The sequence below is a fragment of the Peromyscus maniculatus genome, chromosome 2 (assembly GCF_049852395.1).
Source record: "Peromyscus maniculatus bairdii isolate BWxNUB_F1_BW_parent chromosome 2, HU_Pman_BW_mat_3.1, whole genome shotgun sequence".
Classification (NCBI taxonomy): Eukaryota; Metazoa; Chordata; class Mammalia; order Rodentia; family Cricetidae; genus Peromyscus; species Peromyscus maniculatus.
This window is the reverse complement of record NC_134853.1, coordinates 25,746,444-25,817,998: the sequence shown is the minus strand read 5'-3', so window position 1 is coordinate 25,817,998 and position 71,555 is coordinate 25,746,444. Positions and strand designations below refer to the sequence as shown.

General features: G+C 40.4%; 2 protein-coding genes and 2 pseudogenes across 12 annotated transcripts in view; 1 reads left to right on the top strand and 3 right to left on the bottom strand.

Annotated features, from left to right (window-relative positions):
- Nbn (nibrin) overlaps positions 1-29,194 on the top strand; it is a 43,501-nt gene extending 14,307 nt beyond the window's left edge. For 6 of the 7 annotated variants that reach the window (XM_076563860.1, XM_076563859.1, XM_006983269.4 and 3 more), the window contains 13 exons: positions 1-84; positions 835-938; positions 5,175-5,292; positions 6,258-6,451; positions 8,758-8,855; positions 13,937-14,066; positions 16,326-16,598; positions 17,850-18,291; positions 20,099-20,170; positions 22,502-22,654; positions 24,601-24,714; positions 28,151-28,200; positions 29,027-29,194. The exon at positions 1-84 is cut by the window's left edge and continues 76 nt beyond it. In XM_076563860.1, coding sequence (XP_076419975.1) covers positions 1-84; positions 835-938; positions 5,175-5,292; positions 6,258-6,451; positions 8,758-8,855; positions 13,937-14,066; positions 16,326-16,598; positions 17,850-18,291; positions 20,099-20,170; positions 22,502-22,654; positions 24,601-24,714; positions 28,151-28,200; positions 29,027-29,054 — 1,860 coding nt within the window. In that variant the 3' untranslated portion in view covers positions 29,055-29,194. The remainder of the gene's footprint in view (positions 85-834; positions 939-5,174; positions 5,293-6,257; positions 6,452-8,757; positions 8,856-13,936; positions 14,067-16,325; positions 16,599-17,849; positions 18,292-20,098; positions 20,171-22,501; positions 22,655-24,600; positions 24,715-28,150; positions 28,201-29,026) is intronic. The other variant, XM_076563861.1, reaches the window with a different exon arrangement.
- Positions 29,195-35,049: 5,855 nt separating this feature from the next.
- Positions 35,050-57,506, bottom strand: Osgin2 (oxidative stress induced growth inhibitor family member 2). 5 transcript variants are annotated; one of them, XM_016001798.3, is made up of 6 exons: positions 57,324-57,506; positions 45,890-46,044; positions 43,659-43,795; positions 42,625-42,816; positions 39,108-39,199; positions 35,050-36,833 (listed from the first exon to the last, which is right to left on the bottom strand). In XM_016001798.3, exons 1-6 carry the CDS (start codon positions 57,374-57,376, stop codon positions 35,798-35,800), a joined length of 1,665 nt encoding a protein of 554 aa, XP_015857284.1. In that variant the 5' UTR covers positions 57,377-57,506; the 3' UTR covers positions 35,050-35,797. The 5 variants fall into 5 exon arrangements, with proteins under 5 accessions (XP_015857284.1, XP_006983329.1, XP_042126750.1 ...); XM_006983267.3 differs by lacking the exon at positions 57,324-57,506 and adding an exon at positions 56,849-57,030; XM_042270816.2 differs by lacking the exon at positions 57,324-57,506 and adding an exon at positions 56,663-56,991.
- On the bottom strand, positions 47,502-48,318 carry LOC102925492 (tubulin alpha-1B chain pseudogene; annotated as a pseudogene).
- On the bottom strand, positions 48,413-49,302 carry LOC143271806 (tubulin alpha-1C chain pseudogene; annotated as a pseudogene).
- Positions 57,507-71,555: the final 14,049 nt, after the last annotated feature.

Sequence of the window (71,555 nt, the reverse complement as noted above, 5' to 3'; positions counted from 1 at the left end):
TTACAGCTCGGAGGACTCACTGCCAACAACTGGACAGAAGAATGTACTCACCTTGCCATGGCGTCAGTTAAAGTCACCATTAAAGTAGGTTGGCAGTCTTTATGTGCAGACCTGGCTGTCTGTCAGCTTACGTCACTAACGTAATGCGCACAGACTCACACTTGTTTGCTCTGATTGACGTGTGACTACCCCATTGCTTGTATTCAGGCTCGAATGGCTTTTCGCTGTTTATTGTCCCAGAGAAGCAAAAACACACGAATTCTAGTTCAGATCTTGATTTGGCATTTTTAAAAGGTTTTATATGACCCTTTACTGTGAAGTTCACTTGATTGCATAGATCATGTTTGCAGTCTAAAACAGAGAGTAGAAACAAAGTGCTTGCCACTTTTCAAGGTTAGCGTCTCCCGTCTCCTCTGTCAAGTCTGCCTTCTCCTGTCCCCACACCATCTCAGGACGCACTCCTGTTTCCTGTGGAAGATTATGATCACTTCTGAGTTCTTGTAGTTGAGTGTACCTGAGTCTCACCAGCCTCTAGTTACAGTAGTGACCGAGGACTTGTTGTAGTTGAGTATACCTGAGTGAGTCTCACCAGCCTCTAGTTACAAGAGTGACTGAGGACCTCTTAAATCTGAGTGCTTATTAGTGGTTTATGTTCTAACCTTGAGTTGTGACCAAGTACTGACTTCTGCTTTAGATTGTGTCTCCTTTATCCATTTAGGACTTTGAACGGAAAAATAGTGTAGAACCACCACTTTGTAGTTTATAACCTTCCTTTTAAATAAGCTATTGTGTGAATATATGTATTTATAGTTACATATGATTTTTCTATTTTAGACCATATGTGCACTCATTTGTGGACGTCCAATTGTAAAGCCAGAATACTTTTCTGAATTTCTCAAAGCTGTTGAGTCTAAGAAACAGCCTCCAGAACTTGAAAGGTATATAACTTACTTTAAATTTAATAAAATAGAGCATAGAAATAAGTAGGCATTGGTTTTACTTATATTAATTTGTAGCAGGAATCTTAGATGGTCTTATTAATAAAATCAAACCTGAGGCTAAATATTGGGGTGAACATTGGAAGCTCAGAGAGACAGAACAAGCCACAGCTAACCTCACCGGGCCAACTTCTCAGTTGATTTGTTTCCTTAGACTGGAAGCCTCTGTGTCCTCATATCCAAATGGCTCTCAGCTGAACTGTGCTGCTCAAAACCTAAAAGCTTAACCAGCTAAATGCTTAACCAGTCAAATACTTCTAGTTTCTGGTCCTATACCTTTCTGATTTCTACCATCACTCCCTGAGATTAAAGGCTCGCTTTCTGGGATTAAAGGCGTGAGTCACCATGCTTGGCTGTATCCTTGAACACATGGATTTCTGCCTAGCTCTGCCTCCCAAGTGCTGGGATTAAAGGCGTGTGCTACAACTGCCTATCCTCTATGTTTAATATTATGGCTGTTCTGTCTCTGACCCCAGATAAGTTTATTAGGGTACACAATATTTTGGGGAACACAATACCACCACATTAATTCCATGTCGAATGTTTCCTGTTGGTATGGAACAAATCTTAAGTGTTATCGACACTTATTGAAATACTTTTAAATAACAAAACATAAGGACAACGAATGACCCTGAAGTGTGGTCAAAAGAGCACACGTGACAGTACCTCGAATCATTGAGGCCAGGACTGTGGTCTTAGTAACCTCATTTCAGAAGTGCAGCGAAGCTGGAGGTGGAAATCATGCTGACAGCCCCAGTGTTCAGCAGGAGGCTAAGGCAGAAGGTACTGAATTCACCAGCAGCCTGGGGTGCATGGTGAAACCCTGAACTCAGCTCGTCTAGCTTAGTGGCCGGTGCCCTTATACACTGACACATCCCTCAGCTCTGTTGTCTTGAGACACCCTGTCCTATGTCCCAGGCTGGCCTTAAACTTTTCTAGTCAAAAGATGACTTGAACTTGTGATCATCTTGTCTTCACTCCTGATTGCTAATGTTACAAATGAGTGCCACAGTACTCAGTGTATGTGGTACTGGAGAGTGAACCCAGAGCTTCTTGTATGCCAGGCAAGCACTCTGCCAATTGAACTGTATCTTCAGCTTTGAAGACAATTTTTTAATTAAATTTTTAATTAAAATGTTTTGCAAGTTATAATAATTTTATTGGTAATTGGTATTTTATTACCAATTTTAAACTACCTGATTCAGGCTATTTTTCCAATACATATTTTTTTTATAGCCCTGGCTGACTTGGAACTCAGTATGTAGACCAGGCTGGGCCTTGAACTCACAGAGATCCGCCTGCCTCTACTTCCTGAGTGCTGGAATTAAAGGCATGTGCCACCACACCTGGCTCCAATACACTTGTTTTAGAGACCATTTATGCCCCATGTTAAATGGTCTTGAAATAAAAAACCAGTACCAGATATTGGGGTAAATACTGAAAGGTCAGAGACAAAGGAACAAGCCACTGCCACATCTTACCTCCAGGACTCCTCAGCCTGAAACAGCCTCAGCTGATAGGCCACTAGCCAAGCCGAAAAAGCCTCTAGTTCTGTCTCCTCACGCCTTATGTACCTTTCTCTGCCCAGCCGTATTACTTACTTCCTAGTGCTGGGATTAAAGGCATGTAGCTTCCCAAATACTACTGGTAGCAAAGGCATGAGATCTCAAGTGTTGGGATTAAAGGTGTGTGCCACCACTCGCTGGCGTCTGTGTTTAATCTAGTGGCTGTTCTGTTCTCTGATCTTCAGGCAGATTTTAGTAGGGTACATAATACATCACCACAGTTGTCTGTGTTTAACAGTAGCCAAAAATTAGAATCTTCTGGGTTTTTTGTTTGTTGTTTGGTTGGTTGATTGGCTTGGGTTTTTTGTATATATAATTTTCATCTAGGAAATTTATTTTATAATCTGGTTAACAGGTAACACAATATTTTGGATTCTGATCAATAGTGGATGGTTCTTAACCTTGAGTCCTACAGCCCTGTGAGAACAGCTTCAGGAAGCATCCCTTATATACTTGCTTGGTCCCAACAAAATCATACTCTCTCTCCCTCAGAAGTCCATCTGTTTGCCTCTGGGGAGTCTGTGAAGTCCTGTAAATAACAACTCTGACTACAAAGCGTGAACCGTTGTTGATTCCAGTTTGCTTTAGGTGCAGGGTAAATGTTTTCTGTTGTTGGATGTCCTGTTGTTTGGAGCTTTCAGAGTTAGCTCTTGAATCCTCCTTCTACTCCAGTTTCTGGCTGTTAAGACCCATGACCACAGTGAACAGCTTTACTCTAGGAAGACTTTTGAATAACTCCTAATTTACTGTTAACTTCAAAGGCCTATTGTGTCAGTGTTTTATACTGGCAATTGGCAAGGAATGTTTCATATCAAGAGCTGGGCATGGTGGTACAGTCCTGTAATCCTAGTACTCAAGAGACCAACCTGTTCAGCAAGGTGAGTCCAGCCTGTGCTCTGTAGCAAGACACTGTCTTAGAAAAATGTGAAACAATCAAAAAGTATGTAGTCATTTGCCCAGTAGTAGGTCATTATACCTGTCTGCATCTATTTAAGACTGAGTGCTCAGTTTTTTTCCCCATTGTATAGTCCTGGCTGCTCCTTCAGAAGACCCTGGGTTTCGTTCCAGACCTAGATGGTAAATTCACAACTGTCTGTAACTCCAGTTGGGGTCCACACATGGTACATCAACATATATATATATTATATATTATATATATATAATAATATATATATATGCAAACACTCAAACAAAATTTTTAAAAAATTATTAATAGAAATGAATATGAAAGGGATAGCAAATAAACTGTAGTGACTTGATGTCATAAATGCTTCTTTTAGTCCTGAAAAAGTATGAATAGCTCTGAATTTAAATCAGGGCATGCTATGGTGTTGTTATGCAGCAAATGCTGTCTTGTTTAGTACAGTTACATCTGCATTTTGCAGGTCATCAAGGAACAGGGTAAGGCAGTCACCACTGCATGGACCTGATGTGATTTATGATTCCCAAAGTACTGGGAATAGATGGAGTCAGTTTTAGAAGACTCAGTGTTGAAAAAGATTGTTTAAATGCTGGGCGGTGGTGGCGCATGCCTTTAATCCCAGCACTTGGGAGGCAGAGCCAGGTGGATCTCTGTGAGTTCGAGGCCAGCCTGGGCTACCGAGTGAGTTCCAGGAGAGGCACAAAGCTACACAGAGAAACCCTGTCTCGAAAAACCAAAAAAAAAAAAAAAAAAAAAAAGATTGTTTAAGTGTATCATGTATATTCAAATAGGAAAGTCTACATTGTGTGTGTCTGAATATAAGGAAAAGAGGGAGTTCCCTTTCAGTTTGTACAGAACTCTCATGTTGTAACATGTTCTCTCAGTTACTTTATTTCAAACATGACTCTCACTGTTGGGAGAGTCTCCATAGACATCTGGCATTCATATATAACTTGCTGGCTATGGGAAGACTGAAGTCTGCCAGCCCTTTCCACAGCCATTCCTGTGCAGTGTTTGCAGAGAGAAATCTTGGGAGATGAAGCGGCTTCTCCTCTGGAATAAAGAGCATGCTTGCTGACAGCCCGCTGTGGACTCACAAATGCTGTGTTCCTTCCTCTGGAGCACAGATGATCACGTGTGCTTTCTGTACATTCTCCAGAAGAGATCTGCCACAAACCACCTTTCAACCTTATTTTTGCTTAGTGTGGGTCTTTTGCAATCATATCCCTTAGCATATTTATTTTAAGAAAATACAGAGGCATTTGGTATAATGCATGGAACTGATATCATATTTTAGGAAAAGGCATCTAGATACCTTTGGTAATTTTGTTTCAGATAAAGCTTTATCAAGAAAATAAAAAACAAACAAAAACCCAGAAAATACTGGTTTTTGTTTGCTTCTTCTTGGTTTTGTTTTGTTTTGTTTGACAGGCTCTCACTATGTAGCCCTTACTGGTCTCTCGTGTTGTAACATGTTCTATCAATTACTCTAGTTCATAATGTAGGCCAGGTTAGCCTCGAACTGATTTTCGCTTCTACCTCCTGGAGATACAGACGTATGTCATTGTGCCTGGCTCAAGTAATGTTGGAACTCAACCTTTTTGGTATCAGGTAGTAACTGGATTCACAAATTCAATAGTCAACATGGAAAAGAGTATGTTTTTAGAATGTATTTTAATTATTTTACAGTTTTTACCCGCCCATTGATGAACCGACTATTGGAAGTAGAAATGTCGATCTATCAGGACGACAAGAAAGAAAACAAATCTTTAGAGGGAAAACATTTGTGTTTTTAAATGCCAAACAGGTAATTTTAAAGCTAGAATACATTAGTTTTCTTTTCTTTTTCTTTTTTTTAATTGTATTTATTTATTTTTTGTGTATGGATGTTTTGTCTGCATGTGCATCACATGCCTTGTACCCTTGGAGGTGGACATCAGGTACCCTGTGACTAGAATTACAGACAGTTATGAGTTCTACCCTTATGGCTACTGGAAACTGAACGCAGGTCCTCTGGAGGAGCATCCAGTGTTCTAAGTCACTTAGGCATCTGTCTAGCTGCCACACTAGTACTCTTATTGGCAGATGCTAGGGCTTTTCATTTTGGGGTTTGTGTAGATGTGTGAAATAAGATAAAAAGCTGCTTATGTGCTAGAACCTGCTCTGCTCATGTAGCTGATTATGGTTTGTTTTTTTTTGTTTTGTTTTGTTTTTTTGTTTTTTGGGTTTTTTTTGGTTTTTCAAGACAGGGTTTCTCTGTGTAGTTTTGGTGCCTGTCCTGGAACTCACTCTGTAGACCAGGCTGGCCTCGAACTCCTCCTGGCTCTGCCTCCCGAGTGCTGGGATTAAAGGCGTGCGCCACCATGGTATTTCTTAACACTGCCTAATTGGCCTGTTTAGTTTATGTGAGTACCATAGTGGGAGATACAGAAAACATTTAAGTCCTACCTGGTTTAGCTAACAGAACATTTGTGGAATGTCTTTTGTGTTCCAAAATGTGGATTTCGGGAGTTTATGTTATAGTGGCAAAATCATGCAGCTGAATCAGCCCTTGGAGAACTGTGGGAGTGTGGTGAGAAAACAATGTCTGAGTGTGGACTATAGTGGGGCCGCTGATCTAGGGTTTTCAAAGTGGAAGCTCCAATTGCCCACTGGGAAGGAGGATGAATTCTTCTCTTAATTGCCAAGTCCAATTTGTACATAGTGAGAACGTGCTCCAAAGCCTCGCTGCAGCTGATGCTTTGCTTGGTGAAATGTTTCTTCCATTTCTAGCATAAGAAATTAAGTTCAGCAGTTGTTTTTGGAGGAGGGGAAGCCAGACTGATAGCAGAAGAAAATGAAGAGGAAGAGAGTTTCTTTTCAGCTCCTGGAATTTGTGTTGTCGACATTGGAATAACAAATACACAAATCATAATTACTGACTCCCAGAGGAAATGGATTCATTTGATAATGGATGTGCTTCAAAGGTACATAATCATTCTTCACTGGTTAAAAATGCAAGTAGATTTTATATGCAGCCCAGTTAATGTAAATGTGTACACAAAGGTTTGTCATGCCATGTACTTAAGAATTGTGCTTTGGGGTGCTAGGTGGTGGAATATCTATATAATTCTATCTAGATATTGTCTGCCTTTTGCTCCTTTAATGAAATTTAAAGAATTTGCTGTGTGTGTGTGTGTGTGTGTGTGTGTGTGTGTGTGTGTGTGTGTGTTTTGAGACAGAGTCTCACTATGTACCTCTGGCTGTCCTGGAACTTACTATGTAGACCAAGCTGGTTTTGAACTCAGAAAATACCTTCCTCTGCCTCTTGAATGCTGGGATTAAAGCAATATCCATCAGCTTCTTAAACTTAATGAACTAGTAGTTTTTATGCACAGTATATTGAAGCTGGTGTTAAAACTCAAAAAGTAAAATACTTTCTAAAAGTACCTAGAATTTAAAAGTTTTCCATTCATAATTACTTGTACTTACACATTATATATACTAATATATGTAATTCCATATATATGTATGCCTATATGGGAAAGTATACATATACTTATATGGGCTAGTATGGAGAAGTAGGGAAAATGTCAGCTGTTTTCTGTTGTTTTGCTTTGGATTTGTTTTTGTTTTTGTCTCAAACCTGCTGTGTAGCCAAGGATGACTTTGTGCCTCTGATCTTTTTGTCCCACCTCCTGTATGCTGGGATTACAAGCTTAAACCACCATGCTGGTTTATGTTAGGGATCAAACATAGGGTTTCATGTACTAGTGATAGGCAGGTACCCTGCTAATTGAGTTCCTCTCCATCCCTGATGTACAGGACATCCTCAGAGCCAAAATGCTGCCATCTTCATGTCTAATTGAGCCAATCAAAAAAGATCATCACAGCTGACTGTTTTTTCTTTCTTTCTTTCTTTGTGGGGGAGTGGGGGTGAGTGAGGGAAACAGGGTCTCACTGTGTAGCTCTAGCTGTCCTGGAACTCACTATGTAGACTAGGCTGACCTCACACTCAAAAAGATCTGCCTGCCTCTGTCTCCAGAGTGCTGGGATTAAAGTCATATACCAACACACCCCACCATAGTTAGGCTTTTTGACTGCTGGTCTTTTCTCATAGAAGGACCCTCAGTGAGTATCTAGCTACCCCTCCCAGCCAGCTGTAGCTAATCCTGCACTAATTGAATGGGGAGGGTAGAGGATATAGACTGGGAAAGACGGTCTTAACTTTTCATACATCTCTTCTAGCCCTAAAGTTTTACTTTTAGTGCATTTATTGTTATAATTATACATGCAATAGAACTCTAAATTGAGAACACATAAAACATGTCATATAATTCAGACTACCACAACCATTTAAAACAACTCTTCAATGAATATTAAAAGGTGCTTTGTAGCTTAAAATTTAAGTAACAGTTTCTATATAATGTTTTTAAAAATTATACTAAGTATTCTGTTTTATAAAATCATCCATATTGTAGAATAGGGCAAACAGAGTCCCCATGAAACTCTTGAATGAAGTACTTTAAGCCAACCTACAATTCCAGTACCCTCAATGCTGAGAAAGGAGGATCACATGAATTGATGAGTTTGAGACTAGTTATTTGCAGCATAGCAAAACTCTATCATCTCAGTTCCTCACAAAGATGCCTGAAAGATGTATGGTGAGTTGTAGTTCCCCACAAAGATGCCTGAAAGATGTATGGTGAGTTGTAGTTCCCCACAAAGATGCCTGAAAGACGTATGGTGAGTTGTAGTTCCCCACAAAGATGCCTGAAAGACGTATGGTGAGTTGTAGTTCCCCACAAAGATGCCTGAAAGATGTATGGTGAGTTGTAGTTCCCCACAAAGATGCCTGAAAGACATATGGTGAGTTGTAGTTCCTCACAAAGATGCCTGAAAGACATATGGCGAGTTGTAGTTCCCCACCTCCTTGCTGTCTTTTCTACTGGGGATCAGTGTAATCTTAGATTTGTGTATGAAGGTCTGGTTGTCTCTAAATGGTACTATTTGCTCATTCTGAAAATTATCCTAGCAGCGTAGAACTAGGAAGACTTCCTCCTTTGCTGTAGCCCCTGATCTTACTGATGATGTTGCTGGAAAGTGATGGCTTGTCTACAATATTGCCCTAGTGAGGAATTTAAAAATACTTTCCACATTTCAAGTTCTGTCCATACCATAAAATTTTAGTGTCTCTTTGGAAAGAAAAATAGATTTGTCAAGCTTAATATTATGTTAATGAAAGTTGTTAGTTTTAGTATATTACTATATTTAAACCATTTTATTCTCATAGGCATGGTCTTAGACCTATTCCTGAAGCAGAAATTGGATTGGCTGTTATTTTTATGACTACAGAGAATTACTGTAATCCTCAGGGCCAGCCTTGTACAGGTAAATAAGACATTTTATTGATAGTTTAGAAAATGTATATATGTATATATTTATTTATATGTGTACTTTACTGTTATACTTATGAGGTGTGGCCATACCTTCTTTTAGAACTCATCTATTTATACATTCATTCATTTACTCATTTAATACATAGTTCTCCCTAATATTGGGTGCTGTTTGTCAGTGAGTAAAGTGAGCAGGATCGGATTCAGACTGTGAACAAGCACAGTACACATTGCAGTTCAGGACAGCGAAGCACAGAGACGACCAGGCTGTGTGACCCTACCTGGCAGTGTGCTGACCTGGCCTGTCTTCAGAGAAGGGTTCACTGAGGGCATGGCATTCAAGTCTCCTGCAGCCTGACCTGCTTAGGCAAGGCGGTGGGTGATGTGGGGATCTGACATAGAATTCCAGGCAGAAGGATCAGATGGCTCTTGTGTAGCAAATAGATTTTAGGGGTTCAGAGTGCAAGTGCAGACTTAAGTAGAAAACTATTGTGGAGCCACTCAGAGAGGGCCACTAGTATTCCTTTGGTGTCCACAGGTTCCACCAAATTACCGATCCAGTCAAAATTATTCAGTCAAAGATACTTAGAATGGAGGCAGGGAATCATAAATTCAAGGCCAACTTGGGGCACATATGAATTCCTGGCCAGTCTAGACTATATAGCAAGACCTCAGTTTTAAAAAATTAAAAAAAAAACAAAACAGAGTTTTGTGTCCATATGTACCAGCTCCTTTTTCCTGACATTAGTCTCCAACAAACAGGACAATAATTGACTTAACATTTTCAGTGTAAGTAATCAGGATCTGATACATCGATACTGTGCCATTTTTAACACAAGGGACTTGAGCACCTTGTATTTTTAGTATCCGTTGTAAGGAACAGTGTCTTGGAATACTGGACACCTAGGGATTACTGTATGTTCCCATACTTGTTTTGGAAATAAGTTGATTCATTTATAATTATTATTTTTGTCTTTAAAGAGTTTTTACTTTTATTTTTGAGATTATAATTACATCATTTTTGTCTTCCCTTTTCTCCCTCTAAGCCCTCCCATATATTCTCCTTTGCAGTCTTTCAAATTACTGGCTTCTTTTCACTAATTGTTACATGCATATATGTATATGTACATGCATACATATTTCTAAATACAACCTGTTCAGTCTAGTAATGTTACTTGTATGGTTTCAGGGCTGACCACTTGGTACTGGAGAACCAGTTGTGTGTTTTTCCCTAGGAAGACTTTCTCCCACTCTCAGCGTTCCTTGGTTGCCTGTAGTTCCTTGTGTAGGACTGAGGCCTCATGGGCCTTCTCCTGACCACAGCAGCCTGTCTCTTGTTGCCCTTCCTTATTCAGCTCATGTGTAGGCAGTCATGTTGGTGAGACTTGACAGGTGCAGCTTCTTATGTCACTAGGAGACGCAATCTCACAGCAGACTCCTTGATCGTCTGGCTCTACGGTAGTCCTTCCTCTTCTGCGATGCTCCTTGAGCCTCAGGTGCAGGGGTTGCTTAGATGTTTCCCTGGGGACAGGGTACTTTAGAAAGCTGTGCATTTATTTTTCCTGATAGCTTTTTTTGCCTCCTTTCATGAGCAGTTATTGGACTTTCATATTCCTCTCTTACACTTGTGGTTTCATTTACAATGTAGCCTACTAAACAATACCTGTGAAATTGGGCACTATAATTTCATGTGTTTTGCAACTTCAGTTTAAATGGATAGAAAGTATTTTAAATTAGAATTTGGAAGGAGTGAGCCACTGAGGACTTAAAGACCAGGAATCAATTAGGTGTATAGACTATCAATAATACTGATTAGTAATGAATTACTGTTTCCCGTTGCAATAACAGAAGCTAAAGTAAGAATTTTACATGCATCATTACATTTAATTTGAAACAGAAGTCTGTTTTAATATAAGATATTTTATACAATGCATAGGTGAGGGAACTAATGTGTTGAGAAGTTAGCACATGAACCCGGGGAGTTCACACACCAGACGGTCCATTCAGACCGATTCTTAGGTCACAGCTGTTGGGACATTGCACTGCTTGGTTTCAGGTGTGTGAGTGAAGTATGTTTGTTTCCGCTCCCACTAGGTAAGCTTCACGAACATACATTTGAAGTGCTTGGGAAGTTTTAAATATGTCACCTAACTTCTTTTGCTGGAGTTCTCTTCTGATTAATATTTTCCCAAAGTTTATGACTAAAATTCTCAGAGTTTACCCTTAGATTAGAAGCTAGAAATTAGCTGGGCAGTGGTGGTGCACACCTTTAATCCCAGCACCCGGGAGGCAGAGCCAGGCGGATCTCTGTGAGTTCAAAGCCAGCTTGGGCTACCAAGTGAGTTCCAGAAAAGGCGCAAAGCTACACAGAGAAACCCTGCCTCGAAAAAGCAAAAAAAAAAAAAAAAAAAAAAGCTAGAAATTAACTCTTCATTCTTCTAACAAGAAAACTGGTATAGATACTTAAATATCACCACATTTTTGGAGAGACTGTCCCATCCTATCTGTTAGAAATCTGGGAGCTGGAGAGATGGCTCAGTGGTTAAGAACACTTGCTGCTCTTCCAGAGCATCCAGGTTCAATTCCCAGCACCCACATGGCAGCTCACAACTGTCTGTAACTCCAGTTCCAGGGCATCCGACACTCTCACGCAGACACACATACAGGCCAAACACCAATGCAAATAAAATAAAAAATAAAATTAAAAAAAAAATCTGTCCAACTTGTTAGAAATAGCACATGCTGTTTGTTTTCTTGTTATTTGGAGGATGGGAACCAAATTTATCGGTAATTTAAGACATAAACAATAAACATGAAACCAGAGCTGCATCTAAGTCAGTAGCCTCTCTTGTCCTAAACCATGTTTGTGTCATCTGTCTTCTGTTTCTGTTTGGAACACAGATGCTCAACTATATGTACACTGCAGAAACAGTTTTTACTGAACATTTGAATTCTTTAGTTCACAGTATTCTGGGAAGTGGCCGAGGCATTGGGTGTTTTGATTGGTTGTAAGCTTGCATTTCTATACTGACCTCAAGAGCCACAGGACTTGAATGTCTGGGAAAGAACTGGGCTAGAGAGCCCAGTGTATGAGGAGACTCGGACTGCAAGCTTCAGGCAACCTTGATTCTCCTCTCCGTGTCTCGTTGCTCAGATCAGAAGCTCACCCTCAGCCATGCCTCTGCTGTGGCTCTGCTCCTTCCTGTCTGAAGCCACTTCCCTTTTGAGGGCTGCAGTGGTTCCTGGTAATGGTTCTCCTTCCTACCAGACTCATCAGTATGGTCCATGCTTCACTGCCCTAATCGTATCACCGCCCTTGTTTCTGGAAACTTGTATTCACCACTCGTTGTGAACGGAACCCTTTGTCTAAACTAAGGCTGGCTCCTTGATAGTTTAGCTGCAGCCCCTCCCCTTCAGTTCTCACCACTTCCTGACGCCTCTACAGAATACTTAATGCCTTCTTCATTTTTTAGTTCTACACTTCATAACTTATCACATTTAGCTCCTGTAATGCCAGGGCTGCCCATCAACTCATACTCGTTTCACACCTGTTTACCTCTCATGGAGCTTTTCCAAGTTCTTACGACTTTCATACAAGTTAGAAATAATTACTCCAGTCACTTTTATTTTTCTCCAACTACAGAGTTTATGCAGTTAACTAATTGCTTGCATGCCTCTTTTAACCCAGAACATGGTTGTTAGCTCCTATCAGCTTTATACCCTCTGACAGCAGCAAATGATTTGTTACAGTAGGTATAAATGTTTGTCTAACTGAGTTAGGTTACTAGTTCACCAAGTTATCTTGGCAGTGTGCACCAACAAGCCTTTCCATCCGCTGTTTGTGTGTGGAAAGGCCTCAGAGCCATTGATCTCTGGATTGAGAAAGCGAGAGGTAGAGCTGGCACTGTAGCTCGGAGACTGAGTGCTTGCCTGTACATGCAAGGGACTGGGCTCCACCCTCAGAGACAATGAGTAACCAAACAGACGTTATAAAAGCCGGCAAGTAAATAGAACAAGTATCCTGCAGTAGAAAAAGAAGAGTAAATAAAAACTAAACACAAATAACCAGAAGCTTCATTTAGTAATGCTATTAAGTATTATTGATGTTGGTTCATTCAGTTTAGCAGTTGTATTGTGCTGTGACCCTTTAATACAGTTCCCCATGTTGTGGTGACCCATAAAGTTATTTTCATTGCTGCTTAATAACTGCAGTTTTACTACTGTTATGAATCATAATATAAATATCTGATATGTGACCCCTGCGAAAAGGGTATTATGTAAATATAAGATGCTAATAATAAGAGATACTAGATATGTGAGAAACCTCTGAACTAATGGCTCAACTTTTCTATAAATCTAAAGCTTATTAAATTAAAACTCATCATAAGATTTTTTTAAGAAGCCACCAAATAAGGTGCTGAAATTGTAGCATTATAAAGGCAGAGACCAAAGGAACAGGAATTCAATGCTAGCTTTAGCTACATACTGAGTTCAAGGCCAGCATGAGCTTTATGAGACCCTGTCTCCAAGGGCAGGGGGGCAGATGTCAAAGCTGAGAAAACTGGAGATTTTAAAACTATCAGTGCCAAACTGATCCTGCATTTGGCTTTTGACTGGCAATTGCAGCTTTCCCTGGTGCATGATTTCATACAGAAAGCAGGCCATGGAAGAGAAAGTGTGCTCTCTAAGTAGTCCCTCTGCTGTCTGCTCATCCTCGAGGTAGACTTGGTTTGGCTCTCATTTAAATGGTTTCATGCCAGTAGTGCTGGAGTCTCCTTCCTTCCCCCTTTCTTTTTTCTTCGTATTCGTGAGTTTGCATTTTAATTAGTAAATGTGAATCAGTGGTTGTTTATATACCTATGATCTTGTTAACCACTAGGAGTAAAGAAGTGAGTATGCCGGATGAGCAGGAGAAGAGCGAACAGTGGCACAGGCCTACTGGCTTCTGGTTTCCTGTTGCTGTCCATATATCAGTTGATTTTGCCCCCAAAACAGCTTGAGGATTTTGTAATTGTTTCCATGTTATATGTAATGATTGTGACCTTTTTTTTTTCTTTCCACTTGCATAATGTACAGAATTAAAAACAACAACTCCAGGACCAAGCCTTTCCCAAGGTTTGTCAGTCAATGGAAAAATAATGCCAAGTGCTCCGGTGAATATGACAGCATATGTAGCCGACACAGAATCAGAGCCAGCAGATACATGGTAAAATACCTTTGTTATCATGTTCTTGTTGTTATTTTATCAATTAATAGCTCATCATAAGTTTTTTTTTGTAAGAAAAATGTGCTCCCTTTCAAGTCATCATTTTGGAGATAAAGTATGGGAAAAGGGAATGCCAAAGAAAATGATACCTTACAGGGATCAGCAAATTTTTTAATTTTTTTTTTTTTTTAGATTATAATTACATCAATTTCCCTCTTTCCTTTCCTCTAAACCTTCCCTGTACTCCCTCTTTCAAATTCATAGCCTCTATTCCCTTTAATTGGTGTGTGTGTGTGTGTGTGTGTGTGTGTGTGTGTGTGTGTGTGTGCGCGCTCCTGAATACATAATAACAACCTGCTCAGTCGGTATAATGTTACTTGTGTGTACATTTTCAAAGCTGACCATTTGGTATTGGTCAACCATTGGTATGCGCTTCTCCGGGGAAGACTTTCTTCCACTCTCAGCATTCCTTATTTGCCTGTAGTCCTTTCAGCTAGGAAATCCGAATGGAACTGTGAGCTCTTGGTCTGTGTTATAATTACGTAACTCTGCTGTTGTAGAATAAAAGTCGCTATAGACAGCGTATGGCTGAGTGAGTATGGTGGTGTGGCAGATCTGATTTAGCCTGCAAACTGTACTCACTGCTTTAGGGTAATTTTTATTATTCCTTCAAATGTATTTGAAAAAGAGAAAGAATTTGTGATTGATGAAATAAATTTGAAATACAGTAGCCCCTACTTACATGTACTTTTAATTACCCTTAGTAAACCATTGTCTAAAAATATTGAATGGAATCACTGAAATTAGAAATTCCTAAGTTTTAACTTATGCTTCTGAATAGCATGATAAAGTCTCTTATCTCAACATTGCTAATGCTGTGGCCCTTTGATACAGTTCCTCGTATGTGGTGACCCCCGACTATAAAATTATTTTCATTGCTACTTCATAACTGTGATTTTGCTACTGTTACGTACTGTAATGTAAGTATCTGTTTTCTGATGGTCTTTCACAGGTGACCCCTGTGAAAGGGTCATTTGGCCCCCAGGTCAAGAACTGGTGCCACGTTATCTTACCTAGATGTGCACTGTTCCTTTGTCCAGCTCGTCTCTACTGTATGTGCTACACACCTGTTGTCACTACTGGCTGTTGTGGTTATTGGATTGAGTGTCGTAGTGTTTCAGTGCTTACGTTCGCGTAATTTTTACATAGTCGTCTGATGCTATATCACAATGCCGAAACCATTCAGCTCTCTTCATCTTAACCACATAGTGCTTATTTTGTGTTGTATCATAAGAAGGATGGGCATAGTGCAGTAAGATATTTTGGGAGATACCACATTCGTGTAACTTTTATTATAGTGTGTTGTAATTCTGTAGTTTTTATTTATTTATTTATTTTTACTTTTTAAAAAATTTATCTATTTTTATGTGCGTTGACATTTTTGCCTACATGTAGGGTGTCACAGCCACTGGAATTGGAGTTACAGACAGTTGTGAGCTGCCATGTGGGTGCTAGGAATTGAAACTGGATTCTCTAGAAGAGCAGCCAATGCTCTTAACTACTGAGCCATCTCTCCAGCCTCAATAATTGTTGTTTTATTAGTTACTACTATTAATCTCTAATTTATAAACTAGTGGCATGTATACATAGAAAAATGTATTTATAGAATTTGACTCTATCATTGGTTTCAGGCCTCAAGACTCTGATGGTCTTGAAATGTATCCCTCATGAAAAGTTGCTTGAAAGACAGCTTTATTTGGTTTTCAATCATATTTTACAAAACAATACATGTCTTTAAAATGTTTTTCTAGTAGTCTGGAGTTGTATAGCAGAAACTACCATCTGGTTAGATAGACTCATGTCAGTCTGTCCAGGCTGATTTAAATGCACCATCATGTGTGATACTGGAATAATAGGAGTTTCTCTGGTTTCTGTATTTTACTATAACAACCTTACATGAAAACAATTTTAAAATAAAAATGATATAAACTAGCACCTAGCTTAGTCTCCAGGAGGCTACTAGGTTAAGGTCGTAAGTGTGCTTGGCAGTTATTTCTAGGAGCACGTGCCTGGAGGTGTGTGCTGCCAGGAGGGGTACCGTGTCACCCTTCAGGCCTTGGGTGGTGGGCGTGCTGCTTTCTTGGATTGGGAAGATACATTAATTTAATTATTATTTCATCTTCTGAAGTTGTATTTATCAGAAAATTTAGAGAACAATAAAAATTGCTAATTGTTTGCCTTTCCTTCCTTTTCCCATAGTATGTCTTTGAGTGAAAGACCAAAAGAAGTAAAACTCACTGGAATGGAACAAAACTTTAGAAAGCTTTCACCGGAAACTTACAGTATACAAGAGGCCCCCAAATCAAGCTCCAAAACCAACAATGTGGCATCAAACACCCTGGGTAGGGAAAAGACCCAAGACTATCAGCTTTCACCGGTGAACTGCCCTGCTGCTAATAAAAATAAAGACTGGACTTCTCAGAAGCAGCAGAACTCCATCAAAAACTACTTCCAGCCATGCACCAAAAAAAGGTATGTTGTCAGTAACTCTTCAACTGTCTCTGAAAGAAATGACCAGATAGATGAGTGTAGTGTAGTCTTTTCTTTAGCTGGAAAGCTTTTCTCTCTCTCTCTCTCTCTCTCTCTCTCTCTCTCTCTCTCTCTCTCTCTCTCTCTCTTTCTCTCGTGTGTGTGTGTGTGTGTGTGTGTGTGTGTGTGTGTGTGTGTGTGTGTGTGTGTGTGTGTGATAGAACTCTATGAAGGTCAGAAGACAACACGTAGGAATCAGTTCTCTTTGCACCCTTGGCCCGGCTGCAGACTGTTAGGATTAGTGACCCTCATCAGCTGAGGCATCTCGCTGGCCCAGTGGTTTGATTTCTGAGCTCATTGCATCTCAGTTTTGTCCTAATCTCCTTCACTAGGCTCATTATATAGACTGCACTTCGGGTTTTTTTTTGTTTTGTTTTTTGTTTTTTTTCATCTTCCTTCTACTTTAGCTTTTGGTTTTGGGTGCTGCCTTCTTTAGGGAAGATTAGCCAAACCTAAGTTCCGGAATCATCTTTCTTGTATTTTTTTATAATAGCCTATCTTGCAAGGTCAAAGAGTAATTTACTTTATTGTAATCCTTAATTATTTCCTCTCAGCTTCCTCAGATCTGTAACTTTTTCTTACCCTTTGTTTGCAGCCAGCTCTGAACTTAGGTCTTTGGAAACCTAGAAAGCAGAGTACTGAGTGTGAGTCCTCTGGACTCTTGTAAAATTTTCATGAACAAAAGTATTTAGTGCTTCCTGAGAGAGTGATATGCTGTTGTATAGAGTACTGTTGTGACATGGCACATAGTATTCAGTTGGTGGTATCTTCTGGATTTAGCCTGTTTGGCTTAATTTTTTGACACCAGCTCTCATTAACCCATCAGGTTACAGTCCCAGATATAATTTTTATTGCCTATGAATTCCCTACACTGCTGAATAAGCTGCTGCCTTCTGCTGGTGGGTCCTGTGTGTTTCCATGTATTTCTCTTTCCCTTCACATTGATTTATGGGCTCATTCTACATTGGCAGAGAGACAGGGCTCTCCACATGCTTTAACCGCAGGATCCATCAATCCTGTCAATACGGTAGAAAGATTATGAAGCATATACCATTCTAAAGGTTTGGTTTCCGGTAATACTGTTGATAGTAAGGTTAGTAACCCTAACCCTGAGGAGGAGTCATAAATACTGAGAAATTAAACAAAATTCCTCTCTCTGATTTTGTTTTGTTTTGTTTTGTTTTTAAACCTAAGGGAAAGAGATGAAGAAAATCCAGAAATGTCCTCATCCAAATCATCAAGAATGGAACTGTCTTGTTCTCTTTTAGAACAAACCCAACCTGCTGCACCCTTACTGTGGAAAAGCAAGGAGCATCCATCTCAAAGTGAGCCTGTGGACAGGGAAGCAGATATTTCATTTGTGGGTGATACAGACATTAAACCCAGTGGGAAGAGTCCTGCCAACAAATCATTTTCCATGGAAAATCATAGACCAAAAAAAAGAAAAGAAGTCGATGTGGCCATAGAAGATGAAGTATTGGAAGAGTTACTCAAGAGTGCAGAGCCAGAGCTGAAAGTTCAAGTGAAAGTTGAAAGACAAGAGGCAGATGTCGGCATCAGAAAGAAGCCAAGGATGGACGTAGGAAGGAGTAGTCACCTTAGTGGTGACACAGTGCCAGAGAGCAACAGAATTACTGTAAGTAACAGTATATGAGACGAGAGCTCATGTACCCCAGGCTGATCTCAAGTGAGATGCACAGCCAAGGATGGCCTTCAAGTCCTGCCTTCACATCTAGATTTTATACAGCCTTTGCTTCTTTACCTTCAGTTCCGTTCCAGATTGACCCACTGCACACAGTGAAGGACACAGACCTACAGAAAAATGGTTGTAGTTAGAGTCACAGAAGTCTTGGTTCTTTGTCTTTACTTCATAGTCCTCAGTACCTACTTTGTTACACATTTGTTCAGACTTCCTGTCACTCACATCATTAGAATCCAGATAAAAAAAGACAAGAATTGAGCACCATGTACCCATGGACACCTCTAAAATAGTGTTTTGTAGAGCATCAAAAGCCTTTTATTTAATATTTAAGGGTTTTGTGATAATGATATCAGACAATATAATTATTTTACTGTGGTATATGATTTTATAGCATAATTCTTTTATTCTTATTTTATCTTTTTTAAACTTATGACAAATTGATATAAGCAAGGGTGCCGTGAAACCACTGACCTGACCCCTCTGTAATGAGGAAAGATTCTTATTGTAGATATGAGAGAGAGAATAACCAAAGGCATTTGTGGGAGTTCAGAGTAGCCATGGTTCCCTCTCTGGGGCAGAGTGGAGCCCAGCAGACAAGGATATCCTTCTGAAACAGAGAGAAACAGGGAAGCCTGCAAACTGGAATCACATGGGCACTTAGGGTAGAGGGGAAGATGTGAAAAGCCAGGAGGCTAGTGTAGGGCCTTGGGTATGCATAACAGGTACAAGTTAATAGAGGCCAGAGGGACCTGAGGGTTAGCATGGGCTTTGGTTTGTCACCAGCTGCCCATTTGCCTGACTCCAGGAGGAAGAGGTATGAGAAGTGGCAGAAAGAAATCTGTTTCACAGGCTCCTGAGGAGTGCTGCCTATGAATGCTGTACTCCAGCCTCAGCTGAGCCTAGATTTTCATCTTGAGATATCACTGCCTTGGTCAGAGCAGAGGGTGGTATTGGAGGTTCCCTTTGGATATAACAATGACATTATAAATGAAAAATACAATGTAAGAGTTAAGAGAGCCTAAATAACAATTAGGATCTATTAAATAGATCACTATATTCTAGTACTAACTTGTTTTTAGTAAGAATCTTTTCAAAGAAGTTTTGGTTTTCATTGTATGGTATTAAAGACATTTCATTTTTCCAACACTCAGGAGTCAGAGGCAAGCAGATCTCTGTGGGTTTGAGGCCAGCCAGGTCTACATAGCAAGTTGCTAGCCAGCCAGGGCTGTACCTTGACTCCAAACAAACAAACAAAACCCCTTTTTATTTTAGGTAATTGCTGATTCTCTTTCTATGAAAGAAGTAGTATAGAGAGGATCCATGTGCCCTCCAATTGATTTTTCTAATTCCCTGGACAGCTTGATTCCATATAGCATCAAATCTAGGAATGGTGCAGTTAACCAGCCTTACTCAGTATGAGATTCTTCTTCATTTGATTTTCTTAAACCAGTGTGAGAATTCACCTTTGTAAATGCGTATAAGGGAAGGTGGACCAGCAGTTATTGATGTTCTGCCACCCAGCCGGAAACAGCACCCTCTCTATAAAATCTTGTTTTTGCAATATAGATCAACTGTTAATGCAATTGTCTGGTTGTGATTTTATAATTTTATAAAAAATCATATTTTGTTGGATATTCTCTAAGTATATAACTTATGTACTTCCAGGGACACAGCATAATTGTTTTTAAGGTTTTTTAAAAGATTATTTATAACTCCTATGAACAGTGTTTTCTATTTTTAGCAAGAAGATGAAACAGGAAAGAAAGTTGAACTCAAGAGAGAACTGCTATGGTCAGCAAAAGATGAAACAGCTGTAAGGAAATTCCTATTTTATTCTCACAAATGTTTGACTTAAAAGGATTATCATCATACAATTTTCTGTCAGGTTACATTCTTATTAAGTATTTCCTCATATAATTCTGGCCCATTTCCTGATTTTTGCCTCTTCTAGAAATAGAATATGGCCATGAGACAATAAAGAGTATAGAGAACCTTAGGCTTAACTCTTTTCTCTGTGCTGCATGGATATGCAATCTTAAGCAAATCATTTTTTTAAGGATTTTTTTAAAATCATTTTTTAAGAGAGTCATTTGTTTATAAAACAACTGAAGTTTTTCCAGCACGGTTGTTGTTATATCAAATACAGTAATGGATGTATGATACCTGTAAATTCCAAAAGAATCAGGCCAGTTTTACCTAAGGTTTTGATTACATTCCATTATTGTCAGATGAGCCTTTTTGGGTGGCTTTATTTTTGTTCTTCCTGTCTGCACTTACCTTACATATACATATATTAAAAAAATGAATAGCTGGGTGTAACTTTTGCCTTTAATCCTAGCACTAGTAAGGCAGCGGTGGACTCTGAATTCTAAGCAAGCCTGGCCTATATAGCAAGTTTCAGGTTAGCCAGGACAATATAGTAAGACCCTTTCTTGAGGAAAGGAAAAAAGAACTAGGTTGTGTCTTGATGTGCAAGTATTAGGTTGGATTAGATTAGAAGCAAAAGGAATTGCAGATCCAGGCTGTGAATCTTAAGGCATTATAGTCATAACTAGGCTCAAACACATCCTTATTAATCAAAATCAAAATACTACAACCAATACATTTTTGCCAGTGAGAAATCAGTTTATTTCTGTTGTATAAAAACCCATGTTTCAAGATTCAAGGAACTCTTGAAAGCAGTTTCTGTTTATGGTAGTGTTTCCCTGTAAAAAGCTTGTGAGATTCCTGAAGGAGTGGTAGTCAGTTGGCAAGAACATGGAGGATAGGCAGAACTTCAAAGCTCAGTGCTTTTCGGCTTTGGAAGTATTGTTTGGTGTGTAATTAGATGTAGAGAATTGGAACCTTTCTGTCTGTCAGTGATAGCCTAAGTATTGCAGCTTTGGGTGTACCTCATTGGTTCGCTGCACACACTTCTCAGATGCAGTGGTTTCACCAGGATTAAAAAAGCTGTACTGGGTCAGGCCAGCAGCAGACAACCAGTGACCATGACCTCTTTTGGGTGCAAGTTTGACTAGTGAATGCTCTGCTCTGGAGATTCTCAGTCCATCCAGTGAAATAATTATCACTGATTGTTGTGTACAGTACACTTCCTGTACCATATCACAATCTGATTGAGAAATGGCTTGTTATGTAGAATAAGAGAGGATGTACTCATTATTATTGGTCAGCTCCTGAGGCACACAGTTACAAAGCTCTTTCACCTTTCCAATTTGCTTTTGATGCTGAACCGTAGTTGATGGTCTATATTGAATTCTTCAGCAATATTTCTTGTAGTTGTAAGATCTCCTTCAACGATTGCTCTCAGTTGGCCATGCTCTCTGATGGCTGGCCACTACACTCCTCTTTTTCAAGGCTCTTGCCTCTTTTGCTAAGCCTCTTGAACCATCACTGCATTATATGTTCATTAACAGTTCTTGGGTCGGATAATGTTGTATGATGTCTCTGCTGCTTTATGAGCCATTTTGAACTCAGCAAACTCACTCAGATTTGCTTTTTGTCTAGCATCATTTTTATAGTACAAAGTAAATATAAAATAAGCAGAAAGTAGTACGTCATTAGAAAAAACATGAAGCAGGAAATGTACATTATCAATTCTATCTTCTGTAACCATATGTGTTAAGAATGTATTCCAATATCAAACAGCAGATTTTTAACAGTGCAAAACTGTACTTATTACCAATGAAATAGTAGTAAATGACATAAGCAAGAGTCTCATTGAATAGATTATTAGTTAAAGACTATGTGTGTGGTCATAAAAATATAAATACAGTAGGTGAGGACTTTTAGAATGGAACTTTTAATCATCTTGATGCACAGTGTTAATGGGGAAGCAGCAGATAGTGAAGAGATATGTCAGGGGAGTATCCATAAGAAGGAAGCTTGCTGTGAGGTACTACCCAAGCCACTGTGTGAAAAATTCTGTCCGAATTGTAGGCCTCTTTTCTAGGTGAACATGCTCTAGCTGTTTTCAGTGCTGTAGCACTCCTGAGTGATTCTCTGGTTTTGATTTCAAATACAAAGTTCAGGTGCCAGGAGCAGCTCTGTTTTCCTTTGGGCACTTGGACTTTTCCTGTAGATCTCTAATGACAAGTTGTTTCCCTCTCCTTCTGCTCCTTACCTGACTGTTTACTCCCTACTTAAGAACAGTGATGAACTTCCAGACCGCAGTGAGGAGCTCCCGAGAAGAGTGCTGCTGACTGAATTTAGGTCCTTGGTGGTTAGTAACTCCACTTCCAGAAGTCTGTGCCTGCTGAATGACTGTGGTCAATTGAAGAATTTCAAGAAATTCAAGAAGGTAGGTGTCTTCATTGACTGTGGCTCAAGAGGGCCGTTGAGGTTTTTGTCAGAAACACCACACTGGCACCAAATACAAATCCAAGGAGCAGTCACTGTTTGGGTTCCTCCTTGCATTTGAAATTAAGTTAGAGGACAGCTAGCAGGAGGCAGTGCCTTCCTTCCACAGTGTAGGTTCTGGGATTGAGCTCCGACTGTCAGGCTCCATGGCTGGTGCCTCTACTCACTGAACCATCCTACCAGCCCTGAAAAGCAGGATTTTGAAGACCTGTGCTATTTCTTCTGTTTCAAACGGTTAAGAAAAAAAATTGCTCAAAAACAACATGAACTATTAATAAATACAGAGCATTTAAAAATGTATTTAGTGATACATAGTTCTGAGGTTGCTGTTTCCCCAACTTTAGAATTAATTAGGCTCTCTAACAACAGGATCCTCCTGGTTATAGTGTTGATCTGTGACTTCCTAAAAGGATTCTTCAACACAGGACTTGATGAAGATAAGGAAGTTATTTAAAGTAAATAGTCAAACTCAGTAGTGAGATTATAGGCCTTTTTATTGTTGGTATAATCCATGTGGAACTGTGTACTCTATTACCATCAACCTGATATGTGTACGCTGTATTTACATCACTTCCCTTCCCTTACTTCCTCATCTCCTCCCATATCTCCCCACTCCTATTCATTTTCATAGCCTCTTTTTCTTTCTTTGTTGTTGTTAAACACACACAAACTAATATATAAACACAGCCTACCTAGTCGACTTAGTGGCACTCCTACCAGGTACTGTGAAAGTTAGTATTCAGAAAGGAGGCTTCCAGGTCAAATCCAGCTTGATTCTTCCCACTCTTGTGTCTGAAATGCATGGTCTCTTCAGCAAGAGGGACTTAACCTCAGCATCCAGGAGGCAACCAAGGCCAATGGCAACAGCCTATATTATTTTCGGAGTTGCTTGGCCTCCTCTGACCAGTAACTCATAGGGAGATTTCTTATGCCTAGCACTGGGGGTTTTGTTAAAGTGTGGCTCTTGGGGAGGACATTTTCATTAATGAAGTGTGACTTCATTAAAAAAAAAACATGCACACACATACATGTTACACCTGGAACTTGTGATCCTCCTGTCAACACCTCCTGAGTATTGGGATCATAGGTCTGCCCCACCATGTCCAGTGCTGGCATCAAACTCAGGGCTTCAACCATACTAGGCAGCCACTCTGTCAGCTGAGCTGTGGCTCTAGCACTGTTGTATGTTTTAATTTAAAACATTTACTTGGTTTGTGTTTGCTTATTTATTTTGTGTGTAAAGGTATCCACATGCCACAGCACGTGTGTCTGGAGGTCAGAGGACAAAATGTTAGAGTTGTGTGTCTCTTCTTCCACTCTCTGAGTCATGAGAATTGAACCCAGGCTTTCAGGTTTGGTGGCAGGCACCCTTACCCCTGGGGCCAGCCCTCTTTTTGCTTTTTGAGTTAGAGTCTTATGTGAAGTATGAGCTGGCCTGGAACTCATTATGTACCCAGTCTTGCTTTGAATTCTGTAATCTTCCTGCCTTGGCCTCTCAAGTGCTGGGATTATAAGTCAAACTTCAGAATAATAAGTTAAACTTAGAATAAGATACAGAGTTTTAAACTGTAGTTTGTTTTCCTTGAGTTGCTTTGATTGCTAGATAGCAAACTAAAGCGATTTTTAAGTGAAACCTACAAATTAAAATTATTAGGCTTTCCTTAGTGTGTAAATCCGAGTTGCAAATCTAAATCTAGATATAGTAATAGCTAGAAAAGGAAAGGGTGCAAACCGATGGGCTGGCACAGTTTTCGGTCTTAGTTACGAATAGAATATATGCATCTTTGGTGTCTATGCATGACCTACACTGTTTGCATCTTAGGTCTTCTAAGAAGTAGCTATCTTGGTTTATTGCTCTGCCTAACCTCAATACTTACTGTTCTCCAGGTAATGTTTCCTGGAGCAGGCAAGCTTCCACACATCATTGGAGGATCCGATCTAGTAGCTCATCATGCTCGAAAGAATACAGAGTTAGAAGAGTGGTTGAAGCATGAAATGGAGGTTAGTAGGAGGCAAGGCCTCACCCTTTGAATCGTACTTCAGTCCTTGTGATTGTTTTTGAGTAAAGTTATTTTTTCTTTTTAGTGTGGGCGGCATGTGTGCATGTGTAAGTGTGAGTGGGGGTGTACATGCCTGTGCTTGCACATGTGGAGGCCAGGGGTTTATTTCAGAAAGCCTTTTTATTATTATCTTCTTTATTTGTATTGATTTATTTTTGAGATAGGGTCTCTCACTGAACCTGGAGTGCCAGCTGGGGAGCTGTCAATCCGCTGTCTCAGTCCCCTACTCCAGAGGTTGCTTGTGTGTGCCTCGCTTTTATGTGGGTCTGGGGCTCTGCACTCAGGTCGTCATATTTGCACAGCACATCTTTGATCCACAGAACCATCTCCCTGGTCCCAGCTAAATTCTTATAAGCAAACTTAAGTGACTTTAGTTCATTCACTTAGGGAAATTAGTTCATTACAGAACGTTAAGATTAATCTGTACTTTGGGGATCTAAATAAAGTAATTGTAAATCCTAATGTAACGGGAAAAGAAATACTGAAACCACAAAAATGTAAGTAAGAAAGCTTGTCACTGAAAAGGATGGCTGTCAGGGCATCTGGAGATCTTCCACGTAGACCCCGGTAGTGGTGAGGGCCCTCAGTCTGGGAGCGGACTTCCAGCAGTTCTGAGACTTGCCACTGTTTCCCTGAACTCTCATTTCCTATTTTCCCCACAATTTCTTCCTGGAACACCCAGTAAAATTTTATCAAGTTTAATTTTTCGTCACTATAATTTTGGTAATTCTTTTAGATTGTCATTCAGTTTACTGTTTGTGTCTTCAACACTAATGTTTACATCCAGCCAGGAGTTTTAATTTGGACTTGGATCTTTGCATTGCTGAAGTCTGTTTTGTTTTTCCAACTCTTCCTATTTTCTGCAGATATTTTTGTCAGTGATTCCAGTACCTGCAGTGCTTGTTGGTCTGTTTTTGTTTTTGTTTTCATTTGTTTTTATGTGTACAAATGTTTTATGAATACACCTTCTTTTATGGCAGTACATAAAATAATGAAGGTAGCGCCTAAGCCAGAGATTACCCTGTTGAAACAGTGAGTGAATGATAATCCAGTGCTCTTTGTTGAGGAGGTATGAGGCAGTGGCGAAAGAGAGCTCCCCCCTTCCCCCCGCCCCCCACAGGCACCCCACACGCCCCCAATTCAGTGCTCCGCGGTTGCTCGGGAGAGGTTAAAATGACGATCAGCTGCCAAGTGTTTCCGTCTTCTGTTTATTTCACTGGGAGATAGAAGGGTGCTTTGTGAGTGCAGGTTTACACTGGCACACTCCTGGTTTGTTGCCACGGCAATTGGGTGCTCTGTAAACTATTCTGCATGGCTACAGCACACATTCCTAAATGTACCACATGTCGACATCTACTTTCCTTCGGTAGTCTGTACTTTTTCTTCTTTTCTCAGCCCTTCGACTTATGCGGTGAACCCATCATAATTTTCATAGTCAGTAGGCTAGTTCTTAAAGTTTCTGTGAATTTTGGATGCTGTATATCAAATATAATATTTAGCTGGGTGGTGGTGGCCCATGCCTTTACTCGAAGCACTTGGGGGGCAGAGGCAGGCAGATCTCTGTGAGTCTGAGGCCAGCCTGGTCTACAGAGTGAGTTCCAGGACAGCTAGAACTACAGAGAGAAACCCTGTCTTGAGGGGGAAAAATTTTTAGTATTCTTTGTCCTGAAGCTTTGAATTTTTTTAGCAGCTTTTTAAACAATTACTTTATGCACATTTTGTGTCTTCCTATTTATGTTCTGCTCCTGTAGTTGAAAATGTAAAAAGAAGAGATGTGATTTCATTTTGACATTTCACAATATGGATAAAAGAAATCTGTGTAGGATTAAATCTCTACAGGTCACTGTTCTACATTTGTTTGTTTTTTTACATTACATTTTATTTGTTTTGCCTGTGTGTATGTGCCCTTGTGTTCTCATGCATGTAGCATGCTGCTGTTCTCAAGTATAGGTCAGGATAACTTGAAGTAATTAGTTCTCTTCTTCTTGCATGTGGCCCAAAGATCGCTCATAGGATACATACATAATAATTATAAGATCCAGAAGTTGGCATGTATTGTGTAAGTTCTGTAGCAAGTGGTTTGGGGTGATTTGTTGCAGGCGTTCTATTTAAATAAAGGAGATCCAAAGCCATTGTCAATGAAGTGTTCCTTGGTGTGAAGTGAGCACTAAGTAAACATTGAATAAATTGACCTTGAAAGTGACTAGGTATGGGAAAAAAAGGAGTGGGGGTGTCTTTCTGGGCAGAGGGAGAAATAGGAATAAAAACAGAAGGAATTGTATGTGTAGGAGACGATTCTATTTGCGGCTCTGTTTTGATTAACAAAGCAAGCACACAGTGTCCGTGAAGAGACATGGGGTGATTGGAAGAAGCCAGATTTAAGAAGTTTGCATATTTTAAGGGTCAGACTCATGAGTTGTTTTGTCTTTGGCAGATAGAAGTCATGGAGGCGTATTGAATGGCATGTGATAGGATAACACTGGACTTGAGATAGGAGCTTTCATTGGGAGTTTTTCCCTGATCCTAATTATAAAAAAGTGCTTTAGATGCTTGGTGAGGTCTGTTGGAAATGACTGTAGCCAAAACCTTCTCTGTCCTGATTTAGAAGCAAGAGGAAGGCAGACCTTGTGCTGTAATGCTGCTTTGTTTGAAGAGGACGTGGTTATTGCACTTTCAAGCTCACTGTCACTGGAATCTCAGACAATGACTATGACTCAGAGCAAGTTAGACAGAATAGAGTTAATATGGGGTCTCTCTTTAAATCCCCAATTCAAAACTTACCTTGTGGAGTGTGTATGAGTGTGTGTGTGTGTGTGTATGTGTGTGTGTGTGTGTGTGTGTGTGTGTGTGTGTGTGTGTGTGTGTGTGTGTGTGTGTGTGTGTGTGTGTAGGCCAGAGGATAGCCTTTTGGAGTCTGTCCTCTCCCTCTATCATATATCCTGGGTATTGAACTCAGGGCATCAAGCTTGCAGGCATGCAGCCTCACTCACTGAGTCATCATGCTGTTCCTAAGTCCTCAGTTTTAATGAAGCCCATGTACCATCATCTTTGTCCCCAGTTTTAATGAAGCCTGTGTACCATCATCATTTTTGACTCCAGAGCGTGGAACTTTCTGCCAGAAAGAGTGTTCACAAACTCAGTAAGCTAGCAGTGTTATGTTGGTTGTCTTTGATAGTGACCAGACAGTTATTTCATTACAGCAGTTTTGCAGTGATCTTAGCATGAAGTTAAAACAGAGGGATCAGCTGAATAGGAGGGCCTACAGAGGAAAAACTTCCAAGTGACCTCTTGGGTATGGAAATCTGGAGGAGGACTGTATAATCAGTAGAACAGGTATTTCATTGAGCAAATGATTCACATTATGTTAACTCTGACAGGTACAGAGACAGCAAGCGAAAGAAGAGTCTCTTGCTGATGATCTGTTTAGGTAAGATTTGATTTTTCTTGAGAAATGTACATATAATTCAGTTATGTTCATGCCAATCAAATATTTGTTTCTTCTGTTCTTAGAAGGAATCTAAACTCTTCATATAAAGAAGTTTGGTTTGTAACTGATGTATTTCTATTACCTGAGCACATATTGATTGAATTTCATGGCTATAGATTTAAAGTTGATTCAGTTTTATCATAACATATTTAAATTGTACATGGTGTCATTGAGGCAAAGGAAGGTTCCTAAAGTATTTAGATTACCAATATGTGAGGTTTTTATTACAATAGGATTAAATTTTGCGATCAGACAAATAAGGGTCGAGACTGTTGAGTTTTAATTTGACAAGTGGATAAAAATGAAAGGTTGAATGAGATTCAAAACTGGTTTGTTTGTTTGCTTTGTGGCAGATTTTAGAGGACTTGTTAGGAGCAATTATAATTTAATACATTTTGAACATTTCTAGAAACCCAGTAAGCATTGTAAATCTCTCAAATACTAATGAAGTCCCATATCAGGTAGACATTGGCTAATACAGAGTAACTTTTTTCCCAACTTCAAGTACAAGATGTCTTAATCTTTTGGTTCCTTCTACTCCTTGTGTGTATGCTGTTGTTTTAATTTTAATGCTTCATATGCTTTTGTTAATGATGATGCTTTTACCACATATTCTTTTAAGCAACACCAAGGGATAAATGGAAAGAAAATTGTTTATTGTCCAGCTTTAAGGACAACATTAATACTCTCAAGTGGTTACTAAAGTGATGTCCTTTTATGGGATCCCATAGTGAAATGGTGTTTAACCCCATTTTTTCCTTTGCAGATATAATCCTAATGTAAAAAGAAGATAATTGAACTTTGTAAAGGAAGCTATAGAAACACACTTCGTAGCAAACATTTATTTCAGACCGACTGGCATATGTGAATGTAGTACATAGAAATTACAAATGCTTTAAGGCTTCAACTTATTAAATAAAGCAAATAAACTCCACTCTTTTGTGTGGTAATATTGTTTCTGGGGGGCTTTGTTATCTTTGTTATCTTGTCTTTATATATTTATATATATATATGTAATTTTAATTTAATATATATTTAAATTTTAATTGTGTTCCTTACTTATTAAGTAATTACAACAGTCATAGTGCCCAAGATTCTGAAACTGCATTAAGGGTAAAGACCAGAGTCCCCTGCTGCTAACTACTTGGTTCTCTGGGTGGGGATACATCTACACCTCTGTCTATGCATATATGGTAATTACTTCCTTTGACTTGTTCTTATTAAAGTTCCTGTTCATAATACTTTTTAGGAATTGCATCTGTAACTACCTTGTTCATTTTCACTTTAGAAGATGATAGACATAGTGCTGTAGTGTTTTCTTTTCCATTTTCTGTAAGCTTCCTTAAACGGATGTGACCAAAATGGAATGACGTGAGTGGTGAGAATGTCCCCACAGCTTACTTAGTACAAGAGATTGAGGTACTATGCAACTTCACACCATGGCTAGATCACACAAAAGAGGACCACCCTTTCTTGAGTTACTATTACCATATGTAAACCTTGAAACCCAGTACTCAGGATTACATGAATGTGTACATGTTCACAGGTATGTGGAGGCTCGAAGTTGATGTTGAAAGTCCTATTCCACCTTATTCACTGAGGTGGGGTCTCTCAAATACATAGCTCACAGATATGGCTAGCCATCTTGTTTCAGGGATTCCTGTCTCTGCCTGCTGGAGACCTGAACTCCAGTCCTCAATTTGTGAGCAGGTGCTTTAATCACAGCCCTCTCCCCAGTCCCTGAAACCCAGCACTTCAGTCCTCCTAGCAAGCCAGGAAGCTTAGGATTTTAACTGGAATTATACTAGAAATCAGAAGAACTGGTATCTTTTTTTTTTTTTTTCTTGTTTTTTTCAAGACAGGGTTTCTCTGTAGCCTGGCTGTCCCAGAACTCCCTTCATAGATTAGGCTGGCTTCAGAGATCTGCCTGCCTCAGCTTCCCAAGTGCTGGGATTAATGGTGTGTGCCACCACACCAGCTAAGAACTGGTATCTTTAAAGTATCCAACATATATATCTATTCAATTAGATCTCCCAATTTCTTTCAACGCTTCTGTACTTCAATTGTGAGACTTACCTGTTTTAAATTTAACCCTACTACACTTAATGTGTGGACATTATAAAGGGTCTTTCAAAAAGTTCATCTTAAGAGTTTGCCCTGGAAGAGTGGGAAGAACCTAAGAGCCTGCTCCAGCAGAGAGAGACTCACACACACCACCTGAGTTAGTTTGCCCTGGGTGTATGAAAAGAAACTAAGGGCCCACCCAGTGCCAAATCAGCTGCCATTATGGTGAGCAAATGTATGGAGGGGATGAGAGGGAGAGAGAGGTGAGAGGTTCATGTCTATGCAGATGGGCAGATTGTAGAGGGAAAGGTGGTGAGGAACGGGCTTTGTGGGAAGCCTGCTTCCCATCTAGGGCATGGGCATCCAGCTGGGGGCTACTGCCAAGGGCCATGTCTGGGTCCATGGCCCTGCCACAGCTCGGGTTTGTGTTGATGTCCATAGCTCCTGTTACCATCAAAGACCATGCGCATATGTTGGTGCCACAGGACCATGCCACCACAGGGACCGTCCCAATCTGAGTTGCCTGGGCTGCTACAGTGCCATGGAGACATACAGGCTTGAGCTGCAGCCCAATGCTATGTCTGGGTCTGTGGTGATATTCAAGGCGCCTGTTGCTGTTAAGGATTGGGTGGTTGTCTGGGGTCTGGGTCCCCGACTGGAGCCATGTTGGTGTCCGAGGACCACCCTGCATGCAGCTGGGGTGACATTAATCTGAGTGGCCTGTGCTGTCACCTGGGGCCATGGTAGCACCCAGACCAGGGATGCTGAGGACTATGTCTGGGTCAGTGGTCCTGCAGCAGCAGGGTCTGTGTTGACATCCATGGCCTGTGTCACCACCAAAGGCTACACAGGTATCTGGGCTCTGGCCCTCTCCACCTGTGGCCATACTGGTGACCAAGGAACATGCTGCGGCCAGGGCTAAGTGGACTGCACTGCCATGCGTGGCCAGGGTGTCGACCAGGTCCGTGATGCTGTTGGGCGCCATGTCTGTGTCCGTGGGCCTACGGCCGCCAGGGTCTGTGGTTCCTGTTGCCATCTGGGGCACTCTACCACCAACTGAGACCATGTTGTAGTACAGGACCATACTGCTGCTGGGCCCCTACCTACCTGGGAGGCCTGTGCCGCCACCCGGGGCCATGGTTACATCCAGACTCAGGCTGCTGCTGCTGGCCATGGGTCCTGGTCCTAACTGCAGCTGAGGTCTGTGTTGATGCCCACTACCCGGGTTCACAGGAGCCCATGCAAACCGTGTCAAACCGTTAAGTTGAAGTACCTTGCTGAGCTGGCCCCTCCCCTCACTGGCCCAGGGAGTGCTGTTCCCCCCCAACCCCACACACAGGAGAGCTGACCCCTTATCCGAGGATACTGACACAGGAGGGCCGGCCTGCCCCTAATGAGAGTGGCCCCCACACTTGGGAGGGCGGCCCCACCCCTCACCTGGTGTGTGAGGGAGCAGGCCCCACCCCTTGCCTGAGGGGAGTGGTCCCAGCAGGCCAGTCGGACCATGTCAGCAGCCACCCAGCTTGCTACACATCCAGGGCTTTAAGGGGGTACACCCCAATATCAACTCCATCTATGACCTGCTGGAATGCACGAAGGGACCGTGGCTGCATGGTCCACGTGACTAAGGACAGCAGCGGAATGTCCAGGGAGTTTCCATGGGGATCCAGTATTGATGGTGTGCTGGAGGCCAGAGTCCTTGAAGCTGACCAACACATTACACCTTGAACATTTGCAAAGAAAGCTGTTTGGGAAAGAGTCTACTGCATGATACACAGCAGCTCCCAGTGCCACCAAGACAAATGAAGAGGCCGTGGAGAGGTAAGGACGGAGGGGGCAAAGTGTTCTTGTTGGTTTATTTTTTAATAGAAATTTATATTTGTATTTTTAATTTTATTTTTAAATTATTTTTTCTACTTTTTTTATCTTTTTTATTTCCTGTTTAGTTTTTCTTTGGCAGGGACACTACAAGGGTGAGAGGCAGATACAGAGGGACTAGGAAATGGGTGGGATTGGGGTGCATGAAGTTCCCAAAGAATCAATTAAAAAAATTAATCTTACAATGATTTATTGCTTGTATATGGGAATTCTTTGTATAATGAATGTGGAACCCTATAAGTAGCTAAATTCACCTTAATCTTGTATTTTTTGTAGAATTTTCCAGATTTTTATGTACACGTTTGTGAATAAAATTTGCTTTCTTTCCAACTGTTCTGCCTTTTCTCTCACCTTATTAATTGATTGACCACTAAAACAATGTTGAATGCTGTGCCTGGTCACCGCTATTCTGACTTCCCATTCCTTGTAGCAGTTTAGGCAGCTTGTGTCTGTCAAGGACTTGATCCATTCTTCTGCCTTCATGTAAGTTCTTCACTCCTGTTACGTACTGATGCCCCCTTCCATTCTCATCACCGAGCTTTGTTCCTCTACCTCGCATCTGGCTAGGGGCCTGGCAGGTCTATTAAGATTTTGAAGGCCATTTTATTTGTTGCCTATTGCTTCATTGATTTCCAACATTCCCTCCTTTATCCTTGGGGATTAGTTTGGCCTGGCCCTGTAGATACTGAAGACCATGCTTTAATGTTAGCAGTTCTGCACCGGGTTAGCTAGGACAGCTTGTCCAGTGTTCAGTTTTTGCTCTGCTTTTCAGCCTTTCAGAATTCATTTGAGCTTCATCAGTTTTTAGTTGCTGTAGAATATGCAACAGTCCACTTTAAATTAGTAACAACTACTGTACACTGTACATGCCTTATAACGTGTGCTACCCCGTCTCCTGTTTGTGCTTTAACTCGTTTTAAGTCTATCTTAAAGCTTGAATTTTTAGGTTCTGATTTTAAATATTTGCCTCTCGACAATCAGATTTTAATTACTTTTAGGGAACCTTTACCACTCTTTCATTTGTGGAAATACATCTCATTAGGTTCATGCTCCTTCAGTGTGAAGAAATTTAAATCCAGTCTAATTTTCTTTTTCAGTCTGAGTCTCTATTCCACAAACAAGTTACCAGAACTTCCTTTTAAAAATTGGATTTAGAAAATCCCATCACTTCTTACTAACTATTCCATCGTGGTGGTTTGACGAGATTCTTCCCACCCCATACAAGTTGTGGATATTTGAATCCTTGGTCCCCAGTTGGTGGCTGTTGGGGGTGGGGGAACTAGGAATTGTGGCTCTGTAGTGTGACTTGCGTCACTTCACTCTCTGCTTCCTGTTTGTGGATTAGGACATGCACCCTCAACTGTTGCTCCAGTGCCATCTGCCTGCTGCCATGCTGCCCACCATCATGGTGACGGACTCATCCCTCTGGACTATAACCCCCAAATTCTTGCTTCTCTAAGTTGCCTTGGTCATGATGTTTTAGCACAGCAATAGTAATATAACTAAGACATCCACATTTTAAAATCTTTTTCACATACTGATGTTCTCATGTTTATTCATAGGAAAGTACTACCAATGTGCATCCAGGGAGATTCACTTGGCTATGCTGCCCTGTGTATTTATTGTATTATTTGCTTTTATTCCCCACCAGATTACTTTATGAGCATTCTTTGAACAATTTTAAGTATGGTCTATTTTGCACATAAAATAAGGAGTTGCTCACATGCTAGAATAGTCAGGTACTTAGTTCATTAAAAAAAAAGATGAACTAAAATACTAGTAAGCTAATACTAAAAAGTAAGTGGGATTTTGGCAAAGAAATTAATCACTTGTTAAGAGTACAGGGGGACAGTACATCAGAGTTAACACTTGAATGTGATCCTCTACAGGACAGCTAGTACTGAAGGAGTGCGGGAAGTGGAGTTTTATTGGACGAGTTCATATAACAGGTTTATTTAAGGACTTACTGAATTCCTCTGGCATCTTATTCTTAAAATGCTTAAGTTCACACACACACACACACACACACACACACACAATTGCTATTGTTTTAGTTTAAAACAGTCTCCAGAGATAGAAGGGAATGCCAACTGGTCTTATTTTCCCTCAGAAATTACATGTATAATACTGTCATTTTCAATTTGCAAAAGACATTAAAGAAAAACCCACTCCCACCCAGAGCTCAAACATAGGCAAGCAAGAGGCTGCTGAAGTATAGTCAGAAGATGGATCATCTCGAAAGGTGCTCTGAAAATAGTTACATCTTAATAAAGAGCTAAAGTAGATTTCACAGTTACAAAACAGTTATTAGTTATCAGGACTCAAAACCTCATCTGAAACAATTAGTTGTTAGAAACAAATTAATACAAACAACACTGAAAGTGAGTTATGGTCAGTGAACGGAGCACTCTTTCTGCATTGCAGTCAGCAGGAAAACTCTAAAGTAGTCCACTACTTTAAGAAACTGCAAACAAATTCAGTGAGCACATTCTAGATAAAATTATACCCTCCTAAATTGGGGGTGGGGTGGCTTTGAAAAACTCAATTTCCAAAGAACTCTGGCAGACTTGTTTAGCACTAACACATTTCACACTTTGTATGAAAATTCAGTCAAGACTATTAGAGGAGCTAAATCTAATAACCAGTGTGAGCTGCTTTGGCATTTCCTGTAATACTGTTACAGAGCTCCAGATAATCACTGTGAGAATGGAAAAGGTCACAATCTTATGTTCCACATTAACCTTTAATAATTCTGACAATATCCAAACAGTATTCCAATTTTAGTACTTACCACACTCCCAAATCTTCGTTTCATTAATAGAAATTAACTCAGTGTTCACACAAGGATAAGTAGTTCCATCCACAATTTATTGAATTGCAAATCAGATTCATTAGATGTTATGGTAGCTAAACAGAATAAATCTCTAAAAAGTACCTTGATGGATTCTTGGATGTCAGCATTATTAAAATGTTAAATTACAAGAAAGTAAGGATATCAAATACTTACCTACGTTTCAACAGTAAAAATATTTTTAAAGACCATCATATTTGGTAATAAATTAGGTTTATATAACTGATAATTTCAAAATAAATAAAACCTGAGTTGAAAATGCTTCCTCCTATCCTACCCCAGCATACATACTTTACAGCCCATGTTCAATTAGGCCAGTGCACTTCAAACTGCATTCAATGAATACACAACCCTTGGGAATCTTGTGGAAGTGCAGTCAGCCTAAATTCCTAATGAGCTACAGAGGAAGCTGATGCTGCTGGCCCTTGGACATCCCTCGAGCAGTAGGTGACCCAATATGAATTAAGTATGAGTTCTGTCTTAATGCCTGGCTTTATAAATGCCAAGTTAGAAAAGAGCATTCTAGTTAACTGAAAGCATGATGTATACCAAGTTGGCAGTGTTTGGATTTGTCTGAGAGTGACACCTTTGATACACTTTAATACAACTTGGGATACCAAGCTTTGCTAACTTCAGAAGAGTAACAGCGGAGGCTCTCCCAGTTCATTCAAGCCAATACACTGCAAACCACTGTTAAAAATCTTTAATGGTCAAGTGTCCATTTAAATGACTTGTAAACCTTCCTTAAGCTACCCCGTCTCCTCCTCCTCTTTCAACAAACAAATGCTGCTTTTTCTTCTGTCTTGTAGCCAAACATCGCGTAACACCCAATGCCCCTCCCTTTAAAAATCGAACAAAATTGTCTCCAACCAAAGGGCCCAAAGCAAAAAGGTTGGCTTCCTTCACACACTCATAGGTGTATGCATCGACCTCCACAGGGTTACCCTTGCATGTTATTGGCTGGCTTGAGTTACGGCCTAGGTAACGCCCCTGTTCCTTCAGAAACGCCAGGTTAGGATGAGAACCTATTAGGACTACAGCCGCAGACAGCTTAAATACTTTCTTCAATCCAGAGACGCTCTGAAGAATGCATTTCATGTCTGACTTAAAAGAAAGCACACGGTGCTCAGGAAAGCTGGTATAATCAGATAAAGGATCTGAGTCTGCAGAGTATGACTGAGTACACATCATATGATAGACTTTGTGATACTCAGGATACAGCTTTTGCGGAAGCTGTTTGAAAATTAAGCTTGGATCAGTTACTCGTCTGCGAAATACGTGGATCACAGGGATATTGTTGTTGTAAGCACACAGTACTGCATCAGCTGCAGTAAGGCCGGAACCTACAATCAGCACTGGATCCGTTCTGCCACACAATTTTCCTTTGTTTATAGCAGCTCCAAATTCAGGCATTGAATGAAACACAAAAGGCAACTCTTCCCCTTCAACTTCCAGGTGGGCAGGAGAATCCAACGTTCCTGTTGCAAGAGCTACATTCTCAGCAAATAGGCAAAAGGGAACATGAGAACCTCCTGCTATTCGCTGGTAGCCTCTGATTTCCCAGTTTCTCTTGATAAATTTTGACTTCTGGTTCTGTAAATGCTTTGTTGAAATATCTCTGTCTTGACTACCGTTATTATCACCTTGATCTCTGTAGAGTCTTGATACAGAGGTTATATAAGTATTCTCTCGGAAATTCTTCTGAAGACCCATGACATTTACATAGTGTTTATAGTAGCGAGCTATTTCCTCTGGCATAACACGGTCCCCCTTCAAGTTCCTGTAAGATGAAAAAGGAAAATACCCTATGAGATCATTTTCAGTTTCAGATTACTTTCCTAGCTAGTAAGCTTTTATATCTTAGTTCTTTCAAGACTCTGTTAGATAAAAATTATCCTCGTATGTTCTCACATTTTCTTATCCTAGTCAGAATGGCAGTCATTAAGAAAACATAACAAATGCCAATAGGGATGTGGGTGAAAGGGATTACTGCTGGTAAAGGATACAAACTAGTTGAATAATAATGGAAATCTGTATGGAGGGTAAAAAAACCAACACGACATCTTTCATATACATGTCATCTTTCACGACATTTGTTATATCACTCGGGTATTTATTTTCCCAAAGGACTTCAGGTCAACATATCACAGAGATATCTGCACATCAGTGCTTATTGCATTACTAGTTACAACCCAAAGCTATGGAACCAACCTAAGTGTCCAGCACAGAAATCAGGTAAAGGAAATATAACATATAAAAACAATGGCTCCCCCCCCCCAGATAAAGAATAAAGTCATGCAACAGGAAAATATATGCAACGGGGACACCATATTAAGTGAATGAAGCCAATCTCATTTGTGGGTCCTAGATTTTAACTCAGTACATAGATCATTTATGCATGTGTATATGACAAGAAAACAAGTCAACTGTCTAGAGGATCAAAGAAAGCAAGTGAGAAGGGAGATGCTTGATGAGCTTTCAATTAATAAATGGATTAAAATGTAGATATTTGAAAGATCAGCCTATTTTATCTTACTACTGTAATTTAGATGCATCATTAATAAACCACTCTGCAGGGGGCTAGACAGATGACTCAGCAACTAACAGTGGCCAAGTGAAGACCCCAGCACAAAGCTGGGCGCAGTGGCACACCTGTCATCTTCTGTGAACTTCAGAATGATAAGCACTTATCATTCTGAAATGTGAGAGAAAGCAAAGCAAACCCTCCCCCTTTTGCCACTCATCTCAACAATCTAAGAATATGATTATCAAATGAATTCAAACAATTTCACTGATTTTGCAACTTCAAATTTTCAACCTCTACACATTTCCATTTTAAAAAGTCTAAAGTGAATGTTTCAAAATTTTACTTTTTGCTCTGTTTTTTATCTTTTATGTATAAGCGTTTCATCCGCATGTATCTATGTGCACCAAATACCAGTCTGGTGCACATATGTGTCAGGAGAGTATCAGATCCCTTGTAACTGGAATAATGAATGACTGTGAGCCACCGTGTGCTGGAAACTGAACGTGGGTCCTCTTAATCACTGAGCCATCTCTCCAGCCCCGTGAAGATTTAATCTTAATTAAGCTCATCATGATCTAGATCTCAAATCTTTTAGAATTAAGGAAAATTTCTACGGATTAAACATGGTTGCTACCTAGCAGGAAGTCAGTTACTCAAACTTTACATCTCTACTCTAACAAAGATTAAGTCAATTCCTGCTTTAACTTACTTCCATTAGTAAAATTAGATACTCTGCATTAGCAATTCCTATCTAGTTTATACATGTACCTGAAAATGATAGGGCTTTTCACATTTCTCCTTTTGAATTTTATGTTCTTTCCCCCCAAACGAGTAAGACTTGTATTTTTTTCTTACAAGAAGGAATTTATCAGTCCTACTTAAAGTATTTATAATTAAATATTTGCCTTCATGTTCAAGTAGCCAGCCACATTCCATGTTTTAGTTTATCATTCTAAATGATCAATCATAATACACTACTTTTTACTCTTCAAAAATAAACACCTGATGTGGTGGTGTTCACCTTTAATTCCTGAGGATTTAATCCTGGCAGAGGCAGACAGATCTCTGTGAGCTCTAGACCAGCCTGGTCTACATAGTGAGTTCCAAGACAACCAATGCTATGTAGAGCGTCTCTGTCTCAAAAAACCAAACTAAAACAAAACCAAACCACCTTAGGTTAGGTATACATTAAGTATATATAAACAGATACCCATTAAAAAACTGACACAAGTTTGAGAAATAATGCATTGGTAGCTGCATAGGTAGAAATAATTCATACGTAGAAAGTAACAGTGATTTAATATCAAAGATAAATTCTGATTAACAAGGTTACAGGAGGGCCCCTGTAAACAGTTCTTTACGTACACATAGCATTACAGCATCCTAAGTGGAAACTAGCTCATAATCACTGTTTCACAAAAGAATTTTTATTTAAGAAGTGTATTTCTATTTTATCTAATATAGGATTCACAGACACTGCAGAAATTTCTCACAACCCCCTTTTCTTCACACATCAAAAAATTTTACCTTCGTTTGCTAGACATCCAATCTTTAAATTTAAGTCCAGGTAGCTCCATCCAATTTCCAAAGCTGATTGTCAACATAGAGCCTTCCATATTCTAGTTGGAAAGTACAGTTAAAACAATGCAATGAAGCAATATTACCTTGTGAAAGCTAACCCGTCTTTTTATATACAAATTCATATTATATAAAATATAATATTTTATATTGTTCACAATATTATATCTTGTTCACAAGAGTCCAAAAGAAAGAGTGGTATATAAACACTATGGATTTTGTTTTCAGACACAAACAGTAACAGTCACATGAAAGAAAAGCAGGTGCACTTGGAGCTAATCCTAGTGAATTAATCCATTTTCAGAAATAAAAGCATCTTATGTTTTCCCAATTACAATGCATTTCCTCTGAAACTTCACTCTAATAAGACTTTCATACATTTTCACCACTTGGTATTACCTTTAGTTATACATTTATGAAACAAATTACAGCACTACCTTTGGTCTCTGATCAGGATAATTAAGATATACATGCTAAACAACAAAGCAGCATTTGTTTCTTCTTAAACAAAAGAAAAATGTTCACTAATTTCCAAAATTTTGTTTATTCGTCTTGGTAATTTTTATAGATTTTTTAAATTAGAAAACCACTTTTCTCTATCAATTATAATTTGAAATCTGGACTAGGTTGGATATAATATAATCACTTTCTAAAAATAGAAAATTAAGCAGTGGTTGCCTGAGAAACAGATTCGGCACTGGGGTTAGTGTTATCATTGAAGAAGTAAACCTCTCAAGCTTTCTCAACCTACTTCTGCTTTGCTCAAAACAAAGCAAAAAAGCCAAGGGCCAAGGCACCTACCCACTCACCAGCAAGCCCATTCAGCTCTTACTCTTATAACTTGCCCTGGTTCTACACAGCCTAGCACTGAGAGGCATGTTATCATAAATTTATTCAGTCACTGGTATAATTTTTGAGACAGGGTCTCGGGTATCTGGTGTGTTTATTTATTTATGTAATTTTGAAAAGATAACATCTATAATTTTTATATTTATTTATTTTATGTATACAAGTGACCTGTCTTTACGCACACCAGATGAGGGAATCAGATCCTATTACAGATGGTTGTGAGCCACCATATGGTTGCTGGGAATTGAACTCAGAACCTCTGGAAGAGCAGCCAGTGCTCTTAACCATTACCCCATTCCTCCACCCCATTCACGTAATTTTTTAACACAAGGTCTCCTATTTGCCAATCTGGCCTTTAACTCCCCTATGTAATGTCTATACCATGAATGCCTGCTGTCACTGGGATGACAGTGTTCTGAAAGGAACAAAAGTGACAGAAGTACTGCCCAAGCATATGTGAAGTGGTACTTCTTAACAGATGCAAATAGGTTTTAGAAAAGGAGAATGTTCCAGGCAAAATATAAACTGATATGACAGCCTAATAATGAAAAAGAACATCAATGTCCTTCAAGGAGTTAGAAGAAACTGAACCCTGTGTAAGAAGTATTAGACTCTGCAAGGCTGGTTCAAGGTTTTACATCTCTAAAAAAGGCCAGTCTCTGCACAGCCTCTCAGATGATGTCTAAGCCTTTGGTATCTTCTACTTAATGAGTGTGTATTTGCATACCTGAGCCTTGGGTAATACTGTCCCTCTGTGACCATGTAAGTTTATCCTAACAGTGTGATTTATGGTGATTACTAGTGCATTTCAGACAGAGGTCTGAGTGGCTGAGGTCAGACACTGCTTGCTCTCACACACAAATCTATATAGAGATAGGGGCCTTAGCACAGTTGATAACAATACTTGCCTAGCATACACATAGCTGTGCTCTGTCCCCAGCACCTCATAAACTAGGTATGGTGGGACACACCTGTAATTCCAACACTTGGGAGAAAAGGTAGGAAGAATAGAAGGTCAAAGTCATCTTTGCCTCACTGGGAGTTCAGGGCCAACCTAGGCTAATGTATCCATGTGTCTATGGATACAAAGCATAAACAAGTTTCCCTGCTTGGCAGCTCTACTTGCAGATTGTCATTCACCATTGCCTGTTGGGAGACTTTAACACATCCTTGCCAAATGGCAAGATTCAAGGGCAAGAGCAGCAGCACAGGACAAACGGTTAAAGCGTAGGAAACCCGCGTGCTGCTGTGGTGGTCTGAATGAGAACGGCCCCCACAGGCTTATATATTTGCACTCTTAGTTGGCTGAACAATTTGAAAGGATTAGGAGGTGTGGCCCCGTCGGAGGAGGTATGTCACTGGGAGTGGGCTCTAAGGTTTCAGACGCCTATGCTGGACCCAATGTCTTACTCTCTCTGCCTGCTACCTGTGGATACAGATGTAGCTCTAAGCTACTTCTCCAGCACTCCTGAAAGCTGCCATACTCCCCACTATGATTGCAATGGACGAAACTTCTGAAACTGTATGCAAGCCCCCAATTAAATGCTTTCTTCTCTAAGAGTTGCCTTGCTCATGTCTCTTCATAGAAATAGAACACTAAAACAATCACAAAATTGAGTTCTAGCCAGGGTTTTACAGGCTCCAGAACTGTGAGAAATGTCCTTTGTTCAAATTAAACCTTTTGTTTACAATATTTTCATTTAAAACCTTGAAAATACATGGAAACAGTGGCTGGGGACATGGCTCAGTGGTTAAGAACACAGGTTGTTGGGCTGGAGAGATGGCTCAGAGATTAAGAGCACTGACTGCTCTTCCAGAGGTCCTGAGTTCAATTCCCAGCAACCACATGGTGGCTCACAGCCATCTGTAACGAGATCTGGTGCCCTCTTCTGGCCTGCAGACATACATGCTGTATACATAATAAATAAATAAATCTTTAAAAAAAAAAAAAAAAAAAAAGAACACAGGTTGTTCTTCCAGAGGACCTTGGTTTGGTTCCTAGCACCCACATGGCAGCTTCCAGCCATCTCTAAGTCCAGTTCCAGGGGATCTGACACCCTTTTCTGGCTTCTGTGGGCTGGTGCCCACATATTGCACAGACATACATGCAGACAAAACATCCATACTCATAAAATAAAATAAGTATTTTCTTTTTAAAAAATAGAAAGAAAAATACATGGAAGTAATATATGCTGGTTTTTAAAACACCCTGTGAAATTTTTCTAAGCTCTAAATTAAGGAAATTTAATTTATTATGAAAAATGTACCATTAATTTTTTTCTATACAATTTAGAGGGTAGTATACAGATACACTTATTCAAAGACTATCATTAACAAAAATCTGGCTCAACTACCTATAGTGTATGCTAAAGACTCAAGTTGCAAGCTGGGCATGATGGAACACACCTTTAATTCTAGCAATTGGGAGGCAGAGGCAGGTGGATTTCTAAGTCTGAGGTCAGCCTAGTCTACAGAGTGAGTTCCAAGACAACCAGGGCTATACAGAAAAACCCTGTCTTGGGAAAAAAACAAAACAAACAAAAATCAAGTTGGTTTTATTAAGGCAAAAATATAATAAATACCTCAATATACACTAAAATGTGAATAACATACTTACATGCCATGCCCCACCAGGCGGGCCTTTACCAAGAACCAAGTGAGGGATATAATGGTGCTGTTCCAATTTCCAGTGCAGAATGGATGGGTAGTCATAGCCAAAGTCAGCATCTGGATGAAGAAGTGTGTCAAAAAGTACTGCCACTGGATTGGATGATCGGCCCTCCAGACCCTCAGACAGGTATTCTAAGTCCTGAATGAAAGAGAAAACAAAAACAAATAAACAAACAAAAAATATGAGCCTAAAAAGTCAAGGCAATTATGCTAATAAAGGACATGCCAACTCAGTAGTTTACAGAGTTAGAGAACATATATTTTCCTTGAGCTCATTCATACTAGATTCCTTGGCAAAATGAATATAGACAATGTTTAGATTTAAAACAAAGCTTTAATAAAAATCCTTGTAAGAGTTGAAGATACCTTTGGCATACAAATGCCAACTAGGATGTAAAAGGTAGCACTTCCCAAACTGATTTCAGCACAGAGAACATATTAATCCTTTCCGGCAGGACTGCCAAGAATATTCAGTCAGGACAGGGCGTTTTCCTCACAAGCACCAAGACCTGAGTCTGGTCACTAGAAGCCACATGGTAAAGGCCAGGTGTGGTGGACCATGCTTATAACCACAGCACTGTGGAGGTGGAGGTGGAGGACTTCTCCCACTCACCGGTTAGGCAGCCTGGCCTACTAGGTGAGATTAAGTCCTGAGAGACCTCGCTTCAAACCCCATAGTGAACAGCTTGAGAATTAACACCCAAGGCTAACTTGTGGCCTACATGCAGGCACACGCTCATGTTCTCACATAAACCTGCACCACAGTCACATAAAATTTTTAAAAACTCCACTAGGATTTGGGAAATTTTGATCAAATATTCAATATAATTTAAATATGACATCAGAATATATTTAGAAAGCTAAAATAAATAGCATTAATTAGAATGAATGATTTACAACAAAGAAATAGTACTTATATAAATAAAGCTAATCTTGCTTCAGCATTAAAATATCTTTTAAAACTGATGAAACAAATAATACCTGATCAACAATGGAGAGATGTCTTGCTTCTTCTAGTTTACTATGTAGGATTGTATTTGGATGTATTGCTTCAGATGATAAATATGGTCTGTAGCCTGATAACATATACGAAAGGCATATTCCTGAAGGTCCATTTCCTATATTTTTTTTTTAAAAAAGGAAAATGATGTAAGTTGATCCTCTTATGGCTTGGCACTTCCCTTCACCTGTTCTTCCTTCCGTAATCACCTAAAACCTACATTCACAAACTTCTGACCTCTGCCTTCTCTCTCAGTGTCTTTCAGTATCTTGTCTACTTAAGGCTTCAACTCTGTGCTACACTTCCAAAATTAGTTCCCTAGGATGACCTGTTCTTGAAAAATACACGTTTTTATAGGCTACTTCTTTATTACAACTGCTGTGGAGTTAGACAATGGGCCAGAGAGACTGCTCAGCAGGGAAAGGCGTTTGCCACCCTTAACAATCTAAATTAAACCTCTGGAACTCAGACGGTGGAAGGAGAACCAATTCTGTCCTTGTGCCGTGGCATATATGCAGGGACACACACACAAATTTAAAAAAAAAATAGACATTTAAAAAAAAAATCAAGAAAATTCATCTGGTAATATCCGCAAATGCAAGAAAAGCCATTTCACAAAACCCAGCATGCATCCAGGAGCTAAAAAACATGCAGCAAATTCGGAAGAGAAAAACTTCTTCAACATGACAAAGAACATGTGTTTTAAAATTACAAAAACAAAAACAGATACTCATCGTCATGATGGATGGTGTGGAGGAATGGAATAAAAGACACACAGACTGGAGAAGAGGAGGGAAAAAAAACACTGTTTGGGGGCTGGGGATTTAGCTCAGTGGTAGAGTACTTGCCCAGCAAGCGCAAGGCCCTGGGTTCCATCCTCAGCTCCAAAAACAAAAAACAAAAAACACTGTTTGCCAACGACATGATTATCTACATAGAAAATCTCAAGTGACCTCTCAAGATCCCAGAATAAGCAATTATGGCAAAATTGAAGGATAAAAGTCAATACACAAAAGTCAACTACTTCCTTATACCAATGAAAAAAGTGGAATTTGGAAAAAAAAAACACTATCATTTATATTTATATCAAAAGAGAAACATTTTAGCATAATTTTAACAATATGTATAAGAGCTACATAAAGAAAACCACAAAATTCTGACTAAAGAAATAATAATTTTAAAAAGGCCTAAATAGATGAAAAGAGATTCCATGTTCACAGAGAGGAAGCCTCAAAATGAGTGTATGTTGTTCTTAACCTGATCTACAGACTTAATACAATTCCAATAAACAACTCAATAAAGGTAAGAATTTTAAATATCTATTCTAAAACTATTTAGAAAGGCAAAAGGTTCAGAATAGCCCCCACAATGCTATTTTAAGACAAGTCTTATCTGACTTCCTCAAGTTTGAGTACTAGATGAAAAATATAAATAGCAGGAAATTAAATGAATATAATTATCAAAAGTTTTAAAAACTGAATTACTGAATACCTTAATTTTAATAGTTATACATCCTACCTGTTAAGGTGATACAAAGAACAGGAGTGAAGTTATATTCTAGGTCATTATAAATATTACAGTAGAGCACTATAATGTCACTGTCAAATAGCATGAGTTACTAACTTACAGTCGTCATTCAGTTTACAGGTATGTCTACAGGTGTCAAACCAAAACCAGAGCTATAAAGTTGAAATCCAATAATGAAACATACAGAATGACCCCCACAGAACTCTAATAATACTGGTCACCATTAACGGCTATTATCAGTAATTCAATGAAAAGCTACTGCATTCCAACACAGACTCTATCCTATAAGCCAATCCTTCTCCAAAGACTTGGTAATGGTTATTTTAACATAGCAAACAACTTAATACTTTATAATTCTGTTCTTTATTATTTATTCTGCCTCCATTCACAGAAGCATTTCCTTATACTTTTGTCTTTTGTCCTTTTAAGATATTTAATTGCCACATGATAGTTGTACATACCTGTGAGGAAAAGCATGGCATTTTAATGTGTGTATACAATGTATAGTGATCAGATCAAGGTAACATACACATCACTTCAGATACATATTGTTATTTGTGGTAGGAACATCCAAACTGCTACTATTTTAAGATGGGGAGCCTTTTCCGTACAATGTAAGAACCTCAGAATTATAAATGCCATAAAAGTAGTAACTAGCTTTAAGAAATAAAATATAGTAACTTACCAATTATTACCACAGGTAACGTCACTGATGAATCTTCAAGTAAAGAAGTTTCTTCAACTAATGGCATCCCTTTAACTTTCGGCCCCAAATTATCACCAAAATATTGCACTAAAGAATTAAAAATCTCTCCTTCAGTTTCAGTGTCACTATAGTCTCTTTAAAACAAAAACAAAAGTAAAAGTATAGTTAATTTAGGTTTTATAAAATCTAATTTTTCTCATATTTTACATAGGCAATAAAATATCTATCAGTTGCACAATGCTTTCCAAATTATAACATTTAAGTCCATAAATCTGAAGCAGCCATTTATCTCATATGAGTATCTTGTAAGCAAGTTAACTCCTGAGTAAGCTTGTTTCCAGGCTAGGGAAATAGCTTAGTTGGTAAAGCGCCTGCCTGCATCAGGACCTGAGTTCAGTCACCAGAAACCACATGAAAAGGCTGAGCACTGTGTCAGATCCCTGGGGCTCACAGGCCAGCCAGTCCAGTCCAGTCGGCAAGCTCCAGGCCAGTGGATGAGCCCATCTAGAAAAAGCAGGTCGAGTGACCCAAGGCTGTCTGTCTCTGTCTCTGTCAGACACACACACACACACACACACACACACACACACACACACACACACACACACACACACACACACAGCTTCTACTACCAACCAACCAAACACACAGGATTATACTTGAGATTTTGTACTTCCTTTGAGATGCCTAAGAAGAGCTTGTTTGCCCTGCACTTATTTTTTCCTCAGCTAGGCACACACCTTTAATCCCAGCGTCTGGGAGGCAGAGGCAGGCAGATCTCTGAATTTAAGGCCAAATTGGTCTACAGAGTGAGTTCTAGGACAACCAGGACTACACAGAGAAACCCTGTAAGACAGAACTAGTCATAGATTTTTTTTATTACTTTTATTTCATATGCATTGGTGTTTTGCCTGTATTTAGGTCTGTGTGAGGGTGTCAGATCCCCTGGAACTAGAGTTACAGTTGTGAGCTGCCATGCAGGTGCTGGGAATTGAACCTGGGTCCTCTGGATGAATAGCCAATGCTCTTAACAGCTGAGCCATCTCTCCAGCCCTAGTCACAGATATTTTGAGGAAAGATTATTGTACAAAACTGGGCCTTTTGGTAAAAGAAATGAGGTCTACGCATTTTCAAGTAAGGAAAGACCTTAACATTGACTTCCAATCTTTATTTCCCAACTGCCTCTCTAGACACTAGTTTCAGTATTCTGACATGTTCACTCAATAAATGTACTCAGTTAAAGCTGTTATTTTTAGATTACTTCAGAGTAGAATCACCTTATTACTTTTCATCTTTAGTCAGCAACAGTTATGTCTGGGGGCTAGGGGAAGAGCCCAAGACCAAGCCACAAAATCCCTCCAATCCCAGGCCATCCTGAAAATCACCCCCACCCCAACCCTATAAAAACCCAGTCATCCTCCTGGATTTTTCCCTCCCAATACGTTTCTTGTGTGAGGTTTGTTGTGACATGTGACTTTCTCCTCAGAGCTGTAACACTGATAATAAAGGGAATACTTTATTTAAAACCCATCAGTGAAATGGACAGTCTGGGTCTATGACAAATCATTCATGGTTAAAGCATAAGTCAGGAACTTATGAAAGCACACACTGCCACAGAGAAATTAACTGATTAGACCACAACTTTTTATATTGGATCAGAATAAACTTCCCTGTAAAAGCAGCACCTTTGTGACATTTACTATTCCTCCCCTTAAACAGAATCCACACTAACTTCCTCATAATCCTTCTCGAGGGCAGCCATGTCTTCATGGGCCTCAAAGAACTCTCCCTCCTCCATGCCCTCACCCACATACCAGTGCACAAAGGCATGCTTGACATACATCACATCAAACTTGTGATCTAGGCATGCCCAGATCTCAGCAATGGCTATGGTGTTGCTCAGCATATACACAGCTCTCTGGACCTTAGCCAGATCTCCACCAGGTACCACAGTGGGAGGGTGGTAATTAATGCCACAAACTGGATGCTACACTTGGTCTTGATGATGGCAATGACAGCACTGACATCTTTGGGAACCACATTACCACAGTACAGCAGGCAGAAAGCCATGTATTTACTATGGTGCGGGTCACATTTCACTGTCTGGTGGCTGGCTCAAAGCAGGCACTGGTGATCTCTGCTACAAAATGCTGTTCATGGTAGGCTATCTCAACAGAGATGATAGGTGAGTATATGGCCAGAAGGAAGTGGAATCAAGGGTAGGGCATCAGGTTATTATGGAATTCTGTCATGTCAACATTCAGAGCCCCATCAAGTCTGAGGGAAATGATAAAAGACAATGTATGATCTATCAACTTACTTAGATTAGCATAGGTTGGGTGCTCAATTGTGGGAGCCCGTTCTTGGGTTCCTCGTGGCTTTAACCAGCAGGTCTGAATAGAGGATGATCAGGACCACGGGCCTGAGTGCAGGTGTCTGAGGTGGTCTGCACTTGGCTGTGCTGGGGGAGGAGGTCTTTTGCTCCACCCCTTGACATCTCTATAAAAACCCTGGGCCAGAGACAGTCGGAATAGGTTCCAGGCCCTCTCGAGGCTATCCTTTATTTTCTATCTGTTTATCTCCGCAATAAATCCTTCTATCTAATATTTCCTGCTGATCGCACTCAAGAAAACTCTGGGGAACTGTGGGGGTGGTGGATAAATGCCCCACACTCAATGTCAAGGTTTCTATGACAGATGTCATAAATGGCCTCATTGTCTACCATGAAGGCACAATCAGAGTGCTCCAGGGTAGTGTGGATGGTGAGGATAGAACTGTAGGGCTCAACTGCAGCAGTGAAGACTTAGGGAGCTGGGTAAATAGAGAAGCTCCAGCTTGGACTTCTTCCCATGATCAACAGACAGTCACTCCTTCAGCAGGGAGGTGAACCCGGAGCCAGTTCCCACACCAAAGCTGTGGAAAACCAAGCCCGGAAGACTTGTGGATTCTAAGACAAGGTCAATAATCTCCTTGCCAATGGTATAGTGGCCAAAGGCATAGCTATTGGCAGCATCTTCCTTGCTTATGATGAGCTGCTCAGTGTGGAAGAGCTGGTGGTAGGAACCAGTGTGAACTCTTTCAGTAACTGTGGGTTCCAGGTTTACAAACACTGCCCAGGGCACATGCTTGCCAGCACCTGTCTCACTGAAGAAGTCAGTGAAGGAGTCATTTCTTCCCTCAATGGTCTTGTCACTTGGCATCTGGCCATCAGGCTTAGATGCCATGGTCCAGGAGCTCTCAGCAGGCACTGCCAATCTAGACACCAGCATGGCCAATGTGGATGGAGATGCACTCACACATGGCTGCTGCTCTGCGGCTCAAATGGATGATAGAGGTGAGCAAGAGGTATTGCTTATAGCACAACTGTTAAGTAGTGATGTAAGAGAATCTGATGTTTATAGTCCTCTTACATAGGGAAAGCAGATAACCTGTTAGCATGGCTGTTAAAGGTAGCCCATTCTCACATGCAAGCCTGCCTCAGGAGTGTGTTTATGCTCAGTCCACCCCATTCAGGATCATTCCACCCACACCTCTGTCGTTAGATCCAGATATAGCTGCTGCTTTCCTATTTCTGCTGTTTGGCAGCTATACTAAACTTGAGTATTTTTTCCTCTTGTTGAGATCTTTTTCTACAGGGTTTCATATAGCTGAGACTGGCCTCAACCACGGTATGTAGCAGAGGCTGGCAATGGAGTCCTGATCCACTTGCCTCTACTACTCAGGTACTGGAATTATAGGTGTGCAATGCCCAGTTCAGCCTAACTTGTGCTTTTATTATTATTGTTGTTATTATTTACTCATTCTGTGAGGCAGGGGGGTTGCAAATATGTGATGGTACTTCTGTATAAGTCAGAGGACAACATGTGAGAGTCTGTTCTCTCCTTCCACAATGTGAGGCACAGGGATGGAGCTTAGATCATTAGGCTGAGCTATCTCTAACCTGAATGTTTTATTCTCTGGTCTGTTCTTCATACTTCTCCAGTACGTGCAAAGGAGAAACCCTACTTCTTTTGCAGGCTTCCAACTGGACATTTTAGCTATCCAAACCCCATTTATATTACTGTTGTTGTAAAGGTCACAATTCTGTCTTGGGAGCTGCAGCTCTTCCTTTTAGTGTTTTCCAGCCATCCTTACCTTAAACATTGACACTCCCACAGATAAAACCTGAGAAATATAAAAATTATATTATGCTACAATTTTGGTAACTACAGAGACCACATATTCTCTCTCATAACTGGATCCTAGCTTCTAATTTTAGTGTGGGCATTTATGTTGGAGTACATGTAAACTAGAAAGAGACCCGTGAGAGGGGAAGATGAACCTTAAAGGGTGTGGGGCACACTAGAACAGGTAACACAAAGTAGAAGGGTGAATTACTGGAGGTAGAAACATTTAATTGGAAAGGAGAGCAGGGAGATGGGAGAGAAGTGGAAGAGGGTCAAACAAAACTAAGCATGCATGGAAAAGCCGTAAAGAAACATAATAGTCAGTAAGCTAATTTTAAAATAAAATTAAGAAATGGGGTGGGGCTGAAGAGATGGCTTGCTATACAACATGAGGACCTGAGTTTGGATCGATGCATCCATAACAAACCAGACATGGTCCCTGTTTGCCTATAATCCCAGCACTGAGGATCACAGGAGCTTGGTGGCTGCTATAGCTTAGCCCCAAAGTGCAAATTCTAGATTCAGCAAGACTCTGCCTCAAAGAGAGTAAGGTAGAGATATGGAAGGGTATCCAATACCCTCCCTTGGCCTCCATACACCCCTCCACCAACATATGGAAATTTGAAAGAGTTTAAATAGCACTACCCTATGTGGATAAATAATGTTTCTCCCAGAACCCATAGGTTGCTGAATGAAAATCCCAATGCCCAGAGGTCGGCTATATACCTATAAGCTATTGGCCAAGAAGGCTTCAGGGGCCCCCAAAATAATGCAAGTAATTAACACTGCTGTTGACAATGCAACAGAAATGGATGGTAAGACCTACTGCTGAAGATATCACATGCTCTGGATACAGGATACACAATTCAAGCTGTAACTGGAAAAGATGGTTTGTCCAGGCTGGCTAGCCCTCAGAGTAACAGAAGGGGGCATGCAGGCTGCTGAGAGAAAATGGTCAACATCCCTACTCAGCTGTGGACCATGCATGCTGTACTACCGCCTGGCCAGGCAAGATTACTGTGGGAGCCCGTTCTACTATGTTTTTGGTTTCTGTTGCAGCTGCTGGTAGTGGTGGTGGCTCCCCCCCACCCGCCAGCTAAGTGGATGTGATGTTCTTATCAAACTGGCTTCTAAATAACTGTGCCCACAGACTAGTGCTGCTGTCAGCTTTGGTCAGAGAAGCTTCTTGTACAGTAGGCAGCAGTTATTGTAGAGACTCGTAACTGTTCAAAGTGCTGAAAGTAAGTGACTGGTGTGCTTAGCCACGCCTGGGACATCTACCTCACTCCCTCCAGCCATCAGGACATTGCTGAAAAGAGGGCAAATAGATTTAACAGCCAGAGAATGAGTTGGGGTGCCACAACCACTTCTGTATTCTGTACTCACGTCAGCTCTGACTACCTGCATGAGACTGAGCACAAGATCCTGTCATGGTTTGGAAGGCACTCAGAAGCTCCACCTCTTTCTCAAGATCTAACGGCAGTTAATGTTGCTGAGACAAGAGAGAGAGATTTTCTTCAGTGGTATAGCCACTGGTAAAGAGTCTATGCTCCAGTAAATAACTTCTCATCCATGTTCCTGTAAGCAAATCTAATAAAACTCATCAGGTCATCACCAGACTTAAAAATAAGCCCATAGATACTTTCTTAACTCTACAAATCAATGCTGTGAAAAGTGTTGCATGGCTAAACTATGTATGACTTAAACTCCAAATCACTTCCATTTAAAGGAAAACTAAAAGTCATATTCTGGGTGACTCATTAAGACCAGGTCAACATCATGAGTCAAGATGTTTCAAGAAGTTTGAGAATTTTAATACAGCTATCAATTCCTGAGTAAATACTTTTTTATTTCATTGGATCTGCCCCCTCATACTGTGTGTGGGTGTGCGCGGGCACACATGTACATTATCTAGAGGTTCAGACAACTAGAAATAAATGTCCTCTGGAATTTCTGCTAATGAAGAAAAATCAATGGCTTTCAGGAGATCAAAGAATAAGAAGAGAAGAAAATAGGTTATTTGAGGGGCCCAAGACCAAGGTAAATGGAGGAAGCATTATTTTTTTTTTTAATCTTTAATGTGATATATTTAACCTATTAAACAACCTTTTGAGGAGTCTGGTGACCATGTGGACAAGTATATTCTTTTTGTTTGCAGGGATCCAAACTGCCCTAATACTTCTTACTAAAACTAATGTTCATTTGCTTTTTTTGTGAAGTCCTCATCAATAAATCCATGATTTCCAAAATATTCAATTTTCTGCAATTAACACTAGTTCAGGAAAAAATTATTATTAGCTTTTATTCCTCTATATGTCCCCAGTGTATGTATACAGGTTGAGTGATGGTGTGCCCATGAGCAGCTTGGACGCTAGAGGGGGAGAAATCCCACTCTATCACACTGCCTTATTACCCTGCTTCATGATTTACTGAATCCTGAGCTACACCGGCAGCCAGCAAGCTCCAGCAACCTGTCTGCCTCCCCAAATCCATAGGTTATAGGCATACACAGCACTTGTCCTTTACACCCTGGTTTTAACAAGACTGTTAGAGATTTGTGCTCAGGTCCTCATGATACACAGAAAGCACTCAGCCACTGAGCCCTCCCTAAAATTATCATCCCCTCCAACTAAATACCACACCCTTAGCTCTCCATTATCCCAGTAACAAAGCATGGTAACTCTGATTTTTATTCCCCTAATAATATTACTAAATACCACACCCGTAGCTCTCCATTGTCCCAGTAACAATGCATGGTAGCTCTGATTTTTATTCCTCTAATATTAACCATCATTCCATGTACTTGTCATTTATTCTCTCTCTGGCTCTTTGTCTTTCTCCAAATCCTTTGCCTGTTTTTAAATTTGGCATAGATTATCTTTTAAGTTTTTTTTTTTTATAAGTTCTGGATTCAAGTTTCTTTAGATACATAGTTCGTAAATATTTTCTCCTATTTTGTGGGTTTTGTTTCGCTTTTATGCAGGTGTGTGTGTGTGTGTGTGTGTGTGTGTGTGTGTGTGTGTGTGTGTAAATCAGGAAACAAATTTTGAGAGTCAATTTTCTTCTACCATGTGGGATCCCTCTGGTCACAGGCTCAGCAGCAAGCACCTTACCATCTTGATGGTCTGTCTATTTCTTCACTTTCTTGGTATCCTTTACGTGCATTTGAAGTTCTGACCACTCCCAGTGTACTTTTTCTTTTGCTGTGCTTTCAGTATCATATGTAGTAGATGACTGCATAATTCACGGCCACAAATGTTTACTATGTTTTCATCTAAGAATTTTCTGATTTCATGCAATGTGCAATGTGTGCAAGTAGACAAGTTCATTCTTTTGTTTGTGCAGATCTTTGTGGGGATCCAAATGAACTACAACTGCTGAGACTAATATCCATTTCCTGTTTTTATGGGGCCCCGAATCAAAGACTTAATTCACCAAAAATGAAATGATTTCTGGGCTTTCGACTTCATTCCATGTTTTATACTTATGTTTATCTCAGCAGTAAGTTTTCTTGATTACTGCTGCTTTGTAGTAAATTTTGAAACCAAAAATGGTGAGTCCTCTAACTTTGTTTTTTTAACCTTTGAGAGACTATCCTGGGTCCCTTTACTTCCCATATATCAACTGGTACAAAACATGCAGTTTATTTTTATGATACTGCACTGGTCTGTAGATCAATCACAAGAATATGCAAGTTTCAGCCCATGAACATAAAATACCCTTCCATGTACAGTCATGTTTGAGTGAAGATGTTCTGAGAAATGCACTAGGTATTTCAATCCCTATGGCAAAACTGAGTTTTTTTGTTATTTTTTTTTCTTAGTGTTTCATTTCTTATGCTAAGTGGAACCATTTTGGTTTTTTATTTTCTTTTTTTTTATTTTTAATTTTAGTTTAGTTTAGTTTTTTTGAGACAGGGTTTCTCTGTGTAGGCCTGGTTTTCCTGGAATTATCTGTAAACCATGCTGGCCTCAAACTCAAAGATATCACCTGCCTCTGCCTCCCAAATGCTGGGATTAAAGGCGTGTGCCACCACTACCCTGCCTATGGAACTGTTTTGTTAATTTCACTTTCTGATTATCCAGTATTGCTGTATACAAGTATACTTCACTCTGATACATCAATCTTGTATTCTGAAATACTGCTGCATTTGGTGTGGGTCTCAAGAAGTTTGACTCGGACATTTCCTAAGACTTAAGGATAAAAAGAACCAAAGGTTTGGCAGCTCTAAATTCTCTGTACATTAGCTTACATGAATTACATGGTGTAGGTAACTCCTCCTCATTTCTTAGTCATTAGTATAATTGTTCTGTGTGGCAAACCATGGGCAATACATTTCCCAAACTCTGGTTAACTGCATTTGCCTAAAGCACTAGTGAAATGTGAGTGCGTTAGGAACTATGCACCACCTAAGTTAGGAAGTTGCTGTTACTGTTATGTTTTTCAGCACATGTGTGCTGCAGTTCAGGACTATGAACAATGTTCATTTGTACCTGGATTGCCAACTTGATGAATATTTTATTTAAGGCAAACTATTTTGAGTTGTTTTTTTTTTTTTTTTAAATCCACTGTTCCTTTATTCAGGACACCAATAAAATTGCAAAATATGTAAAATGACATATAGGAACCAGTAAAGAACAGCATTTTGCATGCATGCAAAGATGTTACCACACTGTCAGACATTAAAGAACATTTGCTATGACTCTGGAAGCCTTCCATTTTGTTTTTGAAACACTATAGTCCAAAGTTTCTAAACAAGATAGCATAGGCATAATATTTGGTAATTAAAAAGACAACTAGCCGGGCGGTGGTGGCGCACGCCTTTAATCCCAGCACTCGGGAGGCAGAGGCAGGCGGATCTCTGTGAGTTCGAGGCCAGCCTGGGCTACCAAGTGAGTCCCAGGAAAGGCGCAAAGCTACACAGAGAAACCCTGTCTTGAAAAATCAAAAAAAAAAAAAAAAAAAAAAAGACAACTCAATCACAGCAACACTTTTCTAAATAATCAAATACAAATGAAATGCCTTTGCACCTCAGTTCTAAGAGAATTCAAACCACTATTTTAAGGTTTTATCAAACTGACACTACCATATTAAAAAAGGTTCTAACGTACCAAATAAGGCAGTCTCACATTTTACTTTCCAGAGTAGAAATGTGAAGTTTTCTCCCTTGAAAAACCCACGTGCAATTCTATCATAATGCCTATTAATGTAGACTTTGGAGAAACTCCCAAATGTAATCACAAACTGTTTTTGAAAGCTGCACAAAAGACAGCATTTGTGTTGAAGATGTCAGCTCAATGGTAGAACACTTGCTTCAGCAGCAAGGCCCTGCATTTCATCCCCAGCGACACAAAAATAAATGAATGGAAACACACTAGACTAGAAATGTTCCTGAAGGAGCTGGCAAACAATCTTTAAAAAAAATAAAATAAAATAACCCTGGACCTAACAACAGAAGAATTTTAACCACGATACAATTATAATGTAGTAGGTATGCTTTCTTCTCTCCCTGCAACAAAATGTAGCAAATACTTTTCACTCCCTCCCCAAAGTTTCTTATCACAGAGACAAGCATATAGTATTTACCACATAGCCACAAGAGTATGAATTCGGAGCTTTCTCCTTACAGTTCAACAGTATTCCAAAGGTGTGTGCCAGAAGGCTTTCAGAGGGGTATTTTCTAAAAGGAATATAGTTTTCCAAAGGCTTCAAATTTCCACTACAGCCTGCTTTCTACAACTCAGAGTGAACAGTTTGTTACAATCTGTCTAGAAGTTATCTAGCAACCTATGACTTACGACTTGTAGGATCTAGAATTTAGTCTCATTATAAACTAAGTTGGGCAGACCTAGCTTGTTTCTATTACAGCAGGAGTCTGCGCTTTCTCTCAACCTCGAATCCCTTTGCAACCTCTTCTGTGAATGTTATTAAATACACATTGCACTTATCTATATTAAATAATAAGCTCCGTGATTTGTGTTGATATCAGTCACAAATACTGCGACTTGTGGCTCATTTTTATAATGAAGGAAATGTTAGAATTTTATAGGTTAGTTATATTAATATCCTTTCCACGCAAGTTAATGGTCCGCCGAAATTGTATGAGCTTCTATTAAACAACTCTTAATCAGTTTCTTAAAAAAAAAAAAAAACCTCAAAAACAAAACCCAAGTGTTAAACATCCTTATTCTGTAACATTCATACATGTAAAACAGCGTTCTGGAGTCCTTACTAAACGTAATTTCTTCACCCCACTGTTAATACCCAGTTTCTAGTACTTTTGATCTTTTCTGTAATTCTCTGAAGTGTTGGCCAGTTGTACTGGATCTGGAACACACAAGCGTTCATTCATATTTAAAACTATTTTTCTTCTCACCTTGGGAAACTTTCATCATAATCTGAATATAAAACTGCCACTTCCCAATTCTCTCCATGGTTTAAAATGACCAACATCTTAGTAAGTCACAATCCGTAGTCACTACACGACTCATTCTTCTCTACTTCCCTTCAAGCCAGCAACTTATGTCCCTGGATTTTTTAAAAGGTAACAATTTAAAGGAGGCTCTTCCCGGATTCTCACATTTACCATTTACACGCAATCGACTCATCACCGGCCTAGCCACTCTCGCGGTCCGGCGACGACAAGAAGAGGGAACAAGAAAAGAGTAGGGTCCCCGGAGCTCTGAGCGGCGCCGGCCCAGCGGGCGGCGGCCGAGGAGCACACGCGGCGGAGCGGGCTCCGACCCGTCCCGGGAGAGGGGGAGGAAGTCACCTGAAATGACCGGCCAGGGAGCAGCGGCAGCACCACACAGGCATGGAGAGCGGCAGCGGCCGTCCCGGCGCGCGCCTCGCCTGCACCGCGGCTCACCGGCGCGGGCGTCCGTCCCGGCACAGCGCCTTCCGCTCCTCCCCGCCGGCGGCAGGGCGGCGCAGCGGCTGATGAGCGCCGCGCGGGGGGCGGGACCGGGCGCTGCGACGGCCGGCGGGCGCCGCGCGGCTCCGCCCACCCGGTGCGGCGCGCGGGCGAGGCCGCCGATTGGCGGGGCCGCGGCGGGGGGCGGGCCCACGGCGGGAGGGGCGCGCGGCCGCGGCGCTGCGAGCGGGCCATCACGCGGCCTACGCGCAGGGCGTGGAGTGGGCGCCCGCTACCCGCGCCCTGCCTGGGGTGGCCGAGCTGGAGAGGCCGGGCTTCGCCCTCCGGCCTGCGAGTCTCCCGGAAGCCCAGGAGTCCCGCCACCAGAACCTACCTGAGCCCACGTCCTCGCACTATCTCGGGTGCGTCCGGCCGCGGCCCCCGCATCGCGGTCACCCTGAGAGTTCCTCAAACCCCAGGTGCCCCGGCCGCACGCCTGGCGCTTCTCCTGGCCGCGTTCGGCCCCCCTTCTTAAAGAGCGCGGCCCCCACATTCCCCAGGGTGGGGATGGCCTCAGCCCTGCAGAGACATTTGGGGAAAGGGGCAGGGCCAGAACATGTTGTGAGTTCTTCCAGGTGTCTGCGATTCCATTGGCAGCCGGGAAAATCCTGGATAGGGAGTGCATCCTATTTGGTATTTGTCCAAAGTTAGAAGGTGGGGGTAGACACCCTAGAAACAGTTGGCTACGTGCTGTTCTACACAGACAACGTTCCCCCTCCCAGTAAGTCATAATTGTTTGGGACAGTTAAAACGTGTATGTTTATGTCCTTAAAAGAAGTCCTCTAAGTTTTTCAGAATGTTGGAGTCTGTGGATTTTTAAGAGAATCACCCTGGCAGAGCATGGTGGCGCATGCCTTTAAGCCGAGCACTGGAGAGGCCGAAGCAGGTGAATCACCATGAGTTCAAATCCAGCCTGATCTACATAGGACAGCCAGGGCTTTGGGAGAGACCCTGTCTCATAAAATAAAGAACTCAGCCTGCTTCCAGGATTCCATATCGAAAAGTGTATTCACCGGCTTTTTGAAACTTTTTCTCCTCTTTGAAATCATACCTGTATGACCGTTTATTTTATTGCTTTTAAAGTGTTAACAGTTGTGAAGGAGAATTTCTGGAAAGAGGCGGTATCTGCAGAGGATGATGGATTATAACTGCAGTACAGTGGAAAGTTTGGAATACTACAGGTCCAGAGGCTAATTACCTTATCTTGGGCTAGTTCTAGCATTGCAGAACAGCCATTACTTGGCCACCTCTATGTGTGAACTAACATCTTGTGACTAGTAGATAGAATACCTTTTAGAATCTATTAACTTAGCAGACCACTACCTTCCACCAACAAAAGCTAAGAATGCAATTAGCTAGCATCCTGAGACTATAGTAAAGATTTCCTCATCTTGCTATACCTGCCTCTCTGATGCACTTTAGTAAAATATTTCAATGTGCTTTAAACTTGCCTTGGTTTCTTCGTTCTGTAAAACTTCATAAAAATGGCTTCCAGTTGGAACATGAAATTTGAGGTCAGTTAAATCTGTGTTCCCAGGCAATGGTCACTCAAAATAGCTTCAGAATAATTTCTTCTTATTCCCTTTAAGAGGAAAGCTGTGTGTGTGTGTGTGTGTGTGTGTGTGTGTGTGTGTGTGTGTGTGTGTGTGTTTCTTGTTTTTTCTGCATCAGTGATATGGCACATAATTTTATGTTTCTCCTAATATTCATACCATTGTTCTTTTATACATTTTTTTCCTTTATGGCTTTGTTTTAAATTGTAGGACTTTTCAATAGTTGCAGAAAAAATAAAGTGGGTACATCAGATTTCAAGTGTGCTTTGGTTTGTATTTAATGCTTTTTTTAACAAATATTTTTAAATCACTGGTGTACAGGGTGTGTGGGGCAGGAATGAGTACATGAGTGCAGGTGTCTACAGAAACTGTAAGCGGGTGTGGGACTCCCCTGGAGCTGAAGGTATTGGCACTTGGGAGATGCCCAATTGGTGCTGGGAGCCCACCTCCGGCCCCAATGTTAGTGGTTGAGCTCTCTCTCTCCAGCCCCTAACATTTTGAATGTGTCAGAGCTGTGAGAAAACACTTCTAGTCTGTGGTATTATAGTATGGCAGCCAGAGCCAAGAGAGTATGATTTTGCATTTTCTACAAACAAGTTTTTAATCATTCAAAACAAACACTTGCATTTTGTGTACTCTGGGCAAAGCTGGCAGTGGGCGGTGTCAGAAAAGCCAGTAACTCAAAGTTCCAGGAAGGATTCTAGAAAGGGTATTCTTTCATTCACTTGAAGCTGAGATGCATTCAAATTTGTTATCATCCAGACCATTGATCCTTCATGGTTCCATAGGCAGCTGTGCCTTCTGGGATTGTCATCAGCTTGGTTTTCTACCCTAGGTAGGAAGTATTAGGAATACTTTAGTGATGGCATACAAAACTGGAGATAGAAGCTGTGTTGAAGACATGAGGTTAGACTTCCAGGGACAGAAGTCTAACAAAAAGGCTTCACACTTAAATAAACCCTTTTAAAGTTTCTGTTTGGCTGCACAGAACTTACAGAAAAAAAAATGAAAATAATTTCGTACATTATATTTCATACAGGTTACTTTAGAGAATCATAAGAGAGCAGAAGAAGCCTAATGTGGGTAGGATCCAGAAAAATCCCCAAGTTACACTGTAAGATCCTATCACTGTGAAGGAAAAGCTGTGTGCCCAGTCAGACTGCAGCTGCAGACAGTCGGCAACCATGCCTGACATGCGTTATTGTAATGTGCTTTCTTTTTCCTTTCTCTGCTCCAAAGTTAGTTTAGGAGGTCAGAACTTTGTTTCTTTGTTCACTGTTGTATAGCAGAGCCTGGCTTGTGGTAGAACACGGATAACACCCAAGTAAACTCAGCAGGGCTGAGGTTGGGTGTGTTTTGAACTAAATGGAAGGGGTGATCTTAAGTTAGGGGATACTTACATGTTTTACGGCTTGTAAGCTCAATGTATAGGCACTGTTTGCATTACTATACAATGAGCAAAAACAAAAATTGAGACACCTCATGCAACAAAAGGTAACAGGTTTATATATTTTTCAGAAAGTGAGGGTAGAAGATGTTGGGTGAAATGCACAGTAAGAAAATATTTAAAAATTAAGAAGCAGGGGTCGTGGCGCACGCCTTTGTCTCCAGCACTTGGGAGGCAGAGGCAAGCAGATCTCTGAGTTTGATGCCAGCATGGTCCATAGACAGTTCTAGTACAGCCAGTGCTTCCTAGAGAGACCTCGTCTTGAAAACAACAACAAAAAAGAAAAAGAAGATAGAGTCTGCACATGCACATCACCTACCCCTACTGCACACTGCCCAGAAAACACATGCTTGAAGGAATACTGTGGAATTTGAGAAGAGCAGAATAAGCAAGAGTCTCAGAGCTTTACAGAGGAGTGAAAATCAGACTAACAGAAGACTTGTTGTCAACAGGACAGAGTCTTAGAAGATAAACCTTTGAAATTTCCAGGTAACGTCTTCGAGCTTGGAGGTCTCCTATCTAGATTAAAAGACTACAAGGATGTAAGGAATTGCCTGTAATAAAAAGGCATTCCTAGATATGATAGTATTCTGGAAATATTTGAAGAACGTGTCCTAATAAGGCTGCCATAAAAGTAGACTTTAACGACAAAAGTAAACTGCAATTTAAAATCCATTTGAGAGGCTCTGTGACAAAAATGTCCAGTAAGGGCTCTGCAGAATGAGACTTGCCTGGACAGTGTTTATAGAGACAAAGTTAACCATCACCTGCGGGGTGCACCGTGCAGTGCAGGGAGGTTGAAGAAAGAAGGCACTCCGAGATGAAATTTGAAGACCTGTGTGGCAGGAGGAAGGTCCAGGCTCTGATGAACTGAACCCTGAGCAGCCATACAAAGGTTTGTATATTGAAAGTTACACAAATTATTTTCTTATAACAAGGTCCCTAATCTTAATTTACATGTCTTACTGAAGGAGAGCATCACATGCCCCCATGACTAATCCTTTATTATTTATTATGTGCAATACACAATAATACAAGAGCCTCAGGTGTGTCTGAGGCATCCTGTGACCAAAGTCATGGGATGGCTGCAAAGCCCCTTCAGCAAAACAATCACTGTTTTCCATAAGGATTCTTCAAGGTCAAAGTACCTCTAAAAAATAGCTGTTCTTTCTAATCTCTACCCCATACGGTGATTCTGATAAATTCCTATAACATTCACCCATTTTCAGATTTATAGTCCTATAAACTAAATAGGAAGCTCTTCATTATCCTCACCAAACTGGTTGCAAATGTTAGACACTATAATAAAAAAAACCACAGGAGATTAAGAGTTTGTGGACCACAATTGTCTTGTGAAGTGATGATATACTGCCTATAGTTCAAATAAATATAAATTGTAATATAGATTTAAAATCACAAATGTAATTAGTGGGAAAACCAGCAATAGTGATATAATTACATGTTCTGGGTAGAGAAATTTTGGGATAGTTTAATGTGTTAAATCTGTGTCATGAGGTTTTGGCATGATCTAACAATAATCAAGAATTAGCATCATAAGCATTATTTCCTCCAGGTATGAGGGTATTAAACAGAGCGGTTGTCCCTAGGTAACAAGATTGGAAGGGCTGGAGAAGGATGGGTTGAGGACCTCTTCATTGTTTTTGCATTCCGCCCACTTTATCCATGTTACATATTTATGCCAGGCACACATACATGAAATGGACTTTTCTGAGGTTTGAGACAATATTTTTCTATCATAACAATACCAAAATGTGTGCTTGAATATCGAACAGCTTTGTTGGGCAACTGATGCCAACCTAGCTGCTACCCCTTTTCTCCATTCTTCTCACATCCTCACTCTGACACAACATTTCTGTTCCACGTGGTGCTGTGTGCTGGTGACAGGAGCTCACAAAGGGGCAGAAAGAGAAACAATCTGTCCTACTGTTCCACTCTAGTGGATAGAGTTCCCAGTGTTTCTGCAGGTAGGATTTGTGGTTTTGGAGCTCTGGATAGCGTGGAGAGAGTTGTTCTGATGAGAAGTGAGCAGTTGTTGGGGGCAGGGATGGGAGGAAACAGTCTTGCACTTTGAGCAGAGTAGTGTTTCTTAACCCTGGCTGCATATTAGAATGCCATGGAACTTCTAAAACATGCTCTGTGCTTGAGCATTAGCACTTCCCCTCCACTGCCAATTAAGTCGAGAAGTTTCCATGCAAAGTACCTCAGGCCCATCATTCAAATCCTACAATTCCTAAACAGCCAATGAACTGAAAAACTGTCCAACTGTCCCCCTATCTTTGGAGGGAAGAGGGAGTACTAAGCTGTCCTGACGAGGCTGAAAATCACTGTGTTAACCAGGTTGGCCTCAAATTTATAGTAGTCCTCTTTTCTCTGCCTCCTGAGCACTGCGATTACAGGAATAAGCCATCATTCCCATCTCAAGTTCCCTTCTTCAAACATTTCCTTCTGATATTTGTAATTGAGTTCAAAATCTGAAAAAGAACTATGCTCTTTTCTCTTTTCTCAAGACTTGTCTTTTTGCTGTCATTTTGTTTTGTTGTTTTTTGAGGCAGGGTTTTATGTATCCTAGGTTGGCCCTGAACTCACTAAACTTACTATATAACTAAGGAAGGTGTTAAACCTCTGATCTTCTGCCTCCACCATCCCAGTGCTGGGATTATACACATATGCCAGCACTCCTGATTTACAGTGTTGGTGATCCAACCCAGAGGATCGTGCATACTAGGCAAGCACTCTACCAACTGAGCTATATGCCCAGCCCCTGTGCACATGTTTTGTAGCTTTTGTAGGTATGGAATAAACAGAAAATGTGTGCTTTTGTTTTGTTGACAAAGTTAATTCTGTTTAAAATCCCTCCTCCCAGCATGCCTTTCCCCAGTTTTCTATAGCAAACATCAGATGTTCTCCATATTCTCTCATTCTTCTCACGTCCAGTTCTCACCCAGTTCTCTTAGAATTTTGTCCTGTTTCCTCTGCCTAACACACTCCACTGTTATGCACATGGCTAAATCTCTTATCTCCTCTGTGAGGCTGACCACATCACCTTGTTTAAAAAGACATCCTTTCCTTTGTGTTAAAAATAGCACCCACCAGTGCTGGGCATGGTGGTGATCACCTTTAATCCCAGCACTCTGGAAGTAGAGGTAGGAAGATCAAGGTTAGCCTGATGGTTCCACTGAGTTCCAGGTTTAGCCAGAGCTACGTAGAGACACTGTCTCAAAAACAACCCCCCCCCAATTGGCCCCCCAGTCTCAGTTTTTCTGCCCATTTTTATCATAATGCTTCTAATATTATTTCCACACTTAGATCTATTATGCTATGTTTAAGCCCCCTAGAATATAAACCAGTAAGATTATGGATCTTTTTTATGTTATTCTTTAATAAACCTTAAGTATCTAAAACACTCAATACTAATGAACCCTCAGTAAATATTTATTGTACTTCAGTGATCTCTTCAATAGCATTTGGCTCATTTTCTTCCTAAAAAAATATGTGTTTAGTAACGTTATATAATATGTGTTTAGAATGTGCTAGCATTACCCAGTTACATAAAATCTTTGTGGAGTTCCAAATCTCCCCAGGCAAATGTTCTGTCTCCCAGGGAAGCTTGGGTTAGCAGTCAGAAGATCTGGCCTTTAACCTCCTTTTGTCTGTTAAGTATCTATAAAAGTTTAGTCAAGTGATTTTAGCCCTGTGAACTTTAGTTATGTAATATATAGAAGAAAGAGACCAACATAAATGAATTCTAATTTAACTTGCTTTTTCTATTATATGATATTTTGTTATCAGGTATGAGCTTGAAATAAACTGTTGATATTATAGTTTCATTTTTATTCATTGATTTTGGTTTTGACACAGGATCTCACTATGTAGTCCAGGATGGGCACAAACTCGGCATCCTGCATAGCCAGGGGTTTTGGAAAGGGATCCCTTTCCTAGATTTTATTCTGTAAGCTTCAGAATTCAAATATATGCCACCAAATAGGGTCATTTTAGAGGACACTGATACTATTTTTCCCCTTCAAATGTATTTTTGTATCTGCTCTTACCTTTTGGGCTTAAAAGGCCAAGCTCCCCACTCCATGACAGGGTTTTAAGACTAAGCAGTGCTTTGGTGTGTGTAATAATCTTTGATCGCAGATCCATATGGGACACCTAACAAAGGCGCTCCTTTTGAACTGCTTTGGAGAAAGGGCGGGACAGGGGAGAGGGTGTTTTACCATGACTAAACCCAGAGCTTCCTGCATCTCAGCTCTTTCTAACAGCTTTTAGTTGGAACTGTGTGTAACCCCAAAATTCTAGAAGTAGAAGCAGAGGGATCTGGAGCTAAAGCCTATATAGCTACATATATTGACTACATAGAGAGTTCATGAGTAGGCATGCTACCCTTGTCCTGAGAGAAACCAAAGAAAGTGTGTGTGTGCACACATGCGTGCCTGCATGTGTGTATGTACATGCATGCTGTGTGCATGTGTGCATGTGTGTGTGTGTGTGTGTGTGTGTGCGCGTGTTCGAGCCTGCGTGTTCTTGTGTGAGTGTGGGCATGTGGACAGGTATGCACATGTTTGTACTTGTGTTTGGAGGCCAGCGGTTGTTGTCGGGTGTCTTCTCCCACTCCTCGCTATTTTTTGAGACAGAGTCTCTTACTGAACCTGCACTTCCCTGTCGTCTAGGCTGGCTGGCCAGTGAAGCTGAGATCCAGCCCCTCCGCCTCTGCAGCTCTGGGATTACAAATGTGGACCACCACACCCAGCTCTGAGGTAGATGGACCACTAGGCCCAGTTTATTCATTGCTGTTTTCTATTTATTTCCTAAAAAAACTGAAAAAAGTAGTATAATGTCAAGTATCCAGAGAACAAATTACTTTAATGTCTACCACTATTTAATTTAATTTCAATCTGTTTTATGGAAAAGCACTTAACACTTTAAGGCCTTTAATTCTCATTATTATATAATTTATTTTTAACATGTTTTTTCCTAAGGTAGGAATCATTAATATAATAAATGCCTTAAAACCTAACTTGAAATATTAAACTTTTATAATAAGATCACTCCATTTATGTAATGGTGATGTTATGAGATGGTTAGTATTACTAGAATGACTATGTCCTCATCTTTGTTCTCAAACACTATATCTTTGTAAATCCTATAAATAAAATCTTCAATAATAAGTAGTTATTTTTGGGGGGAGGGTATGTACCAGCCACAACATAGTTAAAATAATAATTAGATTAACTGATGGCTTATTAGACTGCAGTGTTTAGCAAGGGTATTCCTTTATAGGGTTGTCAAGAAACCTGCATTTTAATGCCAATTTATGTACCATAGTGAAATCAATGAAAACTGCCAAGTGTGCAAAAAATTTAGTGTGGTATCCAGAACTTAAAATTAGAGTTTGAGGTAAATTGAAACAAACAACTAAAATGAAAAACACATCTACCTTCTACATGCATTTTCAATGAGGAAAAACTAATCTAAAATTCCTGTGTATTCAAGAGTTAATTTCCAGATCTAATTACCACAAACCACCTATGCTTTAGATAAACTCATGAAAGAAAAGCAATCTGAGCTCTCTCTCTACTGTTTTCATTTTTTATTTTTTTTCTTCTGAGTATGTATCTTATTTGCAAGGTGATTCTGTTTGGCTTTCTTACAAATGTTCCTGCCCTTATTAACAGTCCTCTCTTGTTCTTTCACTGGGGTTATATTCTTCTTCCTTGATTTCAGAATGTCTTCACTGTGTCCCTTTTCTAGTCCTTGCTATGCAGATTCTATCTGTTGTCTCTGCTGATGTTTCCTTGGAGTGACTCACTTCTTCAAACTGTGAATCTGTCTCCAACAGCGCTTGGTTGGCTGGTACGTGCTTAGGGCATAGGATCTTAACCACACGCAGTTTTACATTTGCCTAGATTGGGTGGATTTTGTTATATCCTGACCAGTTACCATGAAGACACCTGCTTAGGATCATTTGAGCCAAGCACACAGAAAGAGTTTGTGCTCCACAGCTAACCACAGGCTGAAGGGCTGACTTGCCGTGATGGTATTTGGTTTTAGAGCCTCAACAGAAGATAAGCGTTCTTGCTGATTCATAGGCACAGTCAAGGACAGAGATTTTCCCATATCACAAACTAGTCATCCCCTCAAAACTCCTGAATCTATGCAATCAACTTAATCACACTTTGGTCAGGATGCTCTTAGTGCATGCTTGTTGGTATCCTAACATTACACTCATGATATTAGATTTCAAACTATCCATTTAGCTAACAAGAGCTGACAGCTAATCATCTAAGTCATAGTACTTTAGAAATTAAAAAGTATATTAATTACTCTGGAGTAGCAGGTAGAAAAAAGACTTAGCCTTGGTAAACCATCATGTGTATGGTCACTGCAGTGTTACAGGTTTTCATTTTATTTTGGTTTTTGCCACAATGCTGCACTATATAGGCCTGCCTGACCTAGAACTCAATGTGTAGACGAGCAAGCTTGCCTAGAACTCATATATGTCTTCCTCTGTCTTCTCAATGCTGAAGTTTCTGTCAGGGGTTTTTTTTTTTTTTTTTTTTTTTTTGGTTTTTCGAGACAAGGTTTCTCTGTGTAGCTTTGCGCCTTTCCTGGAACTCACTTGGTAGTCCAGGCTGGCCTCGAACTCATAGAGATCCGCCTGCCTCTGCCTCCCAAGTGCTGGGATTAAATGTGTGCGCCACCACTGCCCGGCTTCTGTCAGGGTTTTTAATTTTGTTCTATTTCACAGGTCTCTCCCATTTCCCACTCAGTCTTTATTTCTGACATCTAGAAATGTTCCTAGCCATTTCTAGCTTACAGTACATCAGACCTGCTATGATTCAGCTTGATACATGTATTTATATTGCAGGGTGAGTATTTCTAGTATCAGCTTATATTAGATGTGTTAACCTAAAAATGTGTGGGTTTCTTTAATGTATAAAACTCTTCATAAACTTTTACTATTCTGTTGGTTCTCGTGAATTCTAATTATATCTACTAGTGGACTGTTTTTGAAAAAGTAAACAGTTAGCTTTTATCCATTTTAAGTTACTATACAAAGTAATGGGTTTCTTTGTGAACATAATAATTATGTTTACTTGTATCAGATTCAAAAAGAGTAAATAGGTTTTTGTCCCTCTTTATCACCTTGAAAAAATTGACAGATCTGATCTATGTTACATAGTTTCTGAGTGTTCATCATTCCTAAGGTACAATACAATTCTTTGTATTTCCTACTGAAATACACAATACTTAGTACATTGTTATTATTATTATTATTATTATTATTAGGCATATAATTATACCCAGTAAAACTACTTTGGTGAAATTTACATGTAATTTTTTTGTTACTTAAAGTCAGGATTCCATGAGCTGTGAGACAAACAAAAGAGTTGAGATAGTTCCCAATAGGCTGAAGACCAGGAAGACTACTGGGAAGTGACATTAGCACATGGAACGAAGTAGGCCTCTTTAAAATCTGAATTCAGTCCAATTGGGCCCTAGAGTTTTGTCTTGCAACAGAATCCTAGTGCTAGACTTGGGATACAAAGTGGACAGGCTGAGCAAATCAGAAAGCATGTACACATGTGCTGAGTTTAGACATTTGGCACAGCCACAGGCTGAATGAATCCAAGTGGGTTATCAGCTTGTAGAGAAGAAGTTCCTTCTTCCTGGGGCCCATGTGTTGGCTTGCACATATTCTTTACTGTTTGTTACTGATACCTTTATTCCAGTACCTTTCCTTCCAATAGGTCCTTCAATTTCCTCAGGTCCAGATAGCACTGAGGACCACCATGGGAGGCTTGGTGAAAAGACATCCAGTTGGCAACTAGCCACCACTGTGGTAATTTGGGTTATTGGGAATTGTCTCATGACTACTTTCTCTACCTCTCTGCTTTTGGGGTGCCAAAATATCCCAGAGGGCAATGATCCAGCTTCTTCCTGCTTATATTTCTATGAGGAAAACTCTGGAGACAAATCCCTTCAGACAGTCTTAGTGCGACCAGCTTTTCACTTTAAAAATAAAAGATGACCTGTTAATTCTGTAAAAAGTAAAAGATGACCTGTAAACTGTAATTAAATTTCTTGGCTGCTTATGAAAATATACTTTGCAGCCAAAATTTGAGTAAAAAAAATTTTTTTTACATTACTCAAATGTTGTGACTCTGTTAGCAGAGTCACTTTATCTGGGGTACAACTGTTTTGACCTTGAAGAATCCTTGTGGAAAACAGTGATTGTTTTGCTGAAGGGGCCTTGCAGCCATCCCATGACTTTGGTCACAGGATGCCTCAGACATTCCTGAGGCTCTTGTATTATTGTGTATTGCACATAATAAATAATAAAGGATTAGAGTCATGGGGGCATGTGATGATCTCTTTAGTAAGACATGTAAATTAGATTAGGGACCTTGGTATGAGGAAATACTTTGTGTAACTGTCAATAAATACACTTTCTTGCTGCCACAGAGCCATAAAATTTCATTTTAGAGTGCCTTCTTTCTTCAACGGACCCACTATAGGGTATACCCCAATAAAATATCTTTTTTTAAAGTTTTTATTTATTTATTATGTATACAGAGTTCTGCCTGGAAGAGGGCACCAGATCTCATTACAGGTGGTTGTGAGCCACCATGTGCTTGCTGGAAATTGAACTCAGGACCTCTCTAAGAGCAGCCAGTGCTCTTAACCTCTGAGCCATCTCTCCAGCATCATCAAATATCTTTTTTATTACGATAGGCATGGAAGGTTTATTAAGGGAAGGGAAAAGAATATGGAGTGGAGAGAGAAAGAAAGCTGGCAGGAACTGAGGAGAGAAGAAGAAGAAGAGAAAGAGAAGGGAGAAGAGGAGATGTGCAGAGTGACCTCATGGGGAGAGACAGGAATGAAGAGAGGGAGAGGAAAAAAGAGAGGGAGAAAGAGGGAAAGAAAGAGAGACAGAGAGAAAAGAGGTGTAGACAGGACCTCATGGGAAGACAGAGAGGGAAGGGGAGAGAAGGGTAGGGGTTTTCTCATAAAGGGGACTTTATGTAGGATGACATCAGGATGCTGGGTGGGCCAAGGTATTGCCCCTTACTGGCCGGGTCCCCAAGGGGCAGGTCTGAATGCTACCACATAACAATAGTGCTACCACAGGTTGGGCGGTCATCCCTCCTTAGTGAAGCCTCACAAGAAGCCCCCTCACAGGTATACTCATTGAGTTGATAGTGATGCTGAACAATCACAATCCTGTCTCTTGCACTTATATCCCCTGTTGTTGTTTTTATACTCTTTACTCTTTGGGGAGCCCACCACCCAGCTCCCAAATAAATACATGGAGTCTTATTCTTACTTACGAATGTCCAGCCTTAGCTTGGCTTATTTCTAGCCAGATTCTTTTAAAGTTATTCCATCTACCCTTTGCCTCTGGGCTTTTACATTTTTCTATTTCTGTATGCCTTTCTTTACTTCTTGCTCCATTCCCAGCTTGCTGTGCAGCTGGGTGGCTGGCCCTGATGTCCTCCTCTCCTTTCCTCCCTGCTTGATCTTCTCCTCCCAGATTTCTCTTCTTAATCCTCTCTGCCTACCAGTCCTGCTGATCCTTTCTCTTGCCTTCCTATTGGCCACTTGGCTCTTTATTAGACCAATAAAGGCAAAATAACAAAGCTTCACAGAGTAAAACAAATGCAACATGGAAGAGGGGAGTGTCTCTCCTCCCAGCCTGAGAGTCCTGTCTCCAGGACCTAGGCCCCTGAGGCACAACTCGCGCCCCACTTATTGCTGCCCCATGTGCAGGCTAGCAGGGAAGACTCCTGCAGGCAGGCATCCCCAACAACACCCTGCAAATCTACAAGATCCATTCCCTGTCCCAAACCCACCCATCCCGTGAGACCTCAGCAGCTCCCTGAGACACAGAATCTGCCAGCTCTGATTGAACCAAGAAGTATCTTCCCTACCAGCCCGAAAGTCCTGTCTCTATGACCTAGGCCCCCAGGGCACAACCTATGCCCCCTACCCCCACCCATTGCTACCCTAGGTACAGGCCAGCATGGAAGATTCCTGAAAGCAGGCATCCCCACCTGTTGGTGTTCCCCATCGAACTGAACCCTGCAATCTACAAGGCCCACTTCCTGCTCCAAACTCACCCATCCCTCTGCAACCTAAGTGGCTCTCTGAGACACAGAATCTGCCAGCTCTGATTGGACCAAGAGTGGATCCCTGAGACACATAATCCATCAACTCTGATTGGACCAAGTGCTGAGATTGAACCAAGAGTGACTCATTGGACTGAGACACAGAAACAGCCAGCACAGATTGGACCAAGAGCAGCTCCCTCAGACACAGACACCTATTACACCTATTGGAGGAAGAGATGGGTAGACACCAGTGCAAAAATACATACAACAACATAAAGAGCAATATGGCACCATCAGAGCCTAGCAGTTCTTCAACAGTAAGACCCGAACATCACAACATAGAAGAAGCAGAAAAAAAATGACCTTAAAAATAACTTTATGATAGAGGCCTTTAAAGAAGAAAGGAAAAATTCTTTTAAAGAAATTGAGGAAAAGACAAACAAAAAATTGGAAGAAATCAAATCCCTTAAAGAAAGCCAAGAAAAAACAAACGGGTGAAGGAAACAGTTCAAGACCTAAAAAATGAAGTAGAAGCAATGAAGAAGACAAAAACCAAGGGAATGCTGGAAATGGAAAATCTGAGTAAACAAACAGGAACTACAGATGCAAGCATAACCAACAAAACAAGATATGGAAGAGAGAATCTCTGGCATGGAGGATACAATAGAGGAGATATATTAATCAGTCAAAGAAAACACTAAAGCCAGAAAAGTCATAAAACAAAATGTTCAGGAAATCTGGGACACCATGAAAAGGCCAAAACTAAAATAATAGGGATAGAAGAAGGAGAAGAATACCAACTCAAAGGCACAGAAAATACATTCAGCAAAATCATAGAAGAAAACTTTTCCAATCTAAAGAAAGAAATACCTATGAAGATACAAGAAGTTTACAGAACACCAAATAAACTAGACCCTCCAAAAAGTCCCCCTGCCACATAATAATCAAACCACTAAACATACAGAATAAAGAAAGAATATTAAGAGCAGCAAAGGAAAAAGGCCAAGTGACTTATAAAGGCAAACCCATCAGAATAACACCTGACTTCTCAATGGAGACTCTGAAAGCCAGAAGGTCTTCGACAGATGTTATTCAGACACTAAGAGAACATGATGCCAGCCCAGACTACTGTAACTAGAAAAACTTTCATTCACCATAGACAGAGTACACAAAATATTCTAAGACAAAAGCAGCTATTAAGTCCATTTGAGTCATAAAAGCACTAGAAGGAAAACTCCAATCAGAGGAAGTTAGATGCACCCATGAAAACACAGGCAATAGGTAATCCCACAGCAGCAAATCCCAATGAAGGGAAATACATACACATTACCATCAAAAAAATAACAGGAATTAACAATCACTGGTCATTATTATCCCTCAATATCAATGGACTCAATTTGCCTATAAAAAGACACAGGCTAACAGAATAA

Bases quoted from the DNA above. Each gene is read 5' to 3' on its own strand.
- Osgin2 (XM_076563863.1), bottom strand. From the start codon at position 49,942: ATGTCCAGTTGGAAGCCTGCAAAAGAAGTAGGGTTTCTCCTTTGCACG. The intron at 43,796-45,889 runs GTAAGTTACTAT...AAAAAAATATAG, and splicing joins GTTACCTGTGGTAATAATTG to GAAATGGACCTTCAGGAATA. The intron at 42,817-43,658 runs GTATTATTTGTT...TCTTTCATTCAG, and splicing joins ATCTCTCCATTGTTGATCAG to GACTTAGAATACCTGTCTGA.